General features: G+C 34.5%; 2 protein-coding genes and 1 long non-coding RNA gene across 3 annotated transcripts; 1 reads left to right on the plus strand and 2 right to left on the minus strand.

The window, feature by feature from the left end:
• Window positions 1-497: 497 nt before the first annotated feature.
• On the plus strand, window positions 498-26,472 carry LOC121411492 (endothelin-converting enzyme 1-like). The gene is made up of 17 exons (XM_041604257.1): window positions 498-607; window positions 8,268-8,442; window positions 9,585-9,718; window positions 11,024-11,203; window positions 12,024-12,152; window positions 13,284-13,466; window positions 15,122-15,175; window positions 15,713-15,877; window positions 16,291-16,377; window positions 18,510-18,634; window positions 19,214-19,436; window positions 20,043-20,219; window positions 21,183-21,286; window positions 21,848-21,958; window positions 22,744-22,936; window positions 23,620-23,861; window positions 24,530-26,472. Exons 2-17 carry the CDS (start codon window positions 8,304-8,306, stop codon window positions 24,627-24,629), a joined length of 2,346 nt encoding a protein of 781 aa, XP_041460191.1. The 5' UTR covers window positions 498-607; window positions 8,268-8,303; the 3' UTR covers window positions 24,630-26,472.
• An 87-nt stretch (window positions 26,473-26,559) lies between these two features.
• Window positions 26,560-28,800, minus strand: LOC121411493. The gene is made up of 2 exons (XR_005969478.1): window positions 27,228-28,800; window positions 26,560-27,149 (listed from the first exon to the last, which is right to left on the minus strand). It is a non-coding gene; the product is annotated as an uncharacterized LOC121411493 (long non-coding RNA).
• A 2,470-nt stretch (window positions 28,801-31,270) lies between these two features.
• On the minus strand, window positions 31,271-49,509 carry LOC121411494 (AN1-type zinc finger protein 5-like). The gene is made up of 5 exons (XM_041604258.1): window positions 49,350-49,509; window positions 41,010-41,245; window positions 39,187-39,348; window positions 38,357-38,662; window positions 31,271-37,406 (listed from the first exon to the last, which is right to left on the minus strand). Exons 3-5 carry the CDS (start codon window positions 39,338-39,340, stop codon window positions 37,258-37,260), a joined length of 609 nt encoding a protein of 202 aa, XP_041460192.1. The 5' UTR covers window positions 39,341-39,348; window positions 41,010-41,245; window positions 49,350-49,509; the 3' UTR covers window positions 31,271-37,257.
• Window positions 49,510-52,718: the final 3,209 nt, after the last annotated feature.

A 52,718-nucleotide genomic window follows, 5' to 3' on the forward strand; every position in this document is an offset into this window, starting at 1 on the left:
AAAGTTTATTGTAAAAATAGCAGAAAAATAATAAAAAATATTGCTGAAGGTTTGAGAAAAATTCATCAAGTAATTAAAAAGTTATTAGAATTTCAATTATTTGATTTGTGACGTCATATGCGAGCAGCATTCCTACATAGCGAATGGTAAAAAATCAATGAAATGTCATTTTCTCAGAAAATTGAAAATGGTTTTCACTGTAACTTTTGTATATCAATAGACAAATCCTTTCACACCCGATCGTGAATAGAAAACAAAATTAAGTCATCAGGAACCATACAAAATTTGAAATTCATGCATTTTATATTACATAACACATGGGGCAGCTGCTCGTTTATGACGTCACAAATCCAAAACTTTGAACTCTAATAACTTTCTTACTCTTCAACAGATTTTCCTCAAACCTTCACCAATATTTTTTACTATTTTTTCTGCTATTTTTACAACAAAGTTTTCTTCAGGGTGAAATTCCCCTTTAAGTCAATCCATGTACACCTACAGTCTGACGTGACGTCATCGCCGGGGTCGAGTCGTCTGCGTTCGTTCGTCAAATTGCAAGTTCTTACCTTTGTTTCGAAGGAGTTAAAGACTTCACATTTAAAGAGAGGTAAATTCATGTGTTTGCTTTTTAATTAAATCCCCATTGTGCCTCATATGCATCTAGCATAAATGCCTAGAAAGATCTATCTTTCAGACTTTTTCGTCAATCAACTTTAGTTTTAGAGACGCTTCGATGCTTAGTCCCATGCCTGTTAGTTGATGTACCGGTAATGTATAACTTATGAAGGACTTGTCTGGACTCCAGACTCAGAGTCCAGTGTCATGACATGAGTGTGGTCTCTGGAGAAAGAATATGGAATTAAAGAAAAGGGAGGGGAAAGGGGGAAATGTAAAGAACGTTAAAAGGGTTAGAACTATAGAGAGGTGTAAGAAAATGAGGGAGAAAAGTAAAGGAAGTGGAGAGAGAAAGAAGAAAAGGGTGTAAAACTAAAAAGTTTACTTAATGTAACAAATAACATGTAAATTAGACCAAAAACTTCAGTCTCTGTTGTTATGTTGGTTGTTCCGCTGAACTTGGCTCCACTCACCAAAATACAGAGACCGAAGTTCTAGCTCGATCTGTACTTGGGACTCAATCAATGGCCATATGTTTATGTATTAAGTTCGGATAAAACAAATTGAAGTTGCGCGACAGCCGAAGTAAGTCGCTGTTTTTTCCCTGTTTTGGTGCATTTCAGGCCAAAACGGAATAATAACTTTATTTTGGTACAGTTCTTTTTATATATTTTTATGAAATAAAGACAAAAATCGATGAGCCCCGTTAGGGGGATTTTGCAATGTTAACCCCCTAATGGTGGCTGCACAATAGCGAGCCGTCTGTGTACGAGGAGAAATTTTTCAAAAATTTGAAAATGTTAAGAAAATCCTCGAAATGGACGGCTGCCAGCTGTCTACATGTAAATGAACCTTGTTCATGGAATGAGTGCACTTAGTGTAGACAAAAAGCTTTGGTCTCTGTTGTTGGTTGTTCCGCTGACCTCCGTTGGCTCCACTCACCAAATACAGAGACCGAAGTTCTAGCTCGATCTGTACAGAGACTCAATGTCCATATGTTTATGTATTAAATTTGGATCAACCAGGGAAGTGGGAGTTGCGTGACAGCCGAAGTAAGTCACTGTTTTCCCCTATTGAGTTTATTTTTTCCCATTTTGGAGCATTTTAGGCCAAAACAGAATAATAATCTATATTTTGGTCCAGTTCTTTTTATATATTTTCATGAAATAATTTTTTAATATGTAAACAAAACTCCTCGAAACAGAACACTGCATGCTAACTTAGTAAAATGGGAAGACAAGAGATGAAAATCAAGTTCAAGAAATAAAAGAAGGCGGGGCCAGGGGAAGAAAGAGAAGGGATATAAAACAAATGAGGGAGAAAGGGAAAGGAATCTACTAGTGACAAAGGGAGCCAGCATGTAGCATTGATTTAAGTAGGAAAAGAAGAAAGAAATGTCAAGAGCAAGTGAAAGAAAGAGATAAGAACAGAAAGGGAGTATGAATAAAGATCAATGGTGGAAAATTAAATTGTAAGAAAATTGTCTAGACCTATTTTTAATGTAGAAAAAATAAAAGAATTAAATTTACTTCAGAGCCAAGTTATATGATGAGGAGCTGGGCAATTCCACAGGTTGGTGGACATGAGCTTAAAAATTCAAATTCAATATTTTCTTGAATTTTTAATACTTTAAGTCCTTCATACATGATAGTTTCAGGAACAAGAAATAAAAAGTTAATTTTCATATGTATACTTTGGAAAAAAATGGTCAAAAGTTGTGTCTTCCATTCTGTACCAAAATACAAGAAAAATAGTGAAAAATGAAATATGCCTTATTACCATTTTGTTATTGCAACAACATACCACTTTATATATTTCTGAAGTTTAGAAGAGTCAAATTACTTAAAATACACAACAGCTTTTCAAGTAAATTTGTACTCATTCAAAAATGAATATTGCAACCTGCTCAGGTGATGTAACGTGAGTAACCGAAAAAACTGACTTTGTTTTCTGAGAGAAAAATTCTTCACAGTTAATTGGTGGGATTTTAAATTCTCTTCTTTCAAACAATCTTTGACACAGTGATGACTATCAAAATTACTAAAAAGTACAATTTTTTTAGTAACTTTGTAACGTGAGTAACCACCATGTAATGTGAGTAACCAGTAAAAATTATTCAGTTAGGTAACATTTTCTGTGGGATGTCAAGTTTTAAGTCTCATGGTGAGTTGTGAAGTTATTTTTGATTAATCAAAAGCAAAATGAGGGTACACCTCTTTGATGTGACTCTTTGTTCATCAAAATATCAGTGGTCATACAATCACACAAAAAATTGAATATTAGTAGAAATATTCACAATGCTAGAGTAGAGAGACAATGCATTAGTAAGACTTGGTTTCAATTAACCAAACTTTAAAGAGTGTTTGAACAACACATTGAATGCCCTTACTTGTAACCCTATCTAGGCCAGGGTATTTTGGGAGTTGATATTGCCCGGGGGAGGGGGGGGTGGGGGGCCTCCCAGGCCCCCCTTGAGATCTCGGCCATTGGCCGCACGATCATGCCGAAAATTTGCACGCAGGTTGTCTTGGACATAATCTACAATACTATACAGTAATCTATTTCATGCAAATTGGTATTAAGCGATTATGCTAATTTATGCATAATTAGTAAGCGAAATCATACTTTTCCCTCCTACTCCCTAATAAAGCTCCAATTGTTCCAATATTTTGTATAAAATCTCTTTTTGATGTTCCTAGCAATGAATTTTACACACATTATTGAATTTTTAATGACATGTGTGTTGTTAACCATACATGGACAAAATGTAACGTGAGTAACCGTAACGTGAGTAACCATATTATCTGCACCTCAAGTAAAAACCATGTGTTCTTTATTTTTCTAATTATATACAAAGTTTGTCTCCCTAATATACTTCTTTGAAATGAATATAATCAACTTTCATAAAAGCCTTGTATGAGGAGACTTTTCACTTATGTTGACTTTTCATTTTATGCATGTCCAAATCATGTAACGTGAGTAACCGACACATTCCAAAGATTTGCCAGGAGCATAATAGAATTTCCCAAGTTTTGTTTTTATACAAAGGATAGTCAGACTGTGTACTTTGTTGTGATAAGGAGATGTTTAGTTCCTATCAATAATAATGGAGTTACAGCTCCAAGTATGAGTCAAGGTGTCTCCAAATGTACCGGTAATATGAGTAACCGTGGAATAGCCCAGCTGTAATGGAAACTGACTGTGTAAGAAATTCAAGAATTTGTCCCCTAGAACAAGAGAAATTAAGCCAAACGTTGCCAACCTTATTTCACCACACAGAGTAGAACAGAACAAGGTTATATCATAACCTTGTTCATTGAATGAGTAAGGAGAAAAAGAAAAAACAAGAAAGAGGTAAAATTGCCTATGTTTACATATATAACCAAAGTACATGTAAGTAAAATGAACAGTGGTCAGCTCTAAATGGACAAATTTCATTAAATGTTGCAAGAATAAAGTGCGGCAAAGCCAGCAATCATGTTGCATAATTAAAATGAAAGATAGCAGATTGAATAATTCATAACTCTCAATTTTCACTTAAAAAATTGGGTCTTGTCTTTTTGTTATTATCCACAATCACAGTGACTAATTTAGTTATACTTGTATGAAAACTTCAAGAGCTTGAATTTTTAATCCTAAAGGAATCAAGATATATGATTATTACTTTATTAGTGAATCGTTTGAGAAAGGCAATGATGCAACAGTATAGAGATAAAGTTATCAAGAATAACTTTGCATTACTCCAAGCCATAGGGAAAAGAGAATTGCCATTGCTATAATATCTCAAGATTAACATAGCTAAGATATGTATTTTAAACCTACTACTGCTAGGAGTACTACTACTACTACTTCTACTACTACTACTACTTCTACTACTACTACTACTACTACTACTACTACTACTACTACTACTACTACTACTACTACTACTACTATTACTACTACTACTACCTACTACTACTACTACTACTACCAATACCACTAGTGCCACAACTACTACCCAACCACCACCACTACTACTACTTTTACTCCTCCTCATCCTACTACTACTACTGCTACTACTACAATATTCATTGAAGTGACATTACATGATTAATGGGAAATCAGTGCTGATTGTATCATAAAAGGTTGTTGTGTACACGTAAGCAAATAAGCATACATGTTATTGAAAGGTGTACTTGTTGATATTTGTGCCTCTGTCTGCTAAAAATGCCTATCTGTACAAGTTTTGTTCTCATGGTAATGAAAGAATCATTTTATGAATTAATTGCAAACTTGGTCCAAGTTTTGGGTGTTAGGGGTCAAACTTCAAAGTGATATATATACAGGAAATAATGGCAAAGCTTCAGGGGGGGTGATTCATAAATTAAACCTATTGTCAAAAGATAGGGATAGTGTCGTCCGTCATCCCCCATTCAATCAACAGGGATATTTGGTGATGAGTAACTTCATAATGATGATATGATATTCATATTGGATAATGAATGATATGATTTTTTTTAATGAAATTAAAAACTTTATTATCCCCATAATAGAGGCCACTGGTGCATAACAAATACAAATACTTAGTACATGTAATTGCAAAAGAGATGAAGTTTACAAATGATATCATACGTATATCATGACATGTCAGCAGATACAATCAATTTGATTTTTAACACCAGCAGGGTTAATGTTTATTAATAGTAAATAATAACAAATGAATTTTGATACCAAGGGGGGGGGGATCAGGGGCATGCATTTGATGATTCAATAAGAAATCTTGATTCATTAACAAGGTAAATCAAGTTAATGAATTCATTTGATTATACCTTCTGCATGAGTTTCGTTTTCCGGAATAATAAAGTTTTGAAAATTGGAGTAAAGAATTATTGAATAATTTAATCAATGAATGTTGAGTCTTGTTTTATTTTCGAAGATTTAGAATCTGGATATGATTATAGGGGGTGGATACGATAAACTACTCGCTTCTTGGTCTTTGTATATGTCACTTATTATTTTGCACTTTGTAAAATGAAACTTTGGTTCATAAACAGTTCATCTAACCATATAGACCAAGCGGTGTTAGTCCAACTGGATATCATAGCCTAGCTGGATATTAGACCAAATGGCTAGTAAACATTCTGGTTGTATATGATCTAGAATTAGACCATCAAATGGAATATAGACAAAGTGTGTGTATACCAAGTGGGTTTTATTAGACCAAGTAGCAACATACCAATATGATCTACCCTGCATGAAAACGATTACTTACAACTTTGCAATATTATTACTCTAGATGGTCACACTAATTATGTTTGTATTTCCTGATAGGGATGTACACGTATTTGGTGAAACCTAAACAGCTGGTAAAAACCACACAAAATCCCATTGTGTTTGCTTATTACGGCATGTGGGACAAAGTTTCATGATTGAGAGGAATAAATGGGCCTACCGTGTGTAGTATTTAATAGTATTATATTGTTCAGCATCGAAGTGTGTCATATAGTGGTTCAATTCATTTAACCAAATTACCGAAAAATAAGTGATTGTGTGGTACTTGCGTATAGGAAGATATGTTTACATTGTCAATGGCAACATGATCAAAGTAAGTGATTCATTTAAATATCTATTGGGGTACAGTGTCATTTAAATTTTGATCAGGAATGTATATTGCATTGTTCTCTAGCCTGAAATTTATGTATTTAAATTGATATTCATTTGTTGGCATTAAAAAGGGTAGATGTTGAACAGAGAGGAAGGAGGATTGAAAGGAGGAAGATTAAAAGTGAGAAAGGGGGCAAGATAATGACAAAGGAAAGAAAGGTTAACATGAAGAAATGTTAAAAAGAAGAAATCAAGAAAGAGAAAGAAGTGAAGAAGAAAAAATAGAGGACAGGTGGATTATGCAAAGTTTCAGAAAGAAGGGAGGAGAGAGAATATGAGGATGGAAGAGAAGAGGATGGAAAACAAGACTGAGAAAGAAGAAGAAAAAGAAGAAGATAATGAAAAGATGAGAAGAAAAAGAAGGAAAAGAAGAAGGAGGAGTAGAAGAAGAAGAAAAGAAAGAAAAAGAAAAGAAGAATAACAAGTAGGAGGAGGAGAAGGGGAGGAAGAAGAAAAGGAAAAAGAAGAAAAGAAGAATGAGGGGGAGAAGAAGAAGGAGAAGAAAGGAGAGAAAAGGATGAAACAAGGAAAGCAAACTTAAGAATTAATAGGCCTTATCCTAGGTTAAAAGGAGTGCATGTAGAAGAAAAGAGGGAATACCATACTACAGTACTAGCATACATGCTAATTTTAGCTATTTTGACCAGATGGTACAGATTTTGTAATTAACAATTTTGCTGGTATACTGTCATTTTTATGCCATTCCTGCTAATAGCACACTATGTAAACAATTTTATTATGTTCTGGATTCTTTTCAGGCTCTCTGTATATTTTTTCTGTCTCATTTAGGATCGAAAAATAAAAAAAAATTGTTCAGTAATTGTCTTGAAATAAATAGAAAGAACACAAGTCTAATATTTTCCATTTAAATTCCCATATACCATCCTGCTCTACTGGTTTATACCAAATTGATTTTTTTTATGTCTTATCTTTTCATTGCTCCTTTATCATTGTTGCGGGTTGTCTTAATCCTTGGAAGATGTCCCTTCCTCTCATTGCTCTCTGATTCCATAAATTTTCCATTTCCCACTCTTAGCAATGGTTATTTCCATTCTCCTACTGGCTCGAATTCAATTTGTTGCTTTCTACACTTATTTCTTCCTACTCATCATTTATGTATCCCAAGTTTTTGTTTACTTTTTGTTTGCCCTTTTATTTATTCCTTTATTTCTCTTGTATTGATATTTTTACGGGACTCTCACTGCATATTCCTTGGAGCCTTTAACCAACAAGCTCTGCTTTTACCTTTGGCTCCCATATCCACACCTCACATTTTCTTTCTCTGTCATTATATTACAACCATTTACAAGAATGCATTATAGTACTTTTCTTTTCTATTGTTATATTAAGTACACTTTTCATATTTTACGATATTTATTTATGCTTACCTATAATAATTTGTATTGTATAATATTATTGTTTGTCCTGTATAATATTGTTTGTACTGAGTTGTCGACATTGTTGAAAATGTGATATGTCTGATATGAATAAAACCTTGAATCCTTGTTTGAATTTAAATTTGTTTAATACCTATACAACTGGAACTTTCTCATATCAAAGTGCAATATTGTGTGCCCACTGTGTACTCTTGCATTATTATTTATTATGATAATGTATTAATTTGATGTTGTAGTTGGACTTACTTTTTATATCCACCCTGATTTCACGAAGTTGGAGTTTTGTTGAAGGCTCATTATTTCCAAGAAAATTGAGAATCATGCCAATAAACACATAGAAAGAGTGGAATATTTCGGGATACAGATGATTCAACCTTTGAGGATCAAACATTGTTATGCTGCGCCCTAAATCTTTGAAAGATGATTCACTCAAAATGAACTTCCTGTATGTTTTAGGACCCTGCTTTTTTGAGAGTCCACACCTAATGTATCAATGCCTAATTTAATTGAACACATTGTACATACATTTATATTGTTTTTATATGAAGGTTGAGTAAATGAAATGAAGTGAATTGGACCTGATATAATGTTTTGCATCTTAATTTTCAGGGCCAGTGACATTGATAGTTGGCAGTCATCATTCTAATGGCAAGATGGAAAAAGATTGGTGGACACATTGGGTGGAAGAACAACAATCCTATCACCATGAAAATAAATATGAACGATGGTTCAGATCAGCCGTTCCTGAGTCAGACCATGGACCAGGAAGATGATTATTATCTCAGTAAGCTATTTTTATTCTTCTTTTTATTAAACCAAGAAAGAGGTCATGGCCTTTTATTATTGAACTTTTTAAAGTAATCAACTTAATTATTTTCAGATAAGAATAGTGAGAATGATGATGATTATGATTAGGATTATAATAATATGATAATAGTAATTAAATGCAACATTAATTAAGTGCTTTAATGCAATGTTTGTATAGTTTACCCTGGCTTTTATATGGCTACCCTGATAATGTGCTCGAGTATGCAAGAAATTCCTTCCAACCATTTATTACACCACGGGTTAGCGAGATAATGAATGATTTTTTTTGCTTGTTTGATATAATTCGAACAATTGTTCATCTTCTTTAAGGATAGACCATCTAAAAATGATCAATAGTAATGTGCGAGAAACTCACAATCTCCCCTTCATATTATACTTGAGAACATGGTCATGTATCCTAAAAGAGGATAATTCTAGAATTGGGGGGGGGAGTGGGTGCAAAGGTACACCCGTATAATTTGAAAATATGATGGTGTAGAATTTGTTAATGAATGATTACATTTTTTTTTGCTTGTCAAATTTTTCGGACAAAAACACACCCCATAGAATTCAGACTCTGGATCTCTGGATGTGTAAATTCCCAATACCATTGTTTATCTATTATAACATACCCGAATGGTTTCTATGCTGCTGAACATCTGGATCTCTTGCCCTTTAAGTCCCAAAGGTTAAAAACTTTAAAGAATACTTTTGGGGGATCCTTTGCTCACACACATGGTCCATCTTGTGGAGCAGCCTTCATGGGGGGTGTTTCACAAAGATTTAAATATGACTCAAAATTACACTTATATTCCAATGCGTATATACAGTCTTGTTAATTAATACATTGTAGTGTGCGTCCCCTTGGCATGATCTGACCAATGTGGTCATACCATTTATAATTCATGTAACTTGACTCTAAGTCATACTTAAGAAATCTTTGTGAAACACCCCTTAAAGGCATTAAAACCAGTATCCCTCTTGAATCTTAAGAAAAAAATTGTTCAAAACATTCTGATTTAGTTAAATCTCTTTGTGTGTTAAGTTGTTATAATTATAATTATTATCATTATCATCACTATCATCATCATTTTACTATCATTACTTTTTCATGAATAGGACCTGCCTTAAGGCATGCTGTTGCAAGAGAGAAGAAGCAGGATCGCTGTTTGGCGATCATGACGCTTGTGGCTTTCATTCTTCTAGTCATAATTGCCATCTGCATAATTGCTCTCACATCCAGGCAATATGAGGTAAGCTCTTCTGCTTTGATTATGTTTAAAAATCTTGAATATTTCTGTTTCAGAATTTGCTATCCCTCATAATCCCTGTGTGAATTATTCTTACATTTAGATGATTTAACTTGACAACTTAGTGGAAAGAAATTATCTATATTCGTCTCTGTCCATTCATGATGTTGTTTCACAAGTCGCTTGTAAAGTTTAAAACGACTTTACATGCAATTAGTTAATAAAAAAGTAAAGATTGATTTATTTCCTGCAGCATTAACGAAAAATGTGACGGCATTTCAAATGATTTTATTGAATTTGAGGGAAATGAAGGAAAAGGAAAGATTTTGCTCTAAAATCTAAAAGTTAATCTGTGATGTAGACTAAACCGGTCCAAGAGAAACTATCTATTGGCAAGGCATCAATTCATAGGCCACTCTCCACCAAGGCGTTAATTGTTTCCTGGTAGAATACAAATCTCATTGACATTGACAATGAATTAGAGAGTCTAATTATTGCTAGAATTCTCCCTCTTGGAGTAGAGAGTACAGTGTAAGCAGGAATGCCAGAATCCAGTGACTGGGTTGATAATGAATCTGTAGTAAACACTTATTGATGTTTTGTTGGTGTGATAAGATCTCTATAAAGGGGATTGTTATTATTATTATTATCATTGTTATTATTAATAATGTTATTACATTTTAGTTAGTATTATCATCATTATTTTGAGGAGTAGTAGTAGTAGTAGAAGAAGTAGTAGTAGTAGTAGTAGTAGTAGTAGTAGTAATAGTAGTAGTAGTAGTAGTAGTAGTAGTAGTAGTAGTAGTAGTAGTAGTAGTAGTAGTAGTAGTAGTAGTAGTAGTTAGTAGTAGTAGTAGTAGTTAGTAGTAGTAGTAGTAGTAGTAGTAGTAGTAGTAGTAGTAGTAGTAGTAGTAGAAGTAGTAGTAGTAGTAGTAGTAGTAGTAGTAGTAGTAGTAGTAGTAGTAGTAGTAGTAGTAGTAGTAGTAGTAGTAGTAGTCGTAGAAGTAGTAGTAGTAGTAGTAGTAGTAGAAGTAGTAGTAGTAGTAGTAGTAGTAGTAGTAGTAGTAGTAGTAGTAGTAGTAGTAGTAGTAGTAGTAGTAGTAGTAGTAGTAGTAGTAGTAGTAGAAGTAGTAGTAGTAGTAGTAGTAGAAGTAGTAGTAGTAGTAGTAGTAGTAGTAGTAGTAGTAGTAGTAGTAGTAGTAGAGTAGTAGTATCAATATTATTTTTATTACTAATGTAAACTTCCATAGGGTACAATAAGAACAATAGGTTGACTCTTTCTTTTGATATTTCCTATTTTTTTTACAGAAGAAATGTCCAGTGTGTGATTCAGTGGAGAGTGCCATGAATACTAGTGTGGATCCCTGCCAGGATTTCTATGAGTACTCATGTGGTAACTGGGTTGCCAATGTGAAAGTACCAGAAGGTTACTCCAAGTGGGGAAGATTCAGTGAATTATACAACAAGAATAATGATTTACTCTTCAAGGTAAGGCCTTCAAAATTGTTTCTTTCCAACTTGGAATCAGGGTTGGTCGAATATATGCATTTGTGTTGTGTATATATGTGCGATGAAATACTCCTCATATCAAACACTCATGCACAGGGCATGGTAAAATTGAAATAGAGATTGTGGATTTGCAAAGACCATGCCATTTGCAGAGTTGCCAAGTGGTACTGATTTTCCGTATTTAGTACTAAAAATAGAGAAGAATACTGATGGTTTCATGCAAAATACTGATTTCTAAAGTTTCAGTTTATGTGTTTTCCTATGGTATTCCTGTGAAAATACTAATTTCCTCACCAAAATACTGATTTTCAGCCTTGAAAATACTGAAATGTCCTTGTTCAGGTTGGCAGCTCTGCATTTGCCACTTTTCTTTTCTACAATAAATAGTAAAAATAAATGAAAAAATTTATGAAACTCAAGGTCAGTCAGCACATTTTTTTTAATTGAATATAAAAAATTAAAGTTGATGGCAATCAAACTTTTTTTCCGCTTATTGATCAAGCTAAACCCATTATGTATTAATATAAAAACTTATGCTGAAATACATGATGAAAATTTTTTACATTGGTGTATAAATATGCCTGCAAGGGGTAGACCTATTTTTACAGAAACCCTTATAGATATATGCCAGTTTATGAGCTTTTTCAGCAATGACAAAGAGCTCTTTGATGTGTATATGCACTGCTTCAAAATGGGCAGCCTACATGATATCTGTCTGAAGCAGTAGACTAGTGAACGTGCATATCGAAAGCTTGGTACTGTTAATGAACTTCACCTTTTATTATTCTGTTTAATACAGCTATTTTCTGAGGATGGATACGAGTACAACGGAGATGACAGCGAAGCACTGAGGAAAGCCAAGGATTATTACCAAGCTTGTATGAATGAAACTGCCATTGAAGAAGCAGGTTCTGCGCCACTAAAACAGGTAATCTTAGAAGGTTTGCAGGATGGTAGAGATAACATGGGAGAGGTTTAGAGTTTACCGTGTTGTTAGTCCTGAGAAGGACTGTTGGATGTTGGAGAGATAGAGATGAAAACTGAGAGGCAAGGAAGAGGAAGATGAGGCGCGATAGCTCAGTTGGTAGAGCGGGGGATTCGTATTCCGGTGACCTGGGTTCGATTCCCACTTGGTGCGCTAGTGCCCTTTGGTAAGGCATTAATCCTCAGTACCAGGTCCTTCAGAGAAGACCTTAAGCCGTCGGTCCTCTGGTTGCTTGCTTACAAGCATTCATGCTTTCTTAGCAATCAGGTAAAAAAAATCACCAATCACCACCACCAAGATGAGATTGCCGAGTGAGAAGTATCTTTCTTGAAACCAGATAAAATTCATAAGATTGATGACGTGGATGAGATGATGAGAAACCCTGGTGGCCATGAGTGGGAGATGAGTTAAGAAGTCCTGGCAGTGATAAGAAGATGAGTGGAGATGAGTATGTGAGCAGTGGCATCTTGATGTTCCAGCAGCTCGACTGTCCGTCATTCACTTAGCCAGGCTCTGAAAATCTCCTGAAAGGATGATTGATTCTTCTTGTCTTGCCAAACTTAGATTATTCCTTCAGTGAACTTTCAGTGGTCTTTCATTAGAGTCGGTACTTCATTTGTCTTTCAGAATTCTTTTATGCAGCAAATGAACTTTCGGCAGTCTTTCCATGGACTTTCCGTGGTCTTCCAATGATCTTTTAGGTATCTATCATGAGTCTTTCAGTGATCTCTACAAAAAATTTGAGAGACCGTCGAAACACCATGGAATGACTAAAACGAAGACCACTGAAATATAATTTTGGAATTGTGTAAAGACCTCGGAGACCACTGAAAGTTAATTAAAAGACCACTGAAAGATCATGAAAGTGTCATATTCTTTTAGTGACCCTACAGCAGACTTGCTCTTTATGGAATGGGTGTTAAACTGAAGTGTGCAATGGTTTTGGGAGATTAGGTTTAAAAACAAAGTGGGTAATTGTTACCATTCCGTCTAGGATAGAGATCTAATAAGTAAGGAGATAGTTTAGCAGAATTGACACTGTGATATGTTATCTTTCTTATCTCCATGTGACAGCTACTGAACAAGCTTGGTGGTTGGAGCCTTTTACCAAAGAACACACCTGGCATTGTTGACTGGGATGAGAGCTTGTTTGATCTCACCCAAGATTTGACTGCTATACATCTTACAGATGGCTCCCCTCTCTTTGATATGAGTGTGTCCCCCGATGAGAAGAATTCAACTGTCAGGACCATCCATGTAAGTAGTTTGTATTTACTGTTTAAGGGACAGTCACACCTAGATGGGTTTTTTTATATTAGATGAGAAAATAATTGGCCATGCCCTCAACAGCATTCACTGGACAGAACATCAAGTGTTACGGCCTTTAAATTGAAGTTTGACGTTTTGGCATTGGTGTACTGTTTAAAATTAATTGTAATGGATAGTATTACAGAATGCTTTTCATAAATTCAACTATATCAAACACAGTATTCTCATATAATTCATCAAATTTCCTCCATAAATACACAAATACCTACAAAATATAAAGATTTAAAAATTTTGCCACAATCAATTGCATTGATAACCATATCAGTTTCCAATCACACCCCTTTGCATGTGAAATGTTTTGGTCAGTGCTAGATAATGTTGCTGTATTTCTGAAAATGTGTTTTCTGAAAAAAAAAGAACAAAAAGAACAAAAACACTGATTAAAGCATATTTTGTTATTTTGAGAAAATGAAATTATGAAATATATAATATATTAGGCTTTTTCAAATTCCCTGGAAGGATTCTGTAAAGTTCTTAGAAGTTATGATACAAGGCTAGTTGGTAATACAATCATTCACTATAACTGGTTCTGAGACAAATCTCAGCTGTTATTAATGGTATTTTTTTATAAACTCAGATAAGGTTTTGTGTTGGAGAAGGCAATATGAATTCTGCTTCTAAAGCCAAAACAAGCACCAACACCGATCTTAAAATCACCCACCCAATAATGAGATTATCAAAAATAAATCATATATGAACTTTTGGTATTAAACAGACATTTGCTCATACTCCATGACCAAAAATATTGAGAAAGAAATATAAAGCAGTATAAAGCTATTGAAATTGGCAATTATTTGTAAGCATAAAAAATGATGTTGATATTGTAAATTCTAATTTCATATCAAATTCATTATTATAATTTCATATCAAATTTATTATTATAATTTCATATCAAATTTATTATTCTAATTTCATATCAAATTTATTAATAATTGATAAGCTAAAAGGACTCTGAGGCATATCAGAAATGATTTGCACAGAAATTCACGTGTGAATCTGAATCCACTCTCATTTCAGGGATCAGTGAGAGATGCTTGACAAAGAATACAAAATAATTACTAATGAGCCATTTGTCAAATGAGCACGGTTGTTGTGTCACAAACCAGTCTTGTCCAATTTTTCTTCGCAACCTGATTTTGACATTAAAATTTCGAACTTGTCTTGCTCATTAGTCCGTGAAGTGTACGTCTCATATTAGGTATCAAAATATAGAGGAATAATTGAATTGTATGTTGATGTAAATCAAATATCATCAATCATTTGCCTTCAAAGAAAAATACATGGGAATCTTGGTTTTCTTTTTTTGTGGGATGCACTGTACAGTGAAACCTGTGTATAAAGACCATCAAAGGGAGACGAGGCTGGTGGTCTTTATTAACAGGTTTTTGTAATACATGTTTCAGTGCAGAAACCTATTCAATTGAAACAAGTCTGTGGTCTTTTCAGACAGGTGATTCTTCTATGTGGTTGATTGCTATATTAGGTTTCTCTGTCGTTGTACATGAGAGCAGATACTTGAAACCAATAAACAGTTCGTCCTATTTTTTAACTTCAATGTTTTAATCATTTTTGTTTCTCTACAGTTTTTCCAGGATGGATTAGGCTTTGCTATGGACCTCTATTCTGATAATGACACGGTAAGAGTGGATTTTGCTTTCCTTGATTGAAGGGGAACCTAATCTTTGATATTTTATTGTGGTTTGTGTAAATGGGGAAAAGTAGTGAGGAAGTAGAAAATTATGGCTGTCGTGAAGGGTCATACAGTTGAGGCCAAAAAATTGACATACACCCATGGAATTCAGTGAAATTTGTATGCTTCCCAAACATCGTAATATTTACTATATCTTCAAAAATAGAAATTATACCATGAAGATTTGGTATCAAATGAAAGAGCATATTAAGATCTTTCACAAGATTGGGATGCTGTTGGATTTAAAGTGTATTTCAGGTGGAATTTTCTATGAAGAAAAAAAAAGTAATATTTGTGATAAATGAATTCTATTATTATATTTTCAAACATTGTTAGAAATATATAAATGATCAAAATCGAATCTATGATTGCAGTAGCATTGAACAATAAAATATACACAGTGATTGAGTCATTATGATAACAATGATCAAAACAATTGTTATGCAAAGTAAAATAACAAAAGAATTATGTTCTTTTTTTTCAGACACATGAGGAAGCCTATGCTTCTCTTGGTGCTAAAGTAGCGGTACTTCTCTCTCTATCTGATGACGAAACTATGGTCTTAGAGAATATAACACACCACTCCAATTATGCACCAGCCCTAGAAAAGATGAGAAAAATAGTAGAGTTTGAAGCAAAAATTAGTGAAGTAAGTGAATCATTTATTTGAATATGATTTTTTTAAATATTTGTGTGTTTTAGTGTAATGCCCGAATGCAGACCAAATCAATATAATTTTTAAGCCATAGAAAATAGATTTTCTTTGTCCAAAATGACTCTTTCTAGATGTTTTTCAGACTCTTAAATTGGCATTCCTGGTATTTGATTGTTTTTACTTTTAATGCAGTAGAGGCATTTTGTGGAAATTGTAGAATTATAGCATTATTATATCTATGTTATTTGATTGTTGTTGCTTTGAGCTTTTTTTTTCTGTGTGTGTTTCTGGGCTGTTACTGCAGTTAACTACCTCTAATCATAATAATCTTTATCATTAACCCTCCATTGATGATATTTTTCTGTCCATTGTCATATGTATATTTTCATTTTTTATTCTCTATACAGATATTTGTGCCTAAGAATATAGCTGTAGATCCTTCTAAAACATACAATAAGATGACTTTGGGAGAGTTTGCTGATAAAATACCTCGGGTAAGCCACCCCTCCTGTCTTATGTAAGTGTTTGTTGTAACCAGATTGATCCTTGTAAAACCGGGCTATTTTATCATATTTTTAAGAAAAACCTAGATTTTTTTTCAATTCCTTTTTTATAAATACTCAGTAAAATTGGTGAATGATACATTCTTGATCTGATTGGATTTTAGGGTTACACAGGCTTCCTAGCCCATCAGGGAAATCGGGGAAAATTATTTTACTTTTTTCCAGTTAGGGTTAAATCAGGAAATTTGATTTTAAATGCCTCAAATCAGGGAAAAATAAGGAATTTGATCAATCCAAAGGTCGAAAGCATGGCTATCAGTCAGACTCTGTTATGTTTTGTTGCATATCAAAAAAACATCCATTGAATGACTGGTTATGGTGGTACTAATGAGTTTTACATTATTGTTTTTATACTGATAATACATGTAAGTCAAGTGCAACAACTTAGAAATCATGCAAAACTGGAAATGGGTTTTTGTCTCACCTGCGAAGCAGAGTGAGACTATAGGCGCCGCTTTTCCGATGGCGGCGGCGGCGTCAACATCAAATCTTAACCTGAGGTTAAGTTTTTGAAATGTCATCATAACTTAGAAAATATATGGACCTAGTTCATGAAACTTGGACATAAGGTTAATCAAGTATCACTGGACATCCTGCATGAGTTTTATGTCACATGACCAAGGTCAAAGGTCATTTAGGGTCAATGAACTTTGGCCGAATTGGGGGTATCTGTTGAATTCCCATCATAACTTTGAAAGTTTATGGATCTGATTCATGAAACTTGGACATAATAGTAATCAAGCATCACTGAACATTTTGTGCAAGTTTCAGGTCTCATGATTAAGGTCAAAGGTCATTTAGGGTCAATGAACTTTGGCCGAATGGGGGTATCTGTTGAATTACCATCATAACTTTGAAAGTTTATGGATCTGATTCATGAAACTTGGACATAAGAGTAATCAAGTATCACTGAACATCCTGTGCGAGTTTCAGGTCACATGATCAAGGTCAAAGGTCATGTAAGGTCAATGAACTTTGGCCATGTTGGGGTTTTTTGTTGAATAACCATCATATCTCTGTACGTTTATTGGTCTAGTTCATAAAAAGTGGACATAAGAGTAACCATGTATCACTGAACATCTTGTGCGAGTTAGAGTAGTTTTCAAAGTCAGCACTGCTGCTATATTGAACTGCGTGATGCAGGTGAGACGGCCAGAGGCATTCCACTTGTTATAATTATCAGGGAATTTTGTTTTCTTGAAAAGCTGGGAACCCTGTTACAAGGTGAAAAGTCACTGAGGTCGTCATTTGAAAATTTGAGAAATTAGGTGTTATATATTCTTGATCTGCCAGTGGGGAGGCACCAGTGTCGATAATCAATCTACCGTGTGAGTAAAAAAAATTTGACACTTGACAAGTCCCCAATTTAATGAAAAAATATGTCATGAAGGCATAAATCATTATATATGGCTGGAAAGAGTGTCTTTTCCCAAATGATTTGATACCATATTCATGTGGTATGTCTTCACGCTTAGATAATCAGTAGGTATTCTTTTTAGTGATGTAAATTTTGATTTGCACCAAAGTAGGGCATGACTGCAATGAATGAATCCAGATGCCAATGACGTCATAATCCGACATGAGTTAGATATAATTTGCAAATCCTTTTTCAATGAAAATAACTTGAGAATCGATACTAAAAATTGTTTATTGTTTAAACAATTATAAGGTAAATTATTGAAAAGATGTTTTGAAATGGATTTTAATGCAACCCTTGTAGGATTAGGACATCATTGACATCTGGATTCATTCATTGCAGTCATGCCTTACTTCACTGCAAAGAATACATCCTGATAATCCAAGCGTTTAAACATACCACAATAATATGGTATCAAATTATCTGGGTGAACATACTCTTTTAGGCCTAATATAATAATTATGTCTTCATGACATATTATTCCTGATATTTGGGATTTGTGAGGTGTCAATTTTTTTTTACTCACAGAGTAGTTTCTTTTTTATCCAAACCTTTATATCCATTCACTGCCTCTTTTTTTCATACATTAAGATGATAATAATCATTGCAATATTTAAAGATTGATTTTATATTTATTGTTTTGCAGATCAATATGAGCTATTATTTGAATAAGATGTTTGCTACCACAATACCTCTTGATCGGACCATCTTAGTGCCTACCTTGTCATATTTTGTGAAGTTGAATGATCTTTTGATACAGACTGACAATAGGTAAGCCAATATTACTCTTTGTGGTGAAATGTGTCTGTATTGCAAAATTGCCTATAGTCCCTAAGTAATAGAGGCTGCAAGAGGCAGCCCCTATTTGGACAGAAAGACAAACCAAAAATTTTGTTTAGCCCCATCTCCCTCTTTTTGTGAAAGTGTGTCTATTGGGTTTTGTTATGCAGAGATACCATCTGTTACCCTATATTGCAGTATTTTATACTATTTTTAGATATGGGGGGGGGTTGAGATGGAGTGAATTAAGACTTGTTATAATTTTATTGAGAGTTTATGGGGCACTTAATCTTTAACTCTTTGTTCTTGCATTAAATTCCATCATCATTTATATCTTAATTTACTGGGTAATATTTAGCAAAGATAATGAAAGTATGAGCAATAATCACACTTGAATTTCCAGGTACACATAGTATATAATGTGCCAATCGTATTGGTCAGGGCATGCTCATAAGATATCAATGACATTATGCATTTGAGTGCATTATGCACTGTCTTCAGCATGACATTTAGGTATACCGGTACTAAAAATTTTTTGAACACCCCACCCCCCCCACTCCCATTCTTCAGAATTCTGGCTGATTACCTGACGTGGAATGCAGTCAGGCCTACCCTCAGCTTTCTCTCTGAGATCTATGAAGACATTGTCCTGGAGTACAGCAGTGTCTTCAGCGGATCCAACACATCGGTTCCTCTGTGGAAGAAGTGCCTGCACAGAACCGATGACACCTTTGCCTTTGTGACAGGCGCCCTCTTTGTCAGGGAAGTCTTCCCTCCACAGCTCAAGAATGCGGTAAGCTGATTATTTGTGGTCAATGAAAGAATCATTAATTATTGTGAAGCATGCATTGTGGACTTCAGGTTTTTGTGGATGTGTAGACCGATCTTGATGAATAATTTGAGTCTACTAATGATCTTGTCTTTACCGGCCTAGTATTGTCATTACAGTACTTGATAATTTGTTTCTAAATACACACCCTACGATTATTGTTTTATCAAATTGATTGAGTTTAAGCTGTTATTAATGTTAATAGTCCTTAGGGAATTTAAGTCTTGTTAGTCATTATGGCTCTCCAAAATATTGTAGCAGCAGATTGCTTTGTCACGACTAAAGATTTGCATGATGGTAGAATATGACATCATCTTAATTGTGCATATTTGAGGGATGATGATCTGATAAGTTTTGATACTTAAAGGTCAAAGTTCAGAGAAGTCATTATGTACATAAAAGTACTTTGATTTTGAATAATTAACCTTTAAATGTGTCCATTTCAAACACAGCTTATGCATGCATATGGGACTGACAATGATATGATCACATTTTGGGTTCATGAGGTCATGGTTACTGAGGTCATTATATACCCTAAAATATCTTGCACTTTCTATTGTCTCATTACAGACTCTGGATTTGATCCATTACGTACGAGATGCCTTTCTAGGAAACCTACCCAGTGTGACGTGGATGGATGATACTACCAAACAGACAGCAGAGGAGAAAGCTCTTGCCATCAAACCGAGGATTGGATTCCCAGACTGGATTCGAGATACAGCCAAGTTAGATGAACACTATAAGGATGTAAGTATGGTTAGATGAGTACTATAAGGATGTGATTCAAGTTTTATGAGAACAATAAAGATGTAAGTCGAGTGAGTAGTGTAATGATGTATGTCAAGTTTAGATGGGTACTAAAAAGATGTAAGTCAAGTTATATGAGAGCAATAAAGATGTAAGTCGAGTGAGTAGTGTAATGACGTAAGTCAAGTTTAGATGGGTACTATAAAGATGTAAGTCAAGTTATGTGAGAACAATAAAGATATAAGTTGAGTGAGTAGTGTAATGATGTAAGTCAAGTTTAGATGGGTACTATAAAGATGTAAGTCAAGTTATGTGAGAACAATAAAGATATAAGTTGAGTGAGTAGTGTAATGATGTAAGTCAAGTTTAGATGGGTACTATAAAGATATAAGTCAAGTTATGTGAGAACAATAAAGATATAAGTTGAGTGAGTAGTGTAATGATGTAAGTCAAGTTTAGATGGGTACTATAAAGATGTAAGTCAAGTTATATCAGAGCAATAATGATGTAAGTCAACATAGATGAGTACTATAAGGATTTAATTCAAGTTAGATGAGTACTATAAGGATGTAAGTCAAGTTAGATGAGAAATATAACAATATTAATCCAATTCCATATTTACTGTACATGTTGGTCAATAAACATTAAAATTATGAGTATGCTAAGGATGTAAGTGAAGGTAGATGAGTACTTCAAGGATTTAAATCGAGTAAGATGAGTACTGTAAGGATTTTAGCCAAGTTAGATGAGAACTATAACATTTTAATCAAGTTACATGAGGACTGTACATGTTGGTCAATAAATACAGCAAGGGTGTAATTCAAGGTAGATGAGAGCTATGAAGATGTAATTCAAGTTAGATAAATACTGTAAGGAAGTCAAAATGATGAGTACTATAAAGATGTAAATCAAGACACTTTCATGTTGCTCAGAAATGTATATTTTTGTATATATATTCTACAGGTTAATATAACAGCCTCTAGTGTATTTGAGAATGCCATGAACATCCGACAATTTTCTCTGAAATACATGAGAGACCATTTTGATGAACCTGTTGACAAGACAGAGTAAGTAATCTTTTTTCTATTTCTGTTAAGTATTTTTGTAATATTTCTATTTTCTAAATTAAATTTCTTTTGTTTATCCTATCCGATGGACGAAGTAGAGTGAATGTCGATTTTTTTTATTTATTTAGCATTGAATATTGGTCAAACTTAATTCTTGTGCACATTCAGTCTTTAAAATCAATGAATTGTAGAAGAATAAAAACTGATGAATGCATGATAAATTGACAGCGGCAGCAGCAATATCAACGTCAACTATCAACCAAGGTTAAGTTTTTGAAATGTCACTGTAACTTTGAAAGAATAAGGTCTTTTTCATGGAACTTTCTTTTTGATACTTTCAGAGTTATATCATAAAAAGGTGAAGAGAATATTTCTATAATTTGAGTAGTCAAAACTTCAGTAACAGTAAAATAAAACATTTTTTGTGTGTTTCATGTTATCATTTTTTTTTTCATTTTTTTATAAAGTGTGATATTGAATTCAAATGGGAAATGTTTATTTGAAAAGATTTTACTTCGCATCATAATAATTCAAACCTGATACCTATTTTTTGAAATATAGATGGGAAATGGGACCTGGTGAAGTGAATGCATACTACTCATCAACTTCCAATGAGATAGTCTTCCCCGCAGGCATACTCCAGGCTCCATTCTATGATATATCACTTCCAATGTAAGTAGTATTGGTTGCCCTTCTGATCATCTTAGCGAGAGTTGATCACAAACCTTACATTTGGAATCCATATTTGCCTCTTCTTAATACTGATTATTATGTATAAAAGAGTGAAAAATGACCATAATATAGATATAAAATAGCAGACAAGTAACAAGCTGTGATGGGCATCTGCTTTTTTACATCCATATTATGGTCATTCTTCACTCTTTGAAATAAGCTGCTTTTCTTAATTCTAGTATCCCCAAATATTATGCTGACACATCTTCACGATTGCTCATAACCGTATATATGTCTGTTTTGCATTCCTTCAGCAACCTTTAGTGGTTGCAGGGGCATTGTTTTTTCAGGCCTTCATCGTCTGTCTGACCTGTTTTCGTTTTGAGGTAGCGTTTTATAGATCTCAACTTCAAGCTTAGTTTGTGTATTCATATTGAAGGGATGATGTGATGTAAATTTAGGGACATTATGTCAAAAAAATATTCTAAAGAAATTCTTATTCAACATGTAATGAACTCAGTGCCCAACATTCTTCATCTGCTTCCTAATTTCATTTCTTGGTTTATTCTTGTTTCTATTGTTTCATGTAATAAGTACATAGGGACATGCTTACCTATGTGTTATGCGCTATTAAGAACTGACTATTATTATTATTAAGGTCACAGAGTTCAATATATATCGGTTTAAAGATATACCTCATTCTCATAATAATTGAAGAACCATTTGAGGAACCAACACATGGCCAATGTATGCATGTGTGTAACATGATGATGGTCTGTTTGCAGGTCAATGAACTTTGGAGCTATCGGCATGGTGATGGGACATGAACTTTCGCATGGGTTTGATAACCATGGTCGTGAGTTTGACAAGGAGGGCAACCTGAGGGACTGGTGGGGCAACGCATCGGCTCTAGCTTACAAGACCAAGACAGACTGTATGGTAGACCAGTATTCAGCCTATGAGATAGGAGATAAAAATGTGAGTATCGAGTCCTCTCTCTTGTTTTAAAACCAAGTACGCAAATATGGAATACCTACCTGTATTTTGGAACCAAAAATGTGTTGACTTGTGTACTTTGGTATCAAGTTACCACCTGCATGCTTATGGAGCTAAGACTGTATTAAGTTTGAGCCAAGAGAGTGATAAATAGAAAGTCAAATTATAACTTTTGATAGAAGATGAAATTCTATTACTTTTCAAAAATATTTCTTTTTCATGTTGTCTTTATATGTTTTGTGTAATCATAAGATCATTTCCTTTCTTTTCTGGGATGGACTGTGTCTATAACAGTTCGTAACAAAATGAGAACAATGGGTGCAATTTGTTGTCGGTGCAGGAACCCTTAGCATCACACTTACGCGCACCCCATCGGTGCAGAAACACCCTTATGCACGCAACTAAGGTCGTTTCTGCGCACGTGCAATGCGCGAAAGTGGCGCTACGGGGGTTCCTGCACCGACATGACGTATTTCACTCATAATCAAGATTTGTTATTTGCCACTTGAAATTAATGTACATGCATCCAAATTTTAGTCACACACTGTTAAAACAGCAAGAAACACTACAGTCACGTAAGGGCACTTCAGATTGCAGTTGGCGACAAAGTCACTTGTAACTTTGTAACTGCTGTAATAAAACTTGTTCCTCTTTTCATGTCACAGGTGGACGGGGTGTTCACACTAGCTGAAAACATTGCAGATAACGGTGGTCTGAAGCTAGCATTCCAGGCCTATCGGGAATGGAACCAGACATACAACGACACCATGGGGTTCATGGAGGACCTTGGTCTATCTCTAGATCAGCTATTCTTCCTTGGTTTTGGTCAGGTGTGGTGTAGTTATGCTACACCTCAGAACAGGCAAATGGCCATCTTGACAGATACCCATACAGCTGAAAAATTCAGGTAAGAGTCTTGTCTTGACCAGGGTGAAGTGTAAAATAGAATTAAGTGTGACTAAAACTTGCACTTAAAGCAGATAGTAAACTGGTTGGTGTTTCATAAAGCTGTTCCTAACTTGCGAGCCACTTTACAAACGACTGGTGACCCTTTCTTCTGAACTAAATCAACACTAATGGAAATCTTGTGTGTATTGTTTACCACAAGAAAGGATCACCAGTCATTCGTAACTTACGAACAGCTTTATTAGACACTTGCCAGGAGCCTTAATAGCACCACCTCCCTAATAAAACCCCAATCTTGGCCGGTTCCTTTTAACCCATATTGCAACATTCTGAGCAGTGCAGTATGGTGATATAATCCCATCCGGCTCACTGATCAATTCATCCATACCACAATAATTGTGTTACCAAGAAGCAAAACAAGTGGCAATCAAACCTTGGTCACTGGGATGAGAAACCCCCGCTCTACCAACTGAGCTGTCGCACCTCCATATTTTAGTACCCCCTTATTTATTCATATTTGAACTAAATATACAATGAAGTGGCCATATCACCCTACAGAAGTCAAAATGAAATATATTGTACAAGTCATATTTACAAATGTAATAAGCAAATATAATGAAAAAATGTTATAACCAATTAATAAATTTTCTATTGACTTGTATCTTACAGGGTGAATGGTGCCGTATCCAACATGCAAGAGTTTGCTAATACCTTTCATTGTCCTCTCGGGACACCTATGCATCCTGAAAAGAAATGTCAAGTGTGGTAGACCTTAACAAAGCCTGAGAATTTGGGCGATCCTCTTTATGCATCATGATCGATACTGATTGATGTTGATATTATCCCCAGATTTGAGGAGTTGAATTCAAGACAGTATAATTTCATGTGTGAGGGCACTGCAGTGGCAGACCTAGCCAGGTTGAATACAATACTGTTTCAGGGGGCTATATTGTTTTTAGACATTAGTCTGTCAGCTAGATCCATGTCTGGCGGGCTGTATGTGCTCGCATCAGATGTGCACGTATTCAAATTGCACTATAATTGCATTGTCAGTGGTTCGGTGGTCCATCTAGCTGGTTCTCATCATCTTTCCGGCAATTGATTTTCACAAAAGATTAAACGGGTTTGATGTTTGATGCTGTATTTCGTTTTCCATGACAATAGGGTGAATTATCTACATTCATGAAAGATGACAATAATACCACGACACGACTGCTGTGAATTCTCATACACTTTGCCAGCATTGAAAGGGCAATTGCATGAAAAAAGTGTAATCTGAAAGGGTGTTGTCAAATATTTGTTATGTATGGCAGGTGATGTAGCCTGCTGACACCATAGTGGATCACACTATGCTGTTTGACATTTTTAAAGGGGAAACTCACCCTGAAACCAAGTTAGTAATAGAAAAATAATAAGTAGAGAAACAAATTCATGAAGGTTCTCTGAAATTCCATGAAGGAATGAAATAATTCAGAATTTTGAATAAAAATTTGTGATGTCACATTGGAAGCTGCTGCCCTATATGGTATGCAATTTACTTTCTATGAATTCCCTATTCTAAAATGGTTTATGTGGACTGAAAAAAAAATCCTATAATCATGAATGAAATAATGAGGGTTCCATGACATTTGCTCGGGCAACAATTGCTCCGCTGTAAAGTCCACATACTAATGGAATGACTTCCTTTAAACCTGGGTGTAACACCATACCCTACCCTACACCTCACCCTAAACGTGACATAATACTCAATCGCAACCCTAACCCTCAAGCTTAGACGAAATAAAGCCCAGAGTAATTGTCTCTGGAGTAAATGTTGTGTCACCATAATAAAGAATGCATTTGTAGGATCATTACCAATCATTACCAATTTTCTGAGAAATTAGCATTTTATGGATGTCAACCACACATATAGAGGAGCTGTCCGTACATGACATCACAAAATTAAATTTTTTAAGATCCATAATTCTGTTTTTCTTTGATGGATTTTTGCCAAACCTTGTTTAATTTTATTCTCTTTATATCTTTTCTTTTACTAAAGCCCACTTGAAGCCAGGTTGGATTTTCCCTGTAAAGAGATCATTAAAAAACTTGAGAAAATTATTCAATCATGCAAAGTGAATTGTTCATTCACTAAAAAAAAATGAAACATTGCACAAACAAGTGGGTATCATAGTTTATTTTTGTTTTGTAACAAGTCATAGAGTCATTTTTATTGTGTGCGGTGTTTACTCCAGTTTTTTGAAAAAACATCATGTTCAAGAACTTGAACTTACTCTCTTTCCTCTTTACTTCCTATCTATGTACATGTATATAGTTGTAAATTATTTTTAAATCTACATTATTACTCCTCACTTACCAAAAGAATGTTTATTATATGCAGTATATCTTGAAAGAAATTACAGTGCCTTTATTTATCATATTGCCAACAATGTGATGATATCATACTCCACCAATCTCAAATTCTATCCTGATTAATTACCACTTCTCGCTTGCCATAGTTTACAATTAACCTGTTATAATATAACAGCACAGACGCAACCAATTGTGTCACAACTCTTTATACCGTACCAGGAGGATAATTTGAAAAAAGCGTGCCCAAAAATGGAATTCATACCAGTTATTTATTTCCCCAATAATGTTCAGGTGTGTGGGAGGGGGGGAAGGGTTGGGGAGTGATGTAACAGATCACTCATTCACCCCCCCACCCTCCACGGCTGTAGATATGTGATGCCATGCTTGTCAAGTGTGTGTGGGAGGAGGGGAATCGTGGAATGTTGCAATAGACCACCCCCCCCTTACCCTTCTCTGAATACAGGTTTATATCTTGAATCTACGCCAGTGCATAAACTACCCGAGGCAAGATTTAATAATAATTTCTGAATTTCAATTTCCTAAATTTGGATTACATTCTCTTACAGATGCTTTCTATAATGATATTTACAACTTTTAAGATTTAATCAAGCTTTACATATGATTATAAGATGTTATGTATATTAATGTATAAGGATTTTTTTATAAGTTCTTTCTTCCAGATTTTCACTTTTGAGTGCATTGATGATACAGTACTACAATATATGAAAAAAGAGTTTATGTTTATGGTATATCGAATTAATATTTTACAATTGTGCCTTAGATGTTTCCAAAAGTGACATTTGCTGCATGTTTTACAACGAAATGAATGTTATTTAAATTGATTTTTATGATGTGGAAATTGTTTACACCTTAAGGTAATACCTTGTTTTCTAATATCCATATTAGCCCGAAGAAAATCATTATGTAGTTATTTAACCTGTACAAAAAAAATTATGCTAGCTTGTTTTCTAATATCCATATTAGCCCGAAGAAAATCATTATGTAGTTATTTAACCTGTACAAAAAAAATTATGCTAGCTCAATTTATTTTCAGCAAATCATCAAAAATGTAGAAACAAGTCAACAATCTTTTCACATTGTTGTGTATCTTTTTTTTTGGGGGGGGATGACTCTTAAAATTGCATTTGCATTCTTAGTCTTCAGATGTGCTTCAAATTCATCTGTAAAGTATTGTAACTTGTGCTAGTATCTGAGGCAATATTTTTGGTCAGAAAAAAATCTAAGTTACTGATGTATATAGAATACTTATGTATCTATTAGATGTCACAGTATTTGTCACAAAGAATTTCAGTTTCCACTTGGCTAATGTAGATTACTTCCCTCTCTGTATCAAATGTTTAGAATTTAAAATAGCTTATGGGACTGTCACTTAAACAGAGTTTAAATTTCAATGTCAACCCCCAAAATCAGTTGAGATTTCTTAAAGATATAACAGACTTGTGTAAGAAAAGGATGGCTTATTGAAATATCTATTGTATTCTTTGTAACATTACTTTCACTAATCCCCAAATTAGACTAAATTTAGATTCACGTGGCTTTCTGAAAAATAATTTCTTACTTGCCTCAGTATTTCATTATTTGTACTACGCAATCCACTAAGTATTTGATCTTACATGTAAATCAAAAAAGAGATTTTATTCCTCCTATTAATATTAATTAATGTGCAAAACATATTCAATGATTGTGATATCTAGATCTCTAAGAAGAGGTTTCCTTTCTTGTGGGACACATATAACTTTTTTTTTCAATAATGCAAAAACTTGCAAACCATTCTCTTGCCTGCAGTCTTTTGTTCCTTGTGTTATAATAAGACCAAAAAAAATGAACCTGTTATTTTTTAAATCAGAAATTCTTGTATTTAGATGAGATTTTATATAAGTCATCATGCTTTATTATTTCATTTTCATTTACCAGAATACATCCAAGTACTTATAACTTTTATTTTCCTGATGCTTATCTTGTGTCTTTCCTTACTTACATTTGTGCAGTAGAGTTGAGTGGCTCATTGAAAAGGGGGAAAGGCTGATCAGAAAAGTTTATCACTCAAGGTTTTGGTTTTCTTTAGAATAAAAATCATTGTTTTTTCATGTACTTAAATTATGTTTTAAAAGTTTGTTGTTGTGTGTTTCTGTAAGTATGAGCTTTAAGTTATTCCTTGTTTAATTAATGATTTTTTTTCAAAATTGTCTTATTTTTCTCTTTCTTCATGGTTTTGCATATGAATTTTGTTAGACAATAAAGGTGCTTGGATTTGCGATGTAGACCAACATTTCTCCTTGGTATTGAAAATGATTGGAAACATGAAGTGTAATACATAGTTACAACTCATCATGTGCAGATTTTGTATTCTATTTTTTTTTTGTTGCTTTTGGAATAAATAAAGGATGTCTGACACCTTGTCCAGTGATAGATTTTCATCTTGTTTTCACTTTTGACTTTTTCTACGTACTTCAGTTGTATCATGGAGTAATGCTTGTATATGACTTGAAAGAACAGAATTAGACCAGACCCATATTAATATTATCATTATACTTGCTGTGTTTGATAAGGTTGATAATTCGCCAGGAGGGGGGGGGTGGGGCACGAGTGGATACCATGCGTGACCATGGGGTCTCGAAAAGCACCCTTTTACAAGTATTTTCCATACTTATTCTGAAAATGCACCCCTTAACAATATTGGCGTGTGAAACCCTACCCTTAACAAGTATTGGAAGTAAAACGATACCCTTAGCAAGTATTCTGAACTGAACCCCTAAACAAGTACAGCGATATTTTAATTGTTATATGTCACAGACGTCGGTTTGACCATTACCAACATTATAATTGGGTTCAGTATGGTCCACCTCCCACACCTCGTGTAAATCGGACTCTAAACACGTATTGTTGACTGTTGGGGCAAAAAGTACATCCTTTATAAAACATTTGTCTTTTATACCCTCACACACAGCTTTCCAAATGAAGTAGATACCCTTTTTCATTATTTTGTAGTGTTTTTGACACCCTTATTACGTTACATACGTAACGTGCCCTATTTTAAAAAAGGCATCCTTTTTACTTGTTTTTTGGGTTGCGCACGGTATCCACTCAATGCAATTGGCCCCCCCCCCCTAGAATATTGTATGGAAAATTATTATGTCCATTTTGTGGGGCTAATGCATTACCGGTACTTGAAATACGTATCTCCACATAGTACCATTTGATATTTCTTTATAAAAAAATATTGCAGATTTGGGAAAAGGATCCATCCTTTTTTTTGCATGGAACATAAGAAAATGATTAAACAGAAAGATAGAGGCATGAAGAATTTATTCAAATTAGAGGAATTTATTCAAATCGGATAACTTCATATGTGAGCCCATGGAATGACTTAAATGTATAGAGGAGTTATTTGCATCAGGTGCATCATTGCAAACTCTTTATAATCTTGAGAGTACTCCATGATATGCACAAACAAGACAACTCATTCTGGCGTTTGAGTTAGGAGAGAGAGGTCTGGTAGAATCTGAAGGTGTCTATTTAGACAAGGAACCGGGAGTGGTGCTGTGTGGCATTGTTCAACATGTCATTTCCTGTCTCTGTGGTGCCAAATTGTAAGTGATAATGCTTATTTTATACTCTTGTGTGTCATATTTTGAGAATGATATGTTTATTTTACAGCATGGTAATCAATTAGAGACATGCTGTATGTGAAGTAATGAGTGAAGTATTAATTTAAGTCAGACTTAATTCCATGTAAAACATCCCTCGAGTTCTGATTTAAATATGCATAAAACTCACTTTAAGTTTGCCAAGCTTTAAAATGTCCTACTTTTATAAAATTGTCCCCAGGGGTGGTGTGCACTCAGTATATAATGCATGGTGGGTATGTGCTGTGGAGAGGACCCACATTTTTACACTCAAATTTCTGTTCCAAAGAATAGCATTTTTATCTTTCTGAGAAAAATACCAAAGAAAGCCGTTCCAAGCATAACAATTTCTTATCGAGAAAAAGAAAAAAAAAAATCCATTTCTAAGCTTCCCATATTTTTCGTTACGCTATTCCGTCTGCATTGATCCGCTACAATGAGCTGCACTTTTGTGAAAAGCAACACGCAGAGTGCCGTCCGACCATCGCCTCTGCGCAAGTGGACCCGGCACCCACGCGGCCGGGCTAGTTGCATGCACGTATGCCCTTTCCATAGGGATGCATACACATTTACAGACATATTTGTAGTCCTAAAGCTGTTCCAAAGACCTTCCTTTTTACAATAAGTCTGTTCCAAAGCCCGTTTTTTTGTCTCGTCCGCAGAAAATACCTTCCATTTTTGTGGTCGAGTACCCCCCCCCCCCCCGGGAAATTGTCAGCGTTTTGTCTGTTCACATTATGATTTTCACCCTGTACTACTACCTCTTTAAGATGACGAATGTTGATTGAATGCTACCCTGGGGAGTGTTTCATCAATATTTTCAAGCGACAAGTTGTCAGATCTGACATCTTTCCATGATTTTGATTGGCTGAGAGGCACTGTTCCTATGGTAACTGTCGGATAAAATGGGACTTGTCGGATAAAACGTCTGACAAGTCCTTTGATGAAATGCTACCCTGATCCTTTTACTCGGTTCCATGAGCATTTACGAGTAATCCCTTTAATTCAAATGGCTAAATCAAGATCACTGTTGTATGCATATTTCTTAAGGAACCCTGACCAGGAACCAATCAAAATTGGTTTTTCATATTGGCAATCCGGCCATCGTCTTTTATGTGCCGGGGTCCAGGAATGGGAGCTGGGGAACATTTTATTCAAGGACTTAGAAAATGGTTTCATTTCACAAGTCATTTTTTTATCTGACAGTTATCATATTAACAGTGCGTCTCAGCCGATCAAAATCAAAGAAAAATATCAGATCTGACAAATTGTTGGGCGAGACTTATTGCTGACACACTTCCCCTAGGGAATATTTTACAATATGACTAGTCTGATTTATTCCATATTACTAGTTCAGTGGGTTCTTTTATGAGGAAAGACAGTCATTAAAGGCAATCAAATGAGGCATAGATAGTTGATGAAGTATACTTAATTTAATATCCCATACATTACAGCATTGATGGAAGAAAAGAAAATCAATAAAAGCATTCCCATACTTGCTTCTTTCTAGAATAATTCATACTTTGTTATAAAGGAGGAGTAATATATCATGCAACAATCTTCAAAAGCACACAGGTAACCTGTATGCCATATATTATTCATTAGGAGGAAAACAAGATAATCATATGCATTACATAAATAGCAACTCACTAAAGCAGGATACGACAATTCTGGACACAAAAGACTGAAACCAATCAAAGATGATGTAGAAGAGCAATTGAACAATAAGAACATTTTCAAAATTTTGTTTTGAATACCGTATTTTTGTTGTCGTTACTACTGTTATTATGCTCAAGAATAATTGCACATTTGTAATAAACTGAATTGAAATATCTTTTTTTCTTCACTGGATGTCAACACGATATGACGTTGGATTACCTGCAGACAAGGACGACATGGTCATTGTACTAACATCATATTCAATAGGCAAAGTGAGTGCAAATGACCAGTAATGTCCAATTGAATAAAAGAGATGTTCGTTTTTGGGGCACGAGTTTGCTGATGCTACAATTGCACCAACAAAACTAACTCCAAATCCCAATGATATACCACTTAAATAACACAATACCTCGGTCCAGAGTCAGTTTACTGGCCTTGTCATTGATATTAATGGGAGGCAAGATGGGACCATTTTCTTTCCAAATAATCCAAGACTTACCTCAATGTCTGGGTATTTTGAATAGTTTTGTATAAGAAAGTATCCATAACGATACGAGTCCATTCAATTTAATGTATCAATAATTGATAAAGTCTTTTGGTCATCACTGCAATCTGTCGCACCCTGTTGGGGGTTTTCTCTAAGAATCACTCATTGTAGGTATGTCAATAAAGCATATTCTAACAAAAAACTCCTATGCATGTTATAAGGCAATTGCAACTAATATTACACATTAATATATATTCACTTAAATACAAACATGGCTCAGTAAGAAATATCGTTAAAAATCTCATAATAGCAAACCATAATTTATCAAAAAGAAGGCTCTCCAAAAAAATACAACGTACCAGCATAAACATTAAAATTAGTTGTTCATTACAAATTATAACCTGAAGATTCGAAGTGACGTTGCCGATAAATCTGGGAAGGTACCCATCGACGGAGGCCCGTTTCATGAACAGAGAATATAAAAAGAAGCGGGCACTTCAGATCCCCAGGTGCAGAATATGTGCATTTATTAAAAACAGTACAAGCTAAAGGAGTATTAGTTTTAGCAGTGATAAGAAAGTGAGGATGAAATGAAGATTAATTTCTTCATCAATAATATGAAGAGAAAGATAGTTATTAAGGGTCTGAAAGGGAAAGACTACTCCGACATCAAGGTGGTTTCATTAAAGCAGAGAAAGTGAAACATATCAATGATACATTTTGTAAAAATCCATTTTAAAAGTTACATTTTTTTACATTTATTTTTTACATTTATAAAAATATGTGCACCCAAACCCAAGTATGTCATGTTTTATCAATTCCATAAATGGGCATGTATTCATTGTTCAAAAAGTTGATTACAATTAATTCAGTTGTCATTGAAATAATGTACCTGATTAAATGCCGAATGCAAAAATTAACATCTCCTATTTTCTAAGATAATCCACAGTTTCTCATGGAATTGACGGATGAAGGGCAAGGCGTGTATTGCATGTGACATCACAAAATCAAAGTCCATATCTATTGATTTTGCTGTTCTTTGATGGATTTTTGCCAAACATCAATTAAAGTATGTTTCATTTTCTGCTGTTATCAAAACCAAACTTGAGGTCAGAGTGGATTCACCCTATGGCACTGAGGAAGTAATGTCCCAGCACACCTGCCAAACTGACCCCAGACCGACCATAACTAATGCATTATATCCAATGACATAACATCAGTCGGTTTGAGGTCAGTTTCACTGGTGCACTTTAGCAGGAGTATCAAAACTGCTAATATATTTTTTTTCCATAGAATTGATTTACTGGATAGGGTGGGAGAGTCTCAGAACCACATAAATCCTTCAATAAGGTACATTTAATGGGCTATTTCACGTTTGGCTATCTCATCAACATCAGGCTAAATGTATTACGTTCATCAGTTCTACAGAACAAAAACTGGAAAAGTGTGGACAAAGTTATCTCTGAGAGCCGATAGGTTCAGAAAGATTGGTTATTCTAACCATCAAATAATTCACTATGTATAGCGGTGAAATCCCTTAGGATCAAGTAATAAATTAGCATAATAATGACAGAGCGCATTTAAGTGTTGCATGCATTACATATTACTTTGGGAGTGCCTTCTTGTGAAATTTTTTTGTTTTGTTTCGGCTTGTGACTGCAATGGGTGATACAATGCCAAATTTCTATGAGTACATGTCTGGCAATTATTTTAATGGGCCATTCTTCGTCATGTGTGTGGCAGAAATTATGACACATCTTTACTTAAATAAGATATAACTTTTACACATTTTTGAGATTTATAACAAATTATGATTATTTTAAGTTTAATTTCGTTTTAAAATTAAACTTTCAAAGTCATGCTTCTGTGTGAAGTCACACACGAGACCCACTTCATTTGACCTCTGACCTTGAACCTGCATATTGGAGACAGCAAAAAATAATTCAAATGATTGCTGACTAAACATGTTAATGTTATAGAACCTTTGATTAACTAAATGTCTAAAAAAAAATATTTATAACTAATAAAATCAAGATTTGTCACAATTTTGGTCACATACATGACCAAGAATGGTCCTAATGATGATTTGGGCATGTACATGTACGTTCTGGCTAGATGATAGATCCTAATATAAAGGAAAATAATACTTGATGAAAAAGTGAGATTAAATTAAACAGATAATACATTTTTTTAGAAATCTGACAATCGAGTAACTTAAATGTATCTAAAACATGACACTATTCTGTGAAGCAATAAGTGAAGCTTTTCTTTGCGAGTATAATAGTACTAAATTGAGCAATCCCATTTTTCTATAATCATTTCTCTGCATTTCCATCTTTGTAAAAAATACCTGAATCTATACGACTTGGATAACACACTGCATGTACATATAACTTTAATGCTTCAAACACTTCAGAAAAGAGGAAAATCAATATAAAGAGATCTGTTAGCCATTTCTTAACAAAGATTCCATTTAAGGGTAATTTTAGTGGGTGCCATCTACAGTTGCACCTTCACAAATCTGCTAGATCCATATTGTTTGCAAGATTCCATGTCATAAAAATCTAAACTCTCCTAATATGGACTTGATGTTTGTGATTTTTTTGTTCTTTTTCACCCGATTGCTACATTGTTTTAACTATTTCTTTTGAGAAGAAATGAAGAAAATATTGAGTATTTAATATAAGTAAAAGTGAGAATACATATATGGAATAAATATCTATATTGGTGAGCAAATGATTTTGGAAAAAGAATATTCAGCATGAAATTTTGAGGTTGGGGGTATTTCTTGCCTTTCCTTATTACAATTAGTTGTATATTTAAGCATTCCCGTGCCCTTTTCAAGCTTGAAATATATCTTTTTCTCAAAATGACTAAAATGCAAGAAGGAAAATATCAGAATTTAACAATAAGATAAAGAAGAAATCTACAGAATGCTTTCAGTAAATGGTAATACATGTACTTCATTTCTTATACTAAGTTGAGGGTTTCAAGTGGCTACTAAATACAGGAAAGCACATGTACTTGATAAAGAGGCTAACCTTATTTTGCATATATGAAGGGGGGGGGGGGTAAGAGAGCATTACACAGATTAATATTTGGCATTTCCAATAGTATATACTCAACCACACTCAATCCTTAGCATTCTAAGTTATTTTTTCCATTTTCATTAATCTAAATTACATAAAATTAATAGGTTATACCTATGTAAAAGGAAAATGCAGCGATTTTAGGGAGAGCCTAAAGCCCAAATAAAGTTTCGCTAAAAGGTGATTGAATTGTCAAAATTTGAATTTGAACCAGATGAAATTAAAAAAAAAATAATCACAAGTTGTGTGAAATGTGTGGTGTAAAATGTTATACATACTTGCAGAATCAAAAATGAAAATGCCTGAAGTGATTAAGGTTGGGTCCCTGAGAATTTCTCAATTTTGCTTTTTTGTTATTAAACCACTTCTCAATGATGAAACAGGATGCCCTATTTAAATTAAATCTTTAGTAAAGGGTTTGAAATTGAACAAAGGAGAGACATCACAGGGAAAGGGGCAATGGGGAAAAATATATTAACTGAGGGCAAGGAATATTCATACTCAAATCAATACTACATGTATATTTGATAAAGTTATGACTTTTCTTACTTCCTAGTTAACTAAATAGAATGGTTCCTTTTGTGTATCAATGATAACATGAATAATATGAGGGTTTATACAGTTCCAGGATTGGAACATAAAATAAAATCATGGCATTTTTGTCATACATGTATCATTTGCCTCTGCTTTAAGAACACACTGCAGTATAATTAATATAATTGCGTAGCCCTCAGAATATTAATACTGAGGGGGCCAATCACGGTATATAAGGAATATATTAAATCTTTTTTTTTTTTAAAGAAATGTTATGATGATGCCAAAATCAGGAGCAGGGATTTTTTAAATTCCTAACAGCTCACAAAAATTACATTCCTTAATTAAGCACAGTTACAAAAACAAAATGAATTCTTCCAACAATTATGATATGCATATTATATATCAAGTACAATAACTTACCAATAATACAAAGCAGTCTCCTTATGAAACTATTTTTGCATTCTCTGTCTTATCATTTTAAAAAAGGAGAGCCCTTATGTGCATGTAATAAGCTCAGTACTACTTCCACATCACTCATGTTAGCCCTATAATAATATCTGTTTCGATAAAATGCTAATTCAAATAAAAATGCTTTAATTAAATATAAAGGCAAAAACACTTCAAATTCCTGATGTTTTTAATCGTTTTGAAATGTCCTAAACCTTGCTTTGAATAATGCAGTTTCCCATAGCATCTATAAAAACTAGATTACTTTGAATCTGAATCACACCATACATGATCGGATTGGACAATAATTTAGAGTTGAGCATAATACAATTTTAAAATCATCCTCCCCCCCAAAAAAAAAAAGCATGAAAAGCTGGAGTACATCTGATGAAACAAGGCAATTAAACTAATATACATGTAATTTAAAATGCATATATAAAGTAATTAAGAGGAAATTTGAATCAGATATGATTTACAGTTGCACTGTATATGTGAAAATACAAATTGAATTAAACTGAACAGGCATAACTTAAAGAAAACACTCCAATTATAAAATGCTCAAGTCTAACACATAAATACAGAGAAGGACCATACAGTGTATGCTTATGCACCTTTGTATAGCATCTTGTCTATAATATTGTCCAGAATTTAATATAGCAGCACCTGATGGTAGTCATACCACTTGATTTTAAAAAAATTGACAGGTAAAGAGATATGAAGAAAAAAAAATCAGTTTGTCCATACTACAGTAGCAGAAGTCACGCTAGCTTCTCGTGGCACTACAGTGGATAAATATCAAAGCTACATGTTGGAGGCTTTGATCCATGCCTTCAAATGTCCAAGCAGATATGACCCAAATCTGTCTACATTTTGGTTTATCAATACAGCATTAAACACCACGTTGGAAGATTGACTAGTTATAGTAGTAGTAGTAACTCTTGAAAGCATTTTCAAATGTATACGTACCCAATGTAAAGCCTACCATGCAGTCCCTACTAAAAAAACGTGGGACCATGATTAAAAAAAATCAACAACAAATGTACACACATACAAGTATAACAAATGATCAATGTTTGCGTTGTGGCAAATATAATAATACCCTCCCACACAAACTACCAGCAACAGGTACACCCATCAAATACATGAATAAAATATCTATGATAAAATGACTCTTGACCGCTACAGCTTCTGGATTTTTTCTCCAACTACTACTGGATTATTTTTCCTAATTTCCTCTTGGCCATGTGAGCGGTAGTCAAATGAACAATTGTGTTTGTCTGAGTAGCGGTGTATACTGCAGTAGAGGCCTCCACATCGACACTCGAAACCTGAAAAAACATGAACACAAAATGATATGATAAATGAAATATATTGAATGATATTGTTACAGAGTAATCCAGGCAATGAGATGGTGCTTACTAGATAATCATAATGTGAAAAATATCAATTGTACAATTAAGCTTAACTGTAAAGCTAAATATATAGTGAACCATGAACAAGTATAACTAGTGTGTTTACATATATAAATCATAACTGTAAATATAATTGAATATATAGTACTATGCTTAATAAAGCTAAATATATATGAACATGAATAAGTATACATTGTGAATATTAATTGTTTACATATACATAAAATCATAACTGTAAATATTAATTGTATCTCTTTCGCTACACTCCAAGACATCATATTCTTGCTTTATAAAACCAATAACAATTTTCAATAATCTTTAAAAGGACACATAGTTCTTCTAATTCATGGTTTGCTTTGTGGGATGTGATGATCAGAGAAGAGATGAAGTCCTGACTGCAGTCACCACTGCCAGATCAATATTATACTAAAAGTTTCAAATAATGACCTGTGATCCTAAAATCTCATTAGGGTGGTGTTTCATAAAGCTGTTCGTGAAGTTACGCACAACTTTATGCACAACTGGAACCTGTTCTTGGGCGCCAAATCAGTTACATAGGGATATACATGTAGCATTTAGCACAAGAAATGGTCACCAGTCGTGTGTAAAGTCATTTGTAACTTACGAACAGCTTTATGAAACAGGCCCCAGATTGTCACTAAAACTTGCATACACGAACCAACAAGGCCAAGTTTGAAGTTGGTCCTTCAGTTACAGCAAAAAACCAAAACCGGACTGTTGGACGGACGATCTGAAAACCATATAAATGCCTCCAGCAACCACCTGCAGTGGGCAGAGGCATCAAAATTGACAAACTACCCTCAGGGATAAAGTAGCAAATTTGGAATAGGACACATTTGCCTTACCTGTAAGGCCAACCTTTTTACGGCATGTGTGACATCTATTTCTCTTTTTCTTGCCCTTCTCATTTCCATCACTCGAATCTTGTGAGTCTGATACTGACGGTGAGGCGCCTCCCTGGGGTTGCGAGTCGGACTTTGTCGGTGAGCTGCACTCCTCTTCTTCTGGTGCCTCTACCCGTTCGTTTGCAGGGGCGATGGAAGTGACCGTTGTAGCGGTGGTGGTAGTTGTCGCAGTGGCGAGAGAGGCTTCCGGTGCTATGGTGCTTGGTGTTTGTGTCGATGAGTTTGCACTTGTTGTATTATTAGACACTGAAAACAAGACAGAAAATTATGCCATGAAACTATGCATGGTGATTTTGTGAGATTTTTGTTCCTTCTAGGGAAAGGTGGAAGAACACAATCCTCTCCAGAAGGCTGCTATACAAAATTTGAAATTCAGAGGGGGGGACATGTTAAGCCAATCCCATCCCCCGGGATCGCTGCCCATTCATGAAGCGCAGAAGGTGAAAATGAAAGTATGAAATTACTTCTATTAATTTTGCAAATCACTATTGCTATAACAGGACAAACCCCCTTGATTCTCTCATAAATTGAAAAATAACTTACATGTATAACGTCTCCCCCAAGAATAACACATTTTAATACCCAAATACCAACTCCTTTGGTGGACAACCTCCCAAATCCAAGGGAGTTGTCCTCGAATGACTTATCTTAGAATTCACCATATATACTGATTTTTTCAAACAGAAGCGAAAGGAATGGATGGACAAAAAAATTGAAAAAAATACAACTGGGGTGAATCACTCAAATAAAGAGATAAAGCATTCAATTACCAAGAGGTTGGACAGGTGAATTCTGTTTTTTCCTCATATAATCCTTATGACATTTAGAGCACATTCCCTCTGTTGCAGCGCTTCCGTAGAAGCCACATCCGTTCCGGCAGAGATTCGCCTGCATCTCTTTACTACCATTGCTACTATCCATCATAACCGTATCTGCATGAGAATAAAATATAAAAATATGTTCGTGACAATTTCTGTATTACACATGAAAATTATGAAAATTTAGACTCATATTCAGATCCTGGTAAGGTAAATTTCTTTGTACATGTAATGTAAATGTACATATTGGAATTTTTAGGGTAGGCATTTAATGTAAATTACATGCATATTTTGGCATACAAACAATACATAATTTACAGTATCACAATTTATTGTAACATGAGGGTACAGTATACAGATAAAATCCAAATTCTACATACTATTACTAAGAAAAGAGAGAAATGGTCTAGTTATTTATTTAGTTTTACTTTGTGGACCATGTGAATATACTTGTCAAATAGCATAGAAAATACATAAGGGTTCAGGTGATTTTATCCTCTGGACAGCCCAAATCGCCTGTCAACTTCTCCAAATTACATGCTTTGGGGCAACCATCTATCCAAGAGTTGCCCCAAGATCTGCCACAAACAACAGTCAAGACGAACTAGAAAATCAATAATCTTTTTATGGCAGAATGATATTTGCATTTACTGCATAATTGCTCATTATGTACACAAGAAATCTCCCTTAAAATAAAAGAAATACATGTAGCTGACTCAGATACTGCCCCATTGCAAAAAAAAGAAAAAGAAATAGCCCCTAAAATTTGAGATTCATTTCCTTTCCTATACTTTTCACATATTTTTTCATTGTATGTAAAAGCTTTTGGACTTATCATAAAACCTCATGTTCTCTCAAAATATATTGACCTAAAATGACCTGAAGTTGAATTTAACCCAGAGACCTGAAATTCTTCTCATATGATTGGTGATTGTGTACCTGATAATCATAACAATTAACAATCATGTCCCAGTTTCATGGAATAGGAACTCAAAATCTTAGCCTCCTGATTGACTTTTGCTGCTGACACTGTAGTATAAGAATATTAACCTTTACATGTATATAATGTAGATTACTTTGCCTTGTGAATCACATACATGTACATGGATTACATAGATAAGAAAAATCAACATGTACGCTAATGCAGTCTTGTTGTCATGTGTACACACAACCACGCTTTATCATGATGGGTAAATTAGATGTAGGTGAATAAAAAATTCTTTAAATATGCATACCCGTATATATTGGTATATAACTTAAATATATCACATGTACATATATTTAAGTTATATACCAATACATGTGGGATAAAAAATGGACTTATATGTGACCATGTATCTCAAATGCATGAAGGGGTACAAATGTCATCAGGGGGATGTTTAACAGATTTAAGATTTAGAAGTGACTTAAATTCATGCTTAAATGGGCACATGATATTTAACATGCAATCTCATTGTTTAAGCAGTACTTACATGTAGCGAGCGTTTTTCTAACATGATGTGACCAATGCGATGTTAAGCTACATGTACTATATATACCACATGCAACTCAAGGCACACTTAATTCTTTGTGAAGTGTAACTTAAATTATACTAAAATGTCAACAGTAACACCCACATGATATTAAAAATCTGATTGGTGGCAGTAAGCGTCTCATGCACATGATGTGACCAATGCAGTAATACATACTGTATACAACTGAAATTTATGACTTAGATCTTAACACCCCCAGGTCTGATTTTTAACATCAATTTTTCACCTGCTTGCAAAACTCACCTGTCTAGTTAAAAATCCCTGGAGACAAAAATGCGATTGACCCTTTCTTGGGTTACTGCACAGGTACACGATGCACTCCTGAGTTCAAGGCTATATTCTGCTTGTCATTAATAATCAATTTGTTGGAAACTGGGCTTCTTTTTAATGAAAGATCCACTCAAAAATACATTTCTTGTGAAGACAATGATTCAGTCATCTGCTTCATTCACTTTTTCCGAACTTGTTTTTGAATGCAGCTGGAGAAATGAAAATAAATCAAATTGAAAAATATAACACAATGTTAATACCATTACCAACAAAATTGCCTTCGCAAGAGCATGTTTACATATTATTAAAATTGTGCACATTTCCTTTAAAGGCCAGCGCACACTAAACAATGCAATGAATAGGAAACAATCTTTTAATATGATTTATAAACATTTTTTACATTGCTTTTTGCATTAAATGTGAATGTTCCAAGTAGTAAAATTATTCCACTTTGAAGAATCTGCATAATGCTAGAATTACCAAACTTAGAATCCTGCTTTTTATGCAAGTTCTGCAGTTGGACTTTAGTCCAAATCGGCTCAAGTCGCAGCCAATGGTGGTGCCATTTCAATTTGCAATTGAATTTGCTTTGAATCTTACTGGGAAGCTGAAAATAGACTGGAAGTGTGAGTATTTATAATTATTCAGAACTTCGATCATTAAGTTTTAATAGGTTGGAACGTTCCCATCAAATGCTATTACTTGTTAATTTGAAAATCAGATCTGAAAGGATAGTGTAGTGCGCACCAGGCTTAAATGGGAAGTTCATTCTGACAAAATATTTATAACTGTATATTAAAGAAAAAATGATATTGGTGAGGGTTTGAGGAAAATCCATCAAAGATTAAAAAAGCTATTAGAAGTTTAATTTTTTTTATTCATGACATATAGGAGTAGCATATCGTGAATTTAAAAAAATCAATGAAATGTCACTTTCTCTAGAAATTGAAAATTGTATTGAACTTTTTAATGAGCTTTAGTATATCAATCAACAAATCATTTCGCACACGCTCGTGAAAGAAAAAATATTTAGTCATCATATGCCATTAAAAATTGAAACTCATGCATTTTAACAAAACATATTGGCAAGCTGCTCGTATATAACGTTACAAATCAATAATTCAAAATTCTAAAGACTTTCTCATTTTATGATTGATTTTCCTGAAACCTTTACCAATATTTTTTGTCTGGTATTTTCAAAACAAACTTTTTGTCAGGGTAAACTTCCCCTTCACATGCAAAACAGTTGGTCACTCTGAGGGTAGATGAACCTTCAAGGCCATGCCCTGCCATCATAGTGAAGTACATGTAGATGTTTATGTACAGTATGGAATGGCATGTACCATACTTTACATGTACATGTAAAACAATGTTTGAAAATGTGTGTACACCCAGAATAAGGGGGTGTATCATACATGTAATGCTGTTTGTAAATTATACACAACTTTATGCATGGCTGATGACTGAGATACCCTTATGTCTTTGTTCATGTGTGATGAGATGAATGATCTTGAACTATCATGTCCTCTCAGAACAAGTTCTGTACAGAATAGACATAACTTCATACAAAGCCTCTACCATAGACAGTTTACGTTTTTTCATTATATGATAGCACTTCACTGAGCATTTCTATGGCTTTAAGATCACATACATACAGTAGTACCTTGGGTACCAAATAAAATTCTCATACTCAAGGATACCTCTCACCAATGTTTTATAGGTAACCAGACAATAGTATGTATAATGTGGTCATAGCAAGAACAAGGTTGGTTTTGGGGACAGCACTTGCTACATGTACATGGGAGCGGAATTCCAATTCAAAGTCAACAATAACTTCCAAGTCCGTCTCTTCACAGACTTCTTCAAGCATACATGTAGCACCATCAAGCTGGTACTGAAAATGTAAGCTCCATGTGAAGAGAATTACACTTGGAAGCACTGAACTCAAGTTGCCATTTCCCTGAGACCTTACCTAACAAGGACACTATTTACTTTTACTTTTACTATTTACTTTTACGTCCACCGTTTTCATTTCTTATATCATTACGCAGGCCTAATTATGCTGGAATATCATTTGTATTTTATACTTCAATTTGTTTTGCATGTTTTTTTTATTATTGATGTACATATATATATTTCATATGTATATTTGATGTATTTGTATTGTACTCACTGATTTTCGAAATAAAATGAGTAAATAAACTAAACTAACTTATCTACATGTATGAAGGTCACTGGTAGAGCTCTATCACTTCTTCATGTACATTGTACATGTACGACTTGATTAAAACATTTTTGAAAGTCTTTTTAAAAGAATTAGTTTGTGACCTTTGTTTGGTCCTAGATATTTGCTCAAGTGATCATTACAGTCCGATATAGTATCACCCAAAAATTATGAAGTTAAGGTAACTGTGCCATCCAAATGATCCAATGGTAACTTTCATGGAATCCTTGATTCTGATTGGCTGTTGATCAGCGTTACCAAGGTAGTTACAACTTACAAATAACTTTTATGCAACAGGCCCCAGGTCTGCATTATTTCCTGTGGAGGCATTATGTGCACACGTAGCCATACTAGTTGGCCATAGAGGTGTTGTGTTGTAGGTCCAAAACCACTATTTCGGCACAATTGGTCAAAAATCATGTCTCCAGCGTTCTTGCTCATCTTTCGGAGAAACAAAGCTTTTTCTGAATGCTTTTGTGTTTTAATGTGATGCCAAGGGACATGTAAACAAAAGTTAATTTAATTTCAAAGGCAAAATTTAAGCAATAAAGCGTTGGGGGAGGGTTGAATTTGGGCTACAGGCTAAAAAGTGCATGTCGCCAGTAATAATTTTTTATGTTTTTTCAACTTTATTTGAATATATAAGCACAGAGAAGAAACTTAATCATAGCTTTATAAAGGCAGCTAAATGTCCCATGAAATATACCAAAATCTTTTGAACTAACCGTTGTTTAAAAAAAAATACACCAATTGAAAATGTGTCTCCGGATCTAGTGAAACCTACGTTACCATTTTTATACTCCATATTCGGCTATGATATTACAGTGAGAACTACACCACTACATTGTTTTTCTAACCACAAGGGGTATTATATATATGTTAAGCAATGCTTTATCATTCCGATTCAAACGTAGTGCGACTTGTAACATGAAGAAGAGAGATTAGAAAAAAGTAGTTTTAAGAGGTGTAACATACGTTACCATTTTTATAAAATGTATGAAGGTACAGAGCTCTGAATCATTGCTCATGAGTTGAGACTAAATGAGTAGAATCTCCCTTCCCATATGGGGGTCTTAGGATTCATTGTTATGTTGCCAACTTAACCAATTTAATCCACAGATGTAACATACGTGATGTAACATACGTTACCACACAATCAGAAATATCTGTATTAATCATTAATTCAATAAAAATAAACATAGTTGAGGTATGCGCTGTCTGCGAGTGGTCATTAGAAAGCTTAGCAACAGCTTCCCAGGAGTATCGACTGTACAAAATACAATTGAACCTGCAAACAAGACGGGTTGAAAATTTAGGGTGAGTATTTCAAGTTGAAAATATATATTGTTTTTGTTATATAATCATGTTTTGTATGTAATTGTTGTGGATTTATTTGGTATATAGCTCCCAATGAAAAACATAATCATTACGTTGATCTGCAGGTATATTATTTCCAAATAAATCACTCAATTATCAGGTAACGTAAGTTTCAAATTTTGGTAACGTAAGTTTCAAAATATAGCCACATTAAAAATATATAATTCACAGAAAAGTATGTCACTTTGAACCAATTTTATTGTTGCAGCTAAGATGTAGAAGAGTTTCTGTGTCAAACCATGTTAAATTGTGTTTTTATTCATTAATTGTTAGGGGTTCAGTGGAACGTAAATAAACATAACTGTCTGTTCAATAATTTGATTTTTAAGTTTTGCTGTTAAACCTGGTTTAAATATTATCATACTTCGAGTATAAAGGAAAAATGTAAATTATAAAAAGAAAAAATATTGAATAAGCGATAAATAATATTATCAAGTTTTTCTTTAAACATTAATGGATCAGGCATCTGTAATGATGTGGTAACGTAAGTTTCATGCTTTGGTAACGTAAGTTTCAACAATCTTGTGTCATTTAAAAGGCTGTTTCAGAGATTATGCATGGATAAGAACAGATTTTATTGTTCTAGTATAATTGTTAGTGGGCTTCTCTAGGGGAAGAGTTGTATCAAATAGTATATATCTCCTACGATCAAATACTAATTAGGGAATTCCTTACATGACCATTTGTAAACAAAAAATATCACTGGAATTAGTGTTGGGAATATCAATTGTTATCTCATAGTGAAGAAGAAACTATTTTGAATGAAGAAAATACAACAAATGGTATGAAAATACACGTTTCAACGATTATCCTTGCTCATCATGGACCAAACTATTAAATGAACTCATAATAGTGACATAAGTTTCAGTAAGACATATGGTTCATAAAACTAATAATTTTTTTGGCATTCTTCTCTTAATAATTATACAGTTGCAATGGGTAGAAGCAGAGCTGAGATACAGGCCGCTTTAATAGGGCACGTAAGCGCCAACAGATTGTATTCTATACCAATCTGTCAGTAATTTAACAAAGAAAGAAGCGAGTCAAGGAATCCACAAACGCAAGAGTAAAAAGGCTCAGGGAACGAGTTCGCCGAATAGCTGGTGTTATAGATTCAATTAAGTTATCATTCCATATCATTGTTATTAATACATTGTATAACTTGTAATGTAGCAATTAGATTTTCACTTAATTTATATTTATAACAAAGTCAAAACATTAATCCAGGAGACAAATTCATGTGGCATGATTAACAACTGATATTTTTTCTCACATTTGCCATCAATTTCGTAATATGGGTTAAGATACATGTTTAAAATGTTTTAGGCCTACTTGCATGTAAATTTATTTAATTTATTATTTTTATTTATTTATTTTTTTTATTTATGCATGTAGATTTTGTGAAACTTGGAAATGTGATGTTATTTCTTAGGCTATTGACATCCAACTGAGGTGTTATTGATTAAAAAGTGACAAAATTTGTTTATTATTTACCTTTTCCTATAGTTCTTCTTCAGCAAGTTCATGATAGATATTATATTGTGCATAGGGCGTTATTGTTCATGTTTGAGAGCACATATAACCGAGTATCTCATTTATTGCCATTTCTTGTTGTTCCATGCAAGGGTTTGGAATTTTGACTTCTTTGTACAATATTGCAATCGCTGTTCTCTAGAGTGTTCCTGTATTAAGTTTATTGTTGTTTTATTCAATCGTTTAAACAGCCTATTAAAGCGACTGGTACTAATGGATTCGGAACATTAAAGATAACAATTTACAAGATGATTGATACGTATATACTGTCATGCTGATAAAATCAACGTGAAATCTACGTTACCGATTTCTCAATTGAAATCAAATGCAAAACATGGCATACTTATCCTTTGAATAACGAAATAGCATTTTCCCAACTCTCGTGATTTTATTGGCATAATGTATAGTGCCTCAAATTGTCTTCTCACAGGTTATGGATTATTGTTCTTGTGTAGAGTATATACACTGACACTGACAAGTCAGAAAGTTTTACAGTTTTATAGATATTCGAAGTGTAGCGTTTGATAATTTTTATCTCCAATTCATTGGAACATGGGGTGTTGTATACGTTCACTTACAATTTATGACAAATTAATGTATGAATATATACCAAAACAAAATCACATATAATAATATTACCCATGTAACTTACGTTACTTATAATATGTAACTTACGTTACATGGAAACCATTGAATATAATTCTAAGTACACAGTATCACTTGCGTCCTTGATGTTACTCAATAATTGTCTGGCACGTTGGTACTCCTAAATGATGAAAATAGTTTCTGTCGTAGATTCAGATGTCAAATAGAAAGAAAACTCATAAACCTAAAATTAAGTAGGTTTAACAAAATATGACACGCTTATGTTTCGTTTCTCATGTAGGTCATTGGTCATGGTATAATCTGGCAGAAATTTTTACAAATATTACAGCCGATGGTTACTGCACTTCTGGTTTATTACGTTCTCAATTCTTGACTGTAGTGACCGATTTAAAAGCATTTGGGATTTAATGATAGTGGTAACGTATGTTACAGAGGGAAATTTACATCCCGTGAAAGAAATTATCCCACTATGATAACGAAGTAACATTATGTGCTCATATTTTTCAACTATGAACTTGAATATATGTCACTTTGAATGTTAATAAAATTAATCAAATTTCGTTCACTTTATTTTTTCATTTTTGTGATTCTCCAATTGTGCCGAAATAGTGGTTTTGGGCCTGTAGTGGTCAACCAAGGGTCAAGGGTTTGAATCCCACCGGATACTTATGTCCTTTGGCAAGGCACAAAGTTTGCCACTCTCCAATCAGGTGTTAAATAGGTACCCAGAAGGATGTGAAAGTCAATGTGATTAGATTGGCAATGTGTGCACCAATAAAACAGTTGCCGAGCAAGGATACTCCCTGGGGAGTGGAGATGGTGCACTTTATGTGGGAACAGTGATGGATCCTGTAACCGGGGTAATAACAATTAACGTTACAATGTAAAGCACTTAGAAAAACAATATATGAAGCACTACCGTATATAAATTAACTATTATTGTTCCACAAGTTCTCATCTTTCTTTCACTTCAATACTTTTTAGCAAAGATGAAATTTCAGAAACTGCTTCAGCCTTAGGTCTAACCCTAACCCTTCCAAAGAGAACTTGCATAGAAAGATGAAAAATTGCCAAAAACAAATTGTCAAGAGATAAAAATCATATTCTCAAAATATAAAAACATGGTAAAAAAAATCAGTGTTTCTGTTGTTTTGTCAACTTTTTCCACAGGAATCACACGTTTGGTAATACAAAACCATTTTCGACTAACCAGAATATTTCACATGCGAAGAGGGGTGAGACGCGATAAAAAAGGGAAATAATTCAGGCAATTTTTTTTTATCTAGAGAGAGTTCTTAATGTAGACCTCTATTTGTGTATTATGGAGGAAGCCCGGGGGACCACTTCCATTCACGAGTGGATACCATGCGCGCCCATGAGGTCTCGAAAAGCACCCTAAACACGTAATTTACATATTCTGAAAATGCACCCCTTAACAAGTATTGGCGTGTGAAACCCTACCCTTAACAAGTATTGGAAACAAAAAGATACTCTTGGCAAATATTCCGTGAAATGAACCCCTAAACAAGTACAGGAATGTTTTATTGTTACGGGTCCTTCGGTCGTCTGCTTTACCTTACTGGTTTAGTACGACCCCAGCTTCTACACCTCGCGCAAATCGGACTCTAAACACAAAGTGTTGGGGCAAAAAGGACATCCTTTTTAAAACATTTTAATTTTGTTTTATCATTTCCGCAAATTCGACCCTAAACACGTAATTTTCCTAGCGAAATAGATACCCTTTTTTCATTATTTTTGTGTTTTTGACACCCTTATCACGTTACGTATGTAACGTGCCCTATCGTGAAAAAGACATCCTTTTTACATGTTTTTTTGGTCGCGCATGGTATCCACTCGTCAATGTAAGTGGCCCCCCCCGGCCCGGGGGAGGAAGTTTAATGGCCAAATCGTGGTTTTGGGAACCACTCGTAGATTTGTGTACGCGCACTTGTGTACAAAGTGAATGGAGGTGGAAATAGGGAACGGTGCGTGTGACTGAATAAAGCGCTGCTGTATGAAGTGAACGGTGGTTCCCTATATCACGATAATGCCACATTAATGAATTTTGTGAGAATACTGTATTTGCAATGATTTCATTTTAAAAATGTGTTATATGCAGTTGTACTTAGGCACCCCCCTCCCCCCCCCGGCACAAAAATTTATTTCATTTTTTACAAATTTCTGAAAACATCAACAAACAAAATTCAAGATGAATTGTTTAAAACTAAGTCATGTCTGGTCTGGTAAATATAAAGCACAAACCAAAATTTCACAATCATATGTCCCATATCTATTTCATGCAATTATGTCATGAAAACCAGATCTGAATGATCAAAACTTCCAAAAAAAGATTTTTTTCCAGATATTGGACCCCTCGCGCAGAGACGTCGTATTTTTCTACATTGACCTATTGTAAAAATGGCGTCTAAATGCTGTGTCAGTACCCCCACACAAACATAAAAACCATCAAATTTGCATTCAATCATTCAAACAAAAGACAATTAAAACTTTCAAAATCATAGCATGATAAATTCTGAATAAATAAATGCCGAATACAAATTGTATATATTTACCAATTGAGAGAAAATTCTGTTGATTTGGGTCGGGATTTGCCTCAGTTTCTTCCTCCCTGTGCTCGTTATGTGTGTATACTGTGTGTTGATCTATTATGTTAATTACGAGACACGTAATACCATATGACCGCCTTTCGGTGCTCTCATTGGTTACCATGTTATGATGCATCGAATCTTTGTGACGTCATTTGATTTCATCGCAATCGGGTCGAAGTATGAGTATGTGGTTCCTGGTTCGTCGGTCAAAATCGCCGTACCGGTACATCAGCTGTGTGGCCTTTAAATGCCAACAACAATGAGCAAGCAACAATGAGTAAGCAAACACGAGAGGGCTGAATTATAATCATAGGAAGGAGAGGGCATGTAGATGAGAACCAACAACTGAATATGAGTCATTACTCCCAGTCATACTTGTTACTCATTCTCCACCAAAATAGGGACCAGATGAGGAAATCGGCCAGTTCACCCCCCCCCCCCCCGCTTCTTGGGTGATTATCACAAAATGACCTATTTCCTAATGAGTGACCCAGATAAGAGTTGGAAAGAAGTGTCATTATTTTCATGAGGCCAAAAATCATAAGCATGTTCTGTGGCTCATGCCCAGCATGACTGCAGTTTCGAGGTGCTGGGCAATCGTCCCTCTTAAAAAAATAATTTAAAAAAAATGATTGGAGGAAATGTCCGGTGTGAGAAAATAAAATAAAGGCAACTATTCATATTTTTGTTTTCATTTTATAAATAAATTTTTAACTTTGAGCTTTCGCTTTGCTAATTTTGTACCCTATTTTCTCGGTTTAAGCTTACGAGCGCACTTACATATAGGTCTAAAGAAAACCCCATATATAGGAGAGACGATATTCATCTTTTAATTCCCATTACAAAAAATGCTGGTACGAATTGGTAAACAAAAAAAGTCTCCGGAAGTTCCCATTCTGATAGCGTAGGAGAGGATATTAACCGTCTCGCTTTTTCTTTCACTGATTTTTTTATCAAAGCAGAAGAAAAATCTATCAAATCAAATGAAATATTTCATTATGAAAAATATACTCGCTAGTATACATAGCTTGCAAAACTCAATTAAACATAAAAAGACCCTCCCATCACAAAATAACAACGATTGTTTATTCAAGACGACCTTTTTCATCATAAAACTGGGGGAAATTTCGGAGTCCGTATGTAAGTGAGCTAAAATTTTGAGCGGGCGGGCATGTCTCCCAAATATCCGCCCTGTTTATATTCCGCTGTAGTATAATTTCCTCCTTTTAAACATATCTATCTAGGAAAGAAAGAAAGAAAGAAAGAAAGAAAGGAAAGAAAGGAAAGAAAGGAAAGAAAGGAAAGAAAGGAAAGAAAGGAAAGAAAGGAAAGAAAGAAAGAAAGAAAGAAAGAAAGGAAAGAAGAAAGGAAAGAAAGGAAAGAAAGGAAAGAAAGGAAAGAAAGGAAAGAAAGGAAAGCCAAGGAAAGGAAGGAAAGAAGCCTTAAAGGAAAGGAAAGGAAGGAAAGAAAGGAAAGGAAGGAAAGAAAGAAAGAAAGAAAGAAAGGGAGAAGTTATAGTAGGAGAAAGGAAATGAAGAAGAGTGGGAGAAGAAGATTAATAAGAAAAGGAATACGAAGAAGTAGAAGTAGTAGTAGGAGAAGAGAAGGAGGAGAAGAAAAATGCCAGAAAGAAAGAGGTCGAGGTGAAGAAGAATATCAAATTGAAGTGGAATGATGTAAATTGAGGTAAAATTTAGATGTTCATGGTTCCTTGAGATCGAGGTCATTTTGAGGAAATTTCAAAGCGGGTCAGTCGAAGAGAAAACAAATTTGTGACCAAGAAAGGGGAAAATGTGACACAGGAATAACAAACTGACAGTAATTACAGTCCGGGATCACAGTATTGCATTTCCAAATTTTTCATAACTATGCGAAGTAAATTTTCATTACAGAAAAGTTCAGATCGTTCTGGCCAAGCTTACGGCACTGAGCTATGCAGTCGGGCTTTGTATACTGACGGGGCACTTACCTTACGCCATCTCCAGTCATTAAGTCGGGAGATATGGTGGTGAGAGAGAATATTTTGACATTAAAATATCTTCCAAACAGTGTTGAATCTGTGTGGATTTGGACTGACAGCAGAACTATATATAGTACAACTACAAACAAGCCGAAATTATTTCCAATACACATTTCTTTTCACTGACGTTCAGCCACAGAGGCCGCTTTTAAAACAAGTTTGATGTTATGGCAGGCAGTCAGCAGATTCATTTGAAATGATAAAAAACATCTTTTTAAACTTTGCACAAAGGTTTCTTCAAGCAAATCCCTTTCGTCTCCTTTTTCATTTTCCATGTTGTCGTCTTATTTGTGCTGATCCTTCTCCCCCTTTTTCAATGAAGAGTAGCCCAAGATGGGGGGGGGGGGGGTATACACTAATCTAGTTCACAAGGTGGTAAGGGCTCCTTCTTCCATATAATACACTTTTATCCTGCTCCCATGTACCCCATGCAGCACTCTTCACTGTTTGATATTGGTTCATATTCCACTTTACATATTGCATTGACCCCCCCCCCCTGGATTCTGGGGAGTTTCCTTGAATTGACTGGATGTCTTAATAGCAATGGTCAGACCATACTAGAGGTCCATGGTCAATCACATGTGCTTTTCATCCAAGGAAAGTTGTCAGATCTGATGACAAAATATTGATTAAACTCTACTTCCCAAGCTTAGCAGCCCCTCTTGTGCTTTAATAATTTCATAAATGGGCATTATTCCAGATATTTAACAATGAACAAAAAAGACGTTTTTTCTCATTTTATTCTCTACCTCATTGGCAATGCACCCTATTTTTTTAGTCTGCAGGCACAGACCCTGATTGAAACTTTGATCAACAAGTGGGTCTCCACAAAAGACAAGCGCCAAACGTGCTTAACTTAATTGAAGGGTTCGCTGCACAGCAGACTACATCATTATTTCCCTCCCTTTCTACCCCTGGACCCCCCCCCCCATCTCTATTTATCTATCCCCCATCAGCACGGTTTACTTCCAATTCGTCCAATTGCCAACTCGTCTACTATCATTTGGTCTACCATCAGTTCGTCCACTCACCACATGGTCTACTTTCATTTAGTCTAATGCCATTCCGTCTCATAACCAGTTGGTCCAATAGCCATTGAGTCCATATACCATTTGGTCTAATCGGACCATGGACCTACTATGATTGGACTAAATGTTTAATTGTGCAAAATGAACAAAAATTAAATGAAAATTAGACCAACTGGTTATGAGACGAAATGGTCATAGATGAAATAGTGATTAGACGAAGTGATGATTGGACCAAATGGTTGTTAGACGAAATGTAGGACAGAATGGCATTGGATTAAATGAAAG

This window comes from Lytechinus variegatus, chromosome 3, assembly GCF_018143015.1.
Source record: "Lytechinus variegatus isolate NC3 chromosome 3, Lvar_3.0, whole genome shotgun sequence".
Classification (NCBI taxonomy): domain Eukaryota; kingdom Metazoa; phylum Echinodermata; class Echinoidea; order Temnopleuroida; family Toxopneustidae; genus Lytechinus; species Lytechinus variegatus.

Bases quoted from the DNA above. Each gene is read 5' to 3' on its own strand.
- LOC121411492 (XM_041604257.1), top strand. From the start codon at position 8,304: ATGGCAAGATGGAAAAAGATTGGTGGACACATTGGGTGGAAGAACAAC. The intron at 8,443-9,584 runs GTAAGCTATTTT...TTTCATGAATAG, and splicing joins GGAAGATGATTATTATCTCA to GACCTGCCTTAAGGCATGCT. The intron at 11,204-12,023 runs GTAAGGCCTTCA...TGTTTAATACAG, and splicing joins ATAATGATTTACTCTTCAAG to CTATTTTCTGAGGATGGATA.
- LOC121411494 (XM_041604258.1), bottom strand. From the start codon at position 39,340: ATGATGGATAGTAGCAATGGTAGTAAAGAGATGCAGGCGAATCTCTGC. The intron at 38,663-39,186 runs GTAATTGAATGC...TCTTGTTTTCAG, and splicing joins TTCACCTGTCCAACCTCTTG to TGTCTAATAATACAACAAGT. The intron at 37,407-38,356 runs GTAAGGCAAATG...ATGTTTTTTCAG, and splicing joins TAAAAAGGTTGGCCTTACAG to GTTTCGAGTGTCGATGTGGA.